Genomic DNA, 72,089 nt, shown 5'->3' on the forward strand with positions numbered 1-72,089 from the left:
CCGCGACGCTTGAGGAGTTCAAAAAGATGTTCTCCGCCTACGAAAAGAGGTCGGAAGAACAGGACAAACTCGTGGATACCTTGACGAAAAAGGTCCTAACCTTAATGGCAAGGACCCGTGCAGTCCTCCCCCGCGGATCTATGAAAATCCGCAGAAGAAAACTCGACTTCACAACCCCACTCGACAGGCATGGAACATCGCCGGAACGTCCTTCTGGACAGAACCCCAGCGAAACATCCCCTGCCGAGAAACGGAATTCTGAAAGTCCTCTACCCCCTGCAAAGGACACAGAGGTCGATGAAGTCGAGCATGTCGACTTGTATCCTAGCGACGTCTCCAACGATACCGAGGAGGACGCTGACAAACATCCAAGAAGAACCAGAAGCCGATCGGCTCGGGAGGGCTCCCCGTTCGAAAAACAAATGACAGAAGAGGAGGAAAACCTCTACTGGATCGAACAAGAGGAACTGGCCGAGAAACGGGCCGAGATTACTCGCAGCAAACGCCGACAAGCTCGGAAACCTGTTGGCGAGAAATCGGACATACGCGAGCTTCTCGACTACATAACCAAAACTGCAGCGGAAGTAAGGGCCGTGAAATCCCAGATTTGTCACGCTACCAGCGCTGCCCCAGAGATCGACAGACTGCTCGAGGGGGTTCGGAAGACACCCTTCACCGCTTGCATCTCTGATACGAGGGGATCTGACCCAGGAAAAATCAAAGTACCAAAGTACGATGGTACGACTGATCCTAAAGCACACCTTCAGGCTTTCCACATCACGATGGGAAGGGCTAGACTGAAGGATAGCGAAAAGGACGCCGGCTACTGCCGTCTGTTCGTTGAAAATCTGGAAGGCGCGGCGCTCGAATGGTTCGCACGCCTTAAGCGAAACTCCATCGGAAGTTTCCGACAGCTCGCGCCGGACTTTTTCAAATAATACTCTATGTTCATAGATAGAAAAACATCCGATGTCGACCTCTGGAGTTTGTCCCAGAGGGAAGACGAACCCTTCCACGAGTTCATAAGCCGGTTCAAGCTGGTTATATCAAGGGTTAGCGGGATAAGCGACAAGGTGACCATAGACACACTCAGAAAAATGCTCTGGTACAAGTCAAAATTCAGAAAATGGATAGCCCTCGACAAACCACAGACGATCCAAGACGCCCTCCAGAAGGCAACAGAGTACATCATAATTGAAGAGGAAACAAAAATTTTGTCGCAGAAGCATAAACCGACACAGCCGTCCTCGAAAGATGTAGACCAAAGGACGAAAAATAAAACCTCTCGTAACGATAAATACGTCCATCACGAAGGGGAAGAACTCCAAGGGGCGCATAACTACGCGATCAATTCGGATCAAGGCCGAACCACGGGTAACACGTGGACTCGCAATCAAGGATACGACGAAAACACCTTCTGCGAGTTCCACCAGACCCGAGGGCACTCCACGACTAACTGCAAAGTCCTGGGAGCGAGATTGGCCGTGAAGCTACTAGCTGGAGAGCTCTCCGAAGTAACCAGCATGAAAGATCTCATCCTCGAGACCGATTGCCCTCCAAAGACAGACAGGAATCCGCCCGCGGAGAATTCCCCTCAAAGAAACCAATCAGGGGATAAACGGGAAGAAGACCGAACGACAAAGGAAACGATAACAATCATCGCAGAGTCAACATGATCATCGGAGCATCGCAGTATTGGAACGACACGGTCTTGGCCATCAAGGCTTATCAACGAAAGGCCGAATCAAGTGCAAACTGGCCTACGTGGTCTCCTCCCCGAGATGGTCAAAACAACTCGATAACTTTCACGAGAGACGAAGCCGGCGGAATCGATCAACCTCACTGCGATCCACTCGTCATAGATCTTGTCATACGAGATCTGGAAGTTGTGAGAGTCCTCATCGACACGGGAAGCACGGTTAATGTTATCTTCCGTGACACTCTCAAACGGATGAACATCGAACTCGGGGAAGTTACCCCAACGCCAAAACCGCTGACTGGTTTTTCAGGCGAAATATCGATGACTCTCGGATCGATCCATCTACCAGTCATGGCCAAGGAAATCACAAAAATCGTCGATTTCGCGGTGGTCGATCATCCTGCCATCTACAACGTGATCATGGGAAGCCCATGGCTTAACGCCATGAAAGCCGTTCCGTCTACATATCACCTCAGCGTCAAATTCCCGAGCCAGAGCGGGATCGCAGCCATCTGGGGTTGTCAGAAACAGTCGCGGCTTTGCTTTCTCGCAGAGCATAAGTTAAGACAAATCACGACCACCGCGATGGCAACTCGCAAACACGCGAATTTAACTCAGCCTTCGGCCGAAAACACTTCAAAGAAAGACGATTCGACATCGTCTGCCGAAGCGAACGCTTCAGACATCGAAACTCAGCACGATTCCGAAATCAATGCTATGACTCAACCGGAAAACCCGGACAAAAACGTTGACCCTGCCACAGTCTCCACAATTAAGGCGGTCAGCACGGCAATAACCGCCGAGTAAGAACACTCGCGGCATAAAACAGAACTACGAGATGGCTTGATCCTCGAAAGAGGTACGTACGCTATCCCCCTCTCTAAAATGGGGGGGGGGGGAGTGGGTATGTATACTCGTATACTCCCATGTTTTAAAAGATGCATCATTGTAATCGAGCTTCTTAAAAGTTTTACTACAATACGCATTTTTTCGAATTCTTACGCTTCAGCTACGCAAAAAGTCTCAGGACACGCTTAAAAATTAAATTCTACAAACATTAGACTCCTGTCAAACGGCCTTATCTTGCACAAACCGTAAAAGCCTTCATTCTTCAACACCTAAAACATATGTATAGTCTTCGAAACAACAGCGAGACGTCGCCAAGTTAAATTTGAAACTCTACAAACAACTGTCCGAACGCGACCATAAAAATCTCAACGAGTATTTACACCCCGCTCGTCGATTGGCCCCGACGAACAGACCAGCCGCCTTAAACAAACGCAACCTGATCATTCTTCTGATCCTCGAACATCCAACAAAAGGATAATAGCGCGCTACAAAAAAAATCCGAAATTTTGGTCTAGCACTTCCAGTTGGCTTAAAAATTATGTCTGGAAAGATGCTCGATTCATGCCATACAAGTCGTATAAGCCGAGAACCTATCGCGGACTTTAAATCGGCACGAATCAGATTAAAATCGCAACAGTAAAATCGATAGCCGGCTAGTCACCATATAAAACCTTAAAACCGAAAGTAAACTTCGGTATTGCCCTAAAACCAGCGCACTGGTCTCTAACATCTCAAGACATGATATCTGAAATGATACGAGATCCAAAACCATGTCTCTCCGTCCATATCTTAACGTTCACGAAAACTTCGGAAAAGTAAACAAGCGACTTTTACGAAAAATCACATCTCAAGCGAACCACCAGATTGAACGTCTCGTTAGAAGTAAATATGAGACGACAACTCATATTTATTTCACATATTCAGAACAAGGTACTTCGATAAATATTCATCATATATATAAAACCGCATAGCGGTAGGTATTCAAAGCCACCAACGGCCAGTCCCGATAAAAAACGGCCAAAAAGGCCCACATAAAGTCTCAGCATAAAAGCCACACTCGGCCGGATATGGATAATAAAGGCCACGCGGCCATAAATACAAGATAAGGGGAAATCGCTCCCCGACAAATACCAACTTCGTTACTCACAAATCAAAGTTAAAATTCTCGGACAAGGAAGCTCCGAATGCATCCGCGGGATAGTTCACTTCCTCATCGTCACCAGCAACCTCAGTCGCGACCTCCTCCGTATCGGGAGAAACCGGGATGGGATCCCAGAATCCCTGGATCCTCCCATCGATCTGGGGACACGAATCCAAGCATTCTCGTCTACTCTTTAATGCTATCTCCCGTGAGCCATGGCTTAACCATTCTTTGTTTCTCATCACTCGAAGTCATCAGTCAAACTTTATGATAAAAACTGCGGGAAGTTTGTTTTTATCGAAGAAACCGTACTAAACGTTTCGAGTCAAAGACGTCCCAAAGAGACCTAAAACGTAGCTCGAAGCCCACTTACGATTTCTCAACTGAAGACCCATAAGCCTTATGACGGTTTATGCTTGGTTCGTAAGGCAAGATAAATGTCAAGTTTTCGCGGATAAATGTAAAGTTTTCGAAGATAATCACGAAGATCGGGAAAATTGGAGTATCTCCATTTTTGAGCTATGACGGCTTAAGGGCAGAAAGAAAAAGGCGTAAACCGACCTTGGAGCAAGTATATAAGGAGTCCTAGGCGAGAGGCAAAGCGGGATTCGAGACACAGCAAAAAACTTAGCACTTAGAGCGATTTAGGCAATTTTCCGTTTTTGTTATTCGAGCTGTGACTCAATTAGGTTTAGCAGCTTTAGGGTTTTATAACTAGGAATCTCGCCGACAGCTCTCGCAGCCCAGGCTCTTACCTTGTTGTAACGCTCAAACGCGAATTCGGAATAAGATCTACTTTGCTCTCTTTTCGACTTCTCATATTTTATCGTTTTTATTTCGTGTTCTGATTGCTTGGCGTGTGCTATTAGCAGATATCTGGGACCTCTGGGAAACTAGGGTTCTCCTACTTTCCTTACTTAAACGGAAATCGACAGTGTGAATTTCGGTTCCCACAATCAGCTCTCGCCTTACTCTAGCAATCTTAGCTCAATTAGGATGGATTCAGAGTGAGATGCAAGCTATCGCTTGTGTCTATAACTCCTAGGGCAAGTTCTAGGTAGCTAATCTAGAGACATGTATTAATGACAATCCTAATTATGAATATCACAACTTAGCAATCTATAGTTGTGGCTAATCTCTCATAACCTATTTGAACCCTAAACCTAACAGGTGGATATATTCGAGCATGAAGTTTGTCACAAAAATCATAGATGAATATATATAAAATTGTATTAGATATAAAAACCAAAAACAATGGAGTTCCAGGAGTACTCCGAAGGATTTTCTCCCTTCTCTCCTAACTAAGAGAAAACAATGAATAGAAAACTTGTACCCGTCAACAATGGCTTAGAAATATATAAATAGGATTTCTGGTCGTCCATGGGTATTTTGGTAACTTTGTGTAGCTTTTGGGCTTCAGTCGGTCTTGAAATATGCTTGGCCCACGTTCTGGCATCACCGTCGATCGATGGCAAGGGTGCACCGTCGATCGACAGTCCTTCATCTTCTCGACAGCTTCCTCTCGCGAGGCAGACTGACCACTCTTCAGTAAAACGGACATAACTTCTGCTATAGGATACTAATTGACCTCAAACCAGTGGAATTGGAAAGCTAACTCAAATATCTATCCTGTGTCAAAGGATGGACTCAATATAACAGAGGGGAGGTATCCATCCATAGCTAAACATATGACGCATCTGTGCAGCTCAGCACTCAAAAAGGCTCCAAAAGACACCAAAATCACCACTTTCCTCCAAATTGTCCATGAACTTGTAAATACTCTAAAATAGACTCTATATAGTAGTAAATTTATATAGTAAAACACTTATAAACCATAGCTAAAAGTGGTAAAATCCATGGCCTATCATCTATCACCATTCTTCTTTTACCTCTTTTTTTGTTCGTTATGATTATTAACGTAGAAAACAGGTGAAGAGTGTTGACTAAAACTTTCTCTAATTAATCTTTTTTTAATAATATTTTGGTTTCTTCTTGAAATTCTTTTACATCTTGTTAGTCATTTTATAATTCACTCTTATTGTTTTTTTTTTTTTTGATAATCCAGGGGTTCCCTGGTTCGCGGGTCATTTCCCTAGGTCCGGTCAGGCAGCAGTCCACTTCACCTGGGAGGACTTTATCTGGGCTGGATCGAACCCAGTACCGCTTTGGTGTCCAGAAGAGGCAGGGTAGTTTTCGCATGGGGAGGGAATCGAACCCGGATGGTGGTTGCCACCACAGGCCCGTCCTACCACTTGGAGTACTTCGTCCGCACAAGACTCTTATTCTTTGTTAGGGTCTTTTAATTTAATTTCTATTAGCATGTTGTTAGTGTTTTTAATATCCAATGGATCTTCACTACATACTTCTTCTAGTTTTTTCATAACCTTTTCATAGTTCATCATTGATTTTTATTTTACTTACTAATTGAATTTTTAATTTTTTCCTTTTTAGTGTTATATATGTGTATATTTACTACTTCTTTCTTTTGTTTTCTTATTTTTGGGCATGTTAACGATATGTGTTTTAGATACTGACAGAAAGGTCTATATAATTTTAAGAAATTATTTCCAATTATAAAAGGTACTCATGTATCGTGTTTATAAACACTTGATATTATAAATATTTTTTCTACAATTTTTATCTGAATTATCAAGGCTCCATAATTAATTTTATGTTCGCTTTTATCTGCCACTCTTATAATTAATGGTTTTTTAATTTTTTCAACAATGCTTTATCTATAGTATTTTCTTGTGCAATACATAATGTAGCACCAGTATCAATTTATTCTAAAGTTTTAGTTTTTTTATCATCCAACATTTGTATTTGAATGAATGTGCGCTATTCGGATTCATTTGAACTACTATATTCACTTTCAGATTCTGAGGAAGATAATATTTCATAACAATATGATGATTCATTGTCTGATGAGTTTAATGATTCTATTGGTACTAGTCCAATTGAATTGATTTGATTAAGATATTTTACTTCCTTTTTATAAGATTTTTTATTTGGACATTCATTCGCATAGTGGCCTATTTCATGACATAAACAACATTTACAATTTTTCTTGCCTTGTGGGAAATATTTTTTGTTATCCATTGCTTTCTTTTCTTTTTCTTTATAATAATTCTTTCCTTTTTCTATTTTATACCATTTTCTCCTTCTTGGTCTAAAGTATTTATTCTTGAATCTAAACTTTTTATTTTCGTTTTTATAATATTTCTTATATTTACGTTTTTATGTTTTCTTTGCCATTCACAACCAAATTTCTGAGGTATATCTTCAGAGTTTTCGCAGTTGAATTCAAATGTTCTCTTTACTCTTTTGATTTCTTGGCTTTGAATACATAGGGTTCTTATGTATTCTCTTAGTGTTCGTATCATTCCTCCAAAAGAATCAGATACTATTTTTTTCTATATTCTCTTTAAACGGGGATGGTAGTTTTTGTATAAATACTTCCATGTATTTAACATAACCATCGTGTGGTAATTCATAATAATTCTTTTCGTATTGACATATAAATTCGTCTATGTATCTCATATTGCATATTTCTATATTATTTAGTATATGTCTTACTTTTGAAATTTGTTCTTCGTCTTCATTATAGTTTGTTCTTTCCCTAATAGGTTTATTCCGCCTAAGAACTGTGTATTTAATTGTTCAACCACAGTAACAAGAATTTCTTGATGGTCTCTAAAATTTTGTAGTTGAATTTTATTAGCATCTTTCATCCCGGCAAGATATATGAATACAATTCCAGTTGTGATATATATATATTAAGAGATTTAAATAATTTCCGGCTTTGATTTTTTGAATTGTTTCGTTTAACTGTAGTTGCATTTCTTGTTCAGAGACTCAAGTGTGTAATCTGATTTTCCCTTCTTGGTGATTAACGCAATAGAGATCCAAGAAGTCGTTATATTTTACTGGTTTTGGTTTAAATTGTTGATATTTTTTGAGCTTTCCTATTTCGGATCTAAAATATCCTCGTTTATTTTTGTAACTGTCGTTAATTTTTATGGTTGGTTTTTGATCAATAAGTTTTTTTGTTTACTTTTTCCATCTCCTTCTACGGGGTTTACGAAAGGAACGGATTGTTCCTCTTCCGATGAAGAAGAGTGATCAATTATTATTTCATTTTGTTCTAGTTGTTGGGCCTGGTGGAGAGGGAATTAATCATAAGGGATGCCATGAGTGTTATCGCATGTGAAGGGCCTGAGCGGTTTGCGAGGCCTGAGACCTATAAACAATGGAAGGTTAGGATATTAAGAGCCGGGTTTAGGCCAGCGAAACTAAACAAACAGATTGTGAAGGAAAGAAAGGGGTTAATCAGAGAACGTTACCACAAAGGAAGAGTCTATGCTCTGCCCTGCTGGAAACCTGCTAAGAAGCAATAAACTATTCTGTAATCATTTGCATGATTTTTTCAGCTCTTCATATCTGTGTTCTTTTTGCTTCACAATGTTTCTTTGTAGAGACTGTTGGATTTTGCTATCATATATGTATGGAATGCGTTTCTCTGGTCTTGCAAGTACATATGGCAACCAAGAATCCAAAACTAAGCTTAGAAGAAATCCATAATTTATCTAACAAATAGCAAATCAGCGTGTTTAATGATAATCCGGACACTGTGAGAAGTTGATATACTAGCACATAAGAGCTCATTGTGGGAGTTGGACATTAAGGTCACTGAAGTAGTCCCGCCAGTTTATTTCCATTCTGTTATGTTTTTACATTTCCGTTCCGGAGAATGTACGAAGTTGATATACTAGAAAATAGGCTATATTTTCCGGGGCATTCGATTCTCTTCGGTTCTTTCGGTTTTGTTCTTCAGTTCTAAACGTTTAGGTTTCATTCAGGTGTTTAGAAAGTTCTGTTCGGTTTTGGTTTTGTTATTTCGATTCTCGGTTTGTTTTGGGCAACAAAGTTGGAAACGAGCTTATATCCGGAGTAATTTCATATTTCATTCGATTTCGGCTTTTCGGTTAATTCTGGTTAAAAATTAAATGACAATCGGGTTATTTGTAGGGCTTTCAGATAAAAATTTGGTATAATTCAGAAATAATTTTAAATTTTGGATAAAAAGTATTCTAGTAATTTGATTTTTTGGATATTTCGACATATAAATAATATTTTTAAAATTATTTAATTATTTTAAGGGCAAATCTCTAAAACAACATTTTTAAGTTTTGGACATAAAAAATAGAAATCAAGTAGGAAAATGACCAGAATAGGTTTTACTAAAGAGGCAAAAGACATTTCTACCCATTGCTTTATATATATATATATATATATATATATATATATATATATATATAAATTAAAACTAAAAAAAAATAAAAATACAAAAAAGTATTATTTCGGATTATATGTTTTCAAATTTAGACTTTTATAAAAAAAAATTAATTTTTTGTTTTCCAAACTTTTCGATTTTTTTTTTAATTTGAAAATTTTTTTTTGAAACTATTTAAAAAAAATTCAAAATTAATTTTCTATTTTTGTTTAATTTTAAACTCCACCCAAAAATATCACCCCTTAACTATAAATCCAAAGTCTAGGGTTAGTTAATCCAAGTCTAGAGATAGCTAACCCTAGGGGTATAAAAGTATATATTTACCCTTCAATAAAACTTCTTTGAGTTATTTCTTCCTTTGGGGGTAGATTGGAAAGAAACACTTGGATTAGGATCATTCGTGGCATTTATCTTAATATTTATAAATATATAAACAACATTATAGAAATTTGCCTATCCATTCAGTTCTCAGTTCGGTTCCAGTTCGGTTCCGATTTTTTGTTCTAGAGATATATGATCCACTCGTATAATTGACAAGATCCAAACCCATAACTAACCTCATTTTTCGGTTCAGTTCGGTTTTTTGGTTTCAAATAAATATGCCTAGACCTAGGCTATACTATATTTCAACCAATTTGGGCTTTTAAACGCGGCTGCACATTCCTTATCTATTTTTAGTATTTTTTTCAACACTAGGTACATCATCATATAATCTCTAATTCTATTACAAATGATGATAAACTACCTGGAACATATGAAATATTGATGAACGACTTTACAGACAATTTCATGAGGAATCTCTCCCATAACACTTGAATCAACGGATCGTTCTGCATGTATGACATCCTCGATGAAAATGCTCTCTCGGCAGTACACTTCACAACGAACGACTCTGTCTACAACACTTTGAAACCTTCGATAAACTTGCATCCTAGAATCTGCAAGAATTGCATCTTCTAGATATTGAACCCTATACATTGGTGTAGAAGCCTCTAAACCTTGACCATTAGATCATGATGTTTCCACATTTATTTTTTAGTATTTAGAAGTGTGTTCATATGCAAAACAATCTTTAATGCTATAACTTTGTTAGATAACCAATAATGGTTTTAATATAATATTTGCAAGTTATATTAGAAAATTAAATATATCAAGAAGAAAATTATTGGTTTAAACGCGTAAAATTTAATTGTAACATAAATGTTTTTGGTATATAGTGGTGTATATGAAAAAGTTTAAAAGAATTGATTTGATTTTTATGTCATTAAAATGTATTTATCTTTTCGATCACATCTATAATGAATTCCAAAGTAAAATCTGCTTGAAGTTGAATAGTGCAATGATGTGTGGTCTATCAAAAAGTATTTCGCGATATATCACGTGGTGATTGCATAATCAGTAAAAAAAGCTTTCATCAATTCTCTTAAAGTTAATGCTCGTGACCATTGGATAGGATGGCTCCACATACCTAGAGAGACCATGTTGTGGGCACACAAGAAGGGGGCCATGTGTGTTATAAAATGGTATCAAAACTGGTTAGTCGTTTATGTTCTGACCCGAGAAGGGATTAGTAACATGTGTGGGTGTGCAACGAAGCCGTCGTAATCTAATAATGGAGGTGAATTGTATCTATAATATGTTAATTAAAGGTTGAGTATCTTGGAATCTGTTAAGTAAATAGAATTGCTTCAGTAATATGGAATTGGTCAAGTAATGATATGGTTACCAAAAACATATAAAGGAATGCAACCTATGTACACCAATTTTTTTCTATGCTGGATTTTCGCCAAAACATTTACTAGATTGTTACTAAGATAAGATGACTGTTATGATCGAAAGATAGAGATTGACTTTTTATGCCAATTGTAGTTTGCTATTGTTGTGAACCTCTGACACAAGGTACATCTAAATGAAAATGAAACCATTCCCATGGCCGTGACGAAAAGAAAGATAGTTGGAAGCAACTAGCAAGTCTGAAGTGACTCACCTAACACACAACAACACATGTAACTATATAAAAATTCTTTACTGAACAAAAAATGTTCGTAACTGATCGGAATTTGTATGTACCGATCTATTTTTGTAACAAAATCTATACATATTGATTTATGTTGTCACTTAAAATGCTACATTATCCGTTTGAAAAGAACCACCACATAAAATTATTTGTTTACATCATAGAAACAGTGATATACATACACAAAGCTGTGACATCGAGTCTCAATTACATTACACATTTACGATGGCTGTTCAAAAAGATTGAATTTGGAAGACACTTTTTGAGTTTGGTATTTCACCCTAAGATACTTTGCACTTGAGGCAACCTTATTTGCTAGTCAAAGACATTGATGCCCTTATAATAAAGAAAACCAAACCAGACTTCTATTAGCCTAAACCCAACCATACCAACCCTACCCTATACCCCCTGTTCGGGAACGCGCTAGGCGCTAGTCGGGCGGTCGGGTTGGGCCTATCGCCTAAAGAGAAAATCAGGGATTAATCGAAAATTATACGGGGCGAAATTTTTAGACCGTTTACTATGTTATAAAACATGTTAATCTTTAATTGTGTATAACATTAATACATTTTCATGTTTAAAATTGTATAAAACACACAAATAGAATATATAAACTTAATATAGTGTAATTTTCATCAAAATTATGAATATAAATGATATTTATAAAATTTTAGATCAAATAAATAAATAAAAATATTATTAAAAATAATTAAAAATTAAAAAAAAATAGATTAGGCGGCCGCCTAGGCGTTTAGGCGGCCGCCTAAGCGGCTAGGCGGTCATTTAGGCGGTCTAGGCGGAGAAAACCGGATATCCGATTTTTTTAACCGATTTGGCATCGATCGGAGCGGAAGAGTGACGCGTAGCGCCCAGACGGCTAGACGGCCGATTTTTAGAAAAGGGCCTATACCAAGTTTGAAACCCTAAATTCTCATCTTTCCTCATTTTAAATCACACACTTTTTTGAGAGAGAGAGAGAAAAAAAAAAACTTTGTGCCACGTAAATTAAGAACCCTAGTTCCTCTATCATTGGCCTCACCCTCTAAATCTTCTTTCTTGATTTTTCGTCACAAACCTCCATCTCACACACCGTCTGGATCTCACACTCGAGTAGAGCACACAATCATTTTTTCGCAAGGTTTGTTACTTCGAAACCCACACTTGTGTTTCTGTGTTTTGACACCAACCTCCAAGATCTATTAGTTTTCGATTTTTACATCTGTTAAAACTCTTCAAATCTGTGAGTCAGTGGAAGTTTCAATTTTTACATAAAAATTCCAGATCTCATAGTTCAATGTGTCCTGTTTTTTTTTTCCGATTTTGAGATCTGGTAGTTTCAATATTCAGTTAAGTTTTTGGTTCTAGTTTCATGAATAATACAAGGAAACTTTCGATTTTCTTCATAATCTTCCAGACATCCTTTTTCCAAATGTGTCTGTTTTTTGGCTCTTTTGTTCTTCTGTTCTGATTGCGATTATTTTACGGTCCCAACCTTTTCATATTGTTGTAGGAAACAACAAACCGGACCACCGCCTCCCACAAATCCTTTTTTCATAAGCTTTTCTAGAGGCGACAAATTGAGATCCGTTTTTAACACTAAATTGTTTAGATCTTCATTTTGCCATTTATTTCGAGTTTTATAAGTCTCTGTATACAACCTGAGATTTATGTAACCGTTTTCATTTCTTAGCAGGACAAAAAGTTCCGAACAACCGCCTCTCAGTGAGGCTGTTTTCTGGTACCCATGTGGGCGTCTTAACATTTACTCTAAGCCTGACCTCTTACCTCTCGTGACACTGAGGAGTTTGAGACTATCAAAGCATCTTGTTTCGGGAAAATGTTTGATTTGATGGGCAACATGTGGACGGGAGAGTTGTGGGCTTGTGACCTGTGGATGGGTGAGTTGTAGTCGGGTGACATGTGGTCGGGTGAGCTGTGGACTGGTGAACTATTGTAGTGTGAGCTGTGTACGGACGAGCTGTGGTCAGGTGAGTTGTAGACGGGTAAGCCATGAAGGAGCGTGCTGGGGACGTAATGTTGTGTGGCTGACCACAAGGGAGTGTTGTGTGGACGGAGAGTCAACTTCCACCCATGTAGCTTTCGTACTCCCTGCTTACTACGCTCCACCCATGCAACAATCAGAAGTTTCAGTGAAGTTTCAAAAACTATTTTGTGTTCTATGTTCCATATGTTTTCTCTTTTTAACTTGGCGTTTCTGTAGGGCGTAAGACGCCCATGTAATTTTTTCCAGACAGTAAGCTCTTCATTGTTTTTGAGATCAAAGAATCCGTCTGTAATGTTAATGCTAAGGTTTACGTTTAAAAAAAAAGTAGTTGTGTACATGACACCATCCACGTTCACTGATATATTGTGGCGTCTACTATCGGATTTCTCAGAAAATTATTAAAAATCATGTAAATGGTTTTGTTTAGACTGGGTTTTAATAATTTCTCTAACTCAGTTTGTCACAAAAAAAAAGTTCAGACTGGAGCTTCCTCACCTACAAAGAAGAATCAATAAATTCATTTTTACCTCGTCATGTATTACCTAGCTTGTTTTAAACATCAGCCGTCAGATTTACAACATCCTTTTTGATCGTGTGGCTTTTAATATAGCAAATCAGTCAAAATACCAAACTTAATAAATGAAAAAAGCTAACTAAAAGAACCAACATAATGTTATTTGAACCAAATTGTGGATGACTCATGACCAAGAGATTATGATTTGTAATCTTTCCATTTATCTATGACGGTGTAATCTCTTATATAAGGAACCTCTATGTTATGAATAAAGATAAGACTTTTCCATTACTTTCACAACACGTTATCAGCACGATAGAAATCTAAAACCCTAAGCTAAAATATCGACCATAAACCCTAAATCTCTCTCCATTGCTAAAACCCTAATCTCTATCGATCACCTCTCTTTGATCATGACCCTGATCTGTATTCGACCACTGATCTCAACAAGATCGATCTATAGACTGATCTCTACAAGTTTCAGTACGCCTCAACTATTCCAGATTGTACGATCAGCCTGTTCCAGTCCGTGATCAAACTGTTCCAGATCTACGAGTTCTTTGACTGCAAGTACCAGCTCGCGTACCAACGATCCCGATCATCTCAACCTAAGCTAAGTTTTCGATCTCTATCTGAATCAACATTGATCTCTCTCTCTCTCTCTATCGATAAACCCTAATCACTTTCGATCTCAACTTGTACCCGATCTCAGCTCGCGGACTGGAAACAGTTTGGACCAGTCCGCATAAGGTTCCAGTTTGTACCAGTCCACGTAAGCTTATTCTCTTGGTGGTCCATTCAACCCATCAAAGGTTTAATGTATACCTAAACTCTAAGAACCCAGAATCGAATGAACTAATGTTCAAAGTGAAACCCTAAAATCTGTAAACCCTAAATTACGTGTGCATGGATTGTTTTATTTGATTGATTGAATGTTTCTTTGAGGTTTAAATCCGTGTGAGTTAGGATTGGTAGTTTTTATAACCTGGCTGAATGATTTGAGGTTTAATATTGCATGTTAGAATCTTTTATAATATAAACCCTAATTCGAAGTGATAAACCCTAAAATAGAATCCGTGTATTGCATAATCTGAATTGAGTGTTTTGAGGTTTCATATTATACTAGATTGATAGTTTCATGATATAATCAACTGTTCTGAGGTTTAAGATTATTTGGTAGAAGCTGATTGATTGATAAAACCCTAATTTCATATTGAAACCCTAAACCCTAATTTGTGTATTCCTAAAATCAGATTGCTTGATTCCATCTTGCTAATATCAGCCTTGAAACTGATAAATATCAGCCTTGAAAATGATTAATAAAATTAATAGAATCAGCTTTGAAACTGATTGTTTTGGTTTTTCATGATTGAAACCTTATTTTTGGATCGAAACCCTAAATTGTATAATACTTGAATCCGTTTGATTATTTTTGATTATTGATCCAATTGCTAGTCTTGATAAAACCTAACTGAATCTGATTATTAGTCTATCTAAATCTCATACCTGAAACTGATTGATTAATTGCTAAACCTTGATTGAATGTTTTAATATTACTCTTGCACATATAGAATCCGATTGCTAAGAATGAGTGCATCATATCTACTTGGCCGTGTGACCAGTTTGCATCATATATTATCCTGACCAACATGTTTATGTTATGCACATGATCTGATTATTATCACCTTTGCGTGATCTGATTGTTTTAAATTGAGGTTCCATAATTCCACTCCTGTACATATAGAATCAGTATGCTAGGTTTGCATTATAACCATATGGCCGCATGAAAACATATAGAAATTGCTTGTTTGGTCGATACCCTTGCTTGATAAATCTGTGTAACTTATTATGCATCATATATCACTTGGGCCGTGTGGCCTTATTGCATTATATTACCTTTGGCCGTGTGGCTTGTTTGCTTATTAGAAATGTATTGACTTCATAGCATGTCCTGTTTAAGGCCGTATGTTAAATATTTTATGAGATCTAAAATTGATTAATATATGATTTGAGATGTCGAAAATCAACTTGGATTTTGCTGCCCTAAATCTCTCAGGAGATAATTATTTGAAATGGGCACTGGATACTGAGTTTATCCTAAAGTCAAAGGACTTGGTGAATGAATCACAAAAGGCGATAATGCCAAATGAGAAAGATTGATACATGGCAATATCAATTATTAGCCATCATCTTATTAAGAGTCTCAAAGATCAGTATCTGACTATAGACAATCCTCTAGACCTTTGGACAGAGTTAAAAAATCGAGATATGATCACCAAAGAACGGTGTTATTACCAAAGGCCCTATTTGATTGGAGGAATCCCAGAATCCAGGACTATAAGTCTATGGATGAGTCTATTGCTAGCTGGGCAAAAATAATGGATTACTGATGAGAAACAATGAATTGAGACCTCCTGGATTAACCCCATTACCTGATACCAATAAGGCCGCAGAAGAAAAAAAAAGAGTTAACCACGTCCAGAATGATAGACCGTGGAGGGTGGAAAGGACGTGGCCATGGCCACTATAACACATTTGGCCGTGGGAATCACTATGGCGAGGCCGTGGGTATCAACCCAATTTGAGCCATGGTCAAGGCAGTGGCCGTGGTATATCCTTTAAACCACAAAGCTAAACCAAATCAGTATGCCATAGATGTGGAATGGGGAACCATTGGGCTAAGATATGAAGGACTCCCAAAGAGAGTCTGAAAGAGAAGAATCCTGAAACCCCACTTGGTCTATAAAGATGGTGAAAATAATTTCGAACATGATCAAGTTGATCTTATGGAATATGAGACTTATTATTGCCTAAAAGAATCAAGTTGATAATCTGATTTCAACATCAAACTTGTGTGATTGCTTTGCTTGTATGCTTTCTCTGATTTTTATTTCCTTGAATTTATTTCTATTACATTGTCTGCTTAGATTAAATGAGTGAATGATTTTTCTATATGAGTACACTGAAAAACGCCAATATAAGTACTAAAACAGGTATCGCCAGTCTGAAAGAAGACTATGGCTTAGCTAATATATTATTGCCTAAGGGTATGCATCTAGAAATCAGTGATGCCTTATATTCACCCAACTCTAAGAGCAAGAGCAGCCTATTGAGTTTTAAAGATATAAGAATGAATGGTTTCCATATTGAAACAATGGGTGAAGGAAACAAAGAGTTCCTTCAGATATATGTATAAAATCGCCCAAGGCCATAATAAGTCCTAAAGACTATACATGCATTCTCTACTGACCTAGACTATGCATAGATCAGTATGATAGAGCTAAAAGCCTGCGAAAATATACACTTTATGGGACGACCGGATTGGCCATCCTGGTCCAAACATGATGCAAAAATTGATATTCAAAAGACACACATTAAAAGATAAGAAGAGTTATCCCAAAGAATGTCATGTGTGCAGCATGTACACAAGGGAAACTCATTAGGCCATCACCAGTAAAACGGCTACGAGCCCCTTTTTCATAGTAAAGACTATATGTCTAGATAATACTGGTGAATACATGTCCCAAGCGTTTAAATTATTATGGTATATCCATGGGGATAAGTGTGGACAATTCTGTGATACATGTCCATACCAAGAACGGCTTGGCCGAAATCGTTTAAAACGCAAATAGCTGATTGATATACCATAACTTATGAGGTCAAAACTCCCATTCACATCTTGGGCCACACGAAATTTACATGCACCTAAGTTAATACGCATCAAGCCATTTAGTGAGCATAGATATCCCCTATCACAATTATTAACGGGTCAAGAGCCAAACATACCCCATCATAAGACATTTGGATGTGCTGTCTATGTACTAATTGCTCCACCACAGAGAACTAAGATGGGACCTCAAAAGGAGGATGGAGATATATGTTGGATATGATTCTCCCACAATAATAAAGTACCTAGAGCCAACTATGGGTGATTATATTTGAGGCCAGGTACACGGATTATTTTAAGACCAGGAGGAGAAAAATAATAAAGCTGGTAAAAGAATGGTAAAAGAAATAGAATGGAATCAACCATCAGTGTCTTGGCAAGATCCTCCGACTAAAGAATGTGAAATAGACGTCCAAAGATTATACATTTAAAAAGCTAGCTAATAAAATGCCAGACACATTTGCTGACCCAAAAAAGAATGACTAAGTCATATATAAACCAGCTTCTAAAGCACCAACGAATTTGAAGTCCAAGAAGAGACACAGTCAAGTTGCTACAGAGTCTAGACAACGTATGAAACGTGGTAGACCAATAGGTTCCAAAAGATAAGAATCCTCGGAAACAAAAGAAAGGTGTAGAGAATGATAATCAAAATCCAAATCCGAGGTTACTAAGGAAACCATCCCAGACATGGAGATAAGACCGGCCGGCTCTAAGGTACAGGTACCAAATAATGTAGTTTGGGACGCCAACCTGCAAAGTATTAAAGGTCCTGATAATAATGAATCTCAATTGATTATATCATGTCTGGAACATAATGGAACCAATAAGGAATGTCGACATAAGATCATTTATTTGCATACAAGGTAGCACTTGAATTTATGAATATAAGCGAGGATCATGAACCCACGTCAATATAAAAGTGCGCACTCGTAGAACATATTGGATTGAATGGAAACGTGGGGTTAAATAGTTTAAGGAAGAAAGTCGTATTTGGCCATATGCTTAAGACGCCGTATGATGTTAAAACCAGTGGATATAAATGGGTCTTGTGAGGAATAAAAATCGTGAGATATAAAGCTGATGTTGCACAAGGATTCTCACAAAGACCAGTAATAGATTATGAGGAGACATACTCTCATGTGGTGGATGCAACTACTTTTAGATTTCTCATAAGTCTGGCTATATAAGAGAGAAAATTAGACTTGCAGCAAGTTGATGTAGTGACTGCATATTTATATGGTCCACTGGATAATGAAAGTACTAGAGGGTATTGAGCTGAAAGTACAGCAAGTTCTCGAGAACAATATTGATAATCATCAAAGTATATGATCTGAATATCCTAGGAACCTCTGGATACAATTTCCCAAACAGTTGAATATCTCAAGAAAGAGTTTGAGATGAAAAATCTTGGAAAACAAATTTTTGTTTGGGATTACAGCTTGAGTACATTAACAATGAAATCCTTGTGCATCAAATAATATATACAAATTAGGGTACTCAAGAGATTTAATATGGACCAGTCTCACCCATTATCTAGTACATGGGCGTGATATCACTTGTTTTGGACACTGACCCATTCAGTCCAAAGGTAGACGATAAAGAAGTCCATTTAGTCCTGAGATGGATGATGCAGAAGTCTTGTTTTAGACACTGATCTGTTTGGTCCATAAGAAAGACGATGAAGAAGCCTTTGATTTTGGTTTATTTTATACTAACCAGCCCAAAGAGGGGTTATTTGGTTTTGTTGATTTGTTTTCAGACAGGTTATGTTTTACACATGGTGGTACACGCATATCACAGCAACATCATCCAAGATTTCGTGTGTGTGTATTTGAGGTCGATGACTCAATATGTTCGATCAGATTATGGCATGGTTGATGGTAAAGAAGAACCAACTATCATGTTCGAGGACGAAGCATATTATGCCCAAGATCTTCATCACCCACGGATTGCAGAAAATTGGAGAGGTCCAAGAGACCTTCAGTAATGCCCAAATCAGGGAGAGTAATGTGTGTTGTACTCTTTTTCCTTCACCATGGTTTTGTCTCAATTGGGTTTTCCTGATAAGGTTTTAATGAGGCAACACTAAAGCACATTAGAAGCTCTAAATGGTTATGGCATCCAAGGGGGAGTGTTATGAACTAGATTGTGGATGGCTCATAACCAAGAGATTACACTTTTCATTTTATTTATGACGGTGTAATCTCCTATATAAAGAACCTCTATGTTATGAATAAAGATAGACTTTTCCATTACTTTGACAACACATACAACTTTATTTACATTGTAATACTTGACCAAACGAAGCCACACATCTGGTTCGCTTCATTAAGGGCAATTGTGTCAACAAACTACTTTGGTCTCCGTGAAAGTGTGTTACAAGCAGAAAGTGACTCTGAGTGCAAAGGAAACTCGTAAAGTGACCCATCATGTAATCAACTCATCTATATTATTAAAAGAGAAATACTCATTTGAAAATGTTCTTAATTCATTAATTAAACTCCCTATTTTTTTGCTTATCTTTTTCAGTTGCATTTATGAAATATCCTAAAAACGAATAAAACTAACTAATTTATTACTTATCTTTTTTCAGTTAAATTAATGAAATATGCTTAAATGAATTTAAACTTCCTATTTTATTGTTTGTCTTTTTCAGTTAGTTTAATGAAATATCTTAAATAAATTTGGACATAATGTAATTTAATCAACCAAGAAAACTCATGAGTTATCCTTACGTGCATAATTTTAATAATAGAGATTTTAAAAAACGTGCATCATTAAAATGTTACCTAAAACATGCAGAACTAATATATAACATGCATCAATAAAAGTAGAATTTGACTCATACAATTGTACGAATATTATTTTCAGTTGATTAAATTTAAAAATAATTATTTATTCAAAAAATATTTAAGAATGGCTATGCTTTTAAAAATTATATGGTATTATTTGCTCATAACTCATTTGTCATTTGCTAAATTGTTAGAAAGAAAATTTTAGCATAATATAGCTCAGTTGTCATTTGCTAAATTTACGGTTTTTATTTATATTTTTTATTAATTAATTATAATATTTTCATTTTATATTTGAAAGATAAATGAATTTTCTTTAAAACAATATATTTTAAAATGTATTTTCTTAAAAATAATCAATTTAAATTGTTATTATCATTGAATATAATTTTTTTTGACATAATTTGAGTTTTCGTTTACATCAAAACTTATCATATTTTAGGATAATTTTAATTTAAAATGTAATTTCGTATTTTTCAAACAAATTCTAAAAATATGTTTTAAATATTTTGTTATAATTTTTTAAAAAATACTAGACTCTGACCCACGCGCCAGCGCGGGTATGAATTTTTGGTTTTTGTTTATTTATTTAACTAAATAAAGTATTTGTAATATTTTATGTATTATATTCACCAAGTAAATAATTTTTTTGGCATCTTAAACCATCCATTTATGACGAATATTCGATATCATATAAAAATTAAACAAATAAACGTAATTAGAGAATTGTAGACGATATATAAAAACAATGGTTTTTAATGTAAAATATGAAGAAATATTATATTATGACTTAGTATGGCATAAAAGATTATAAATTAGTTATACATGTTTAAATAAAATAAAATGATTTTTAAACTTCTATGAAAAATTTAACATATAAAAAAGGGCGATGAATTAGTCATCAAATTGTAAATAATTTTATAATTTTATTTAATAAATTATTTATAGTTTTTGTTTTTCGTCGAGATAATTATTAAATGTCCATAATATTAATATGTTAAAAGGCCATATTATGAAAGCCCATGTTGTAACCGTTTTTTTTCCGGGAAGTGTAAAAAAAAAATTACCTTTAACTCTTCGTTTGTTTAAGTTCTGTGTCGGTAAAAGATTAAAAAAATCTCTATCTTTTTCAATGTTCTATTTGAAGCTTATTATGCGAAAATCATACGCAAATATAGGCAATTGGTTGGAATCTCTATATCTTTATGTTCTTATAAATTTTAAATTTATTGTTTCATCTTCTGCAAGCAAATCAATTACTTAAGTAATAGATCAATTGGTTGGAATCAAATCTATTCTTATAATTAGTGTAATTATGGTTATAGTTTCTATATTTAATAGGTACATTAAAAATACGACATTGAAGATATTTTGTTTTGATTAATAGAAGATATTGGATTTTGAGTTTGTATTTATTGATTTGTTTTTTTATAAAGCTTAGAAAATCAATGAGATGATTGGTTTGTTGATACATCCTATAAAGAAAACGAAAGCTATAGGTGGTTTGAATATTGTACATCGATCGATGCATGATATAAGTTGACTATATAAAACTTGAGCATGATCATTTCAAACTAAAGCATATGTAGGTTATATGCATTTGTTATATTGTAGTTAATATATTTTAAATATTACATAAGTCAAGTGATTCACGTTTTCGTAAAAATAAAATTCAAGTTCACTATTGGACCGTACTCGTCCGTAATAAGCTACGTTAAATATGATGTATATTTAGGTTCATTTAATGACATTAAATTTAAATTTGATTAAGAAAAACTCATTAATTTAACTGGAAAAGACAAACATTAAAATAGGTAGGTTCATTTAATGACATTAAGTTTAAATTTGAATAAGCAAAACTTATTAATTTAACTGGAAAAGACAAGCATTAAAATATGTAGCTTAATTTAATTCTCAGTGGCATGGAAGTGTAAATAAGTTTGAAAACTTATGGGTATTTTTTAATGGCTACTTTTCTTTTAATTATATAGAATGAGTCGCATTTCAAATAAAAAGGTAAAGATATTAAAAATATTCTAATTAAAATATGTAAAATTTAATACTGTTTTAAGGAAATGGTCAAAATAAAAAAAATTACACATATAAAAATCATGATTTTTTTTTAATTGGGCGGATCATTATTTATATGATATCGCACACGAAATTGTTTTTTTCTGTTTTTACAATTATTAAATTAACTCTACATACTCATTTTTTTATATTTTTTGTGTGATATCACATATTCGTAAAAAAAATAGATAGTTTAAGATGCAAAAAAATATTTACTTAATGAATATAATATGAACGAATATTACAAATACATCATTTAATAAAATAAATAATTAAAAACTGAAAATTCATATCCGCGTGCAGTCAGGGTCTAGTCTATATTATTAAAAGAAAAGTACTCATTTGAAAATGTTCTTACTTCATTAATTAAACTCTTTTTTTTCTTGTCTTTTTCAGCCGTATTTATGAAATATCCTAAAACGAATAAAACTGCCTAATTTATTACTTGTCTTTTCAGTTACATTAATGAAATATGCTTAAATAAATTTAAACTTTTTATTTTATTTTTTGTTTTTTTTCAGTTACCTTAATGAAATATCGTTAAATAAATTTGGACATAATGTCATTTAATCAACCAAAAAAACTCATGAGTTATCCTTACGTGCATAATTTTAATAACAGAGATTTTTAAAAACGTGCATCATTAAAATGTTGCCTAAAACATGCAGCACAAATATATAACATGCATCAATAAAAATAGAATTTGACTCACACAATTGTACGGATATTATTTTCAGTTGATTAAATTTAAAAATAATTATTTATTCAAAAAATATTTAAGAATGACTATTTTTTAAAAATTATATGGTATTATTTGCTCATAACTCATTTGTCATTTGATAAATTGTTAGAAAGAAAATTTTAGCATAATATAACTCAGTTGTTATTTGCTAAATTTATGGTTTTTATTTATATTTTTTATTATTTAATTATAATATTTTCATTTTATATTTGAAAGATAAATGAATTTTCTTTCAAATTTTTATCGTTAAATTTTTTGTAAATGTATTTTTTAAAAAATAATCAATTCAAATTGTTATTATCATTGAATATCATTATTTTTGACATAATTTGAGTTTTCGTTTACATCAAAACTTATCATATTTTAGGATAATTTTAATTTAAAATGTAATTTTCATATTTTTCAAACAAATTCTAAAAATATTTTTTAAATATTTTGTTATAATTTTTTAAAAAATATTGAGTTGCATTTCAAATAAAAAGGTAAAGATATTAAAAATATTCTAACTAAAATATGTTAAATTTAATATAGTTTTAAAGAAATTGTCAAAATAAAAAAAATTACACATAAAATAATCATGATTTTTGCTAACAGGGCGGATCATTATCTATATGATATCGCACACAAAACAAAAATTTCTGTTTTTAGAATTATCTAATTAACTCTATACTTATTTTTTTATATTTTTATATGTTATCACACATTCGTAAAAAAATAGATAGTTTAAGATGCAAAAAAAAAAATTTACTTAATGAATATAATATGAACGAATATTACAAATACATAATTTAATAAAATAAATAATTAAAAATTAAAAATTCATATCCGCACTGGTGCGTCCGCACTGGCGCGCGGATCAGTGCTTAGTAAAAGTTTGAAGTAAACGTCATGACTTTTATTAGGATTTAGGATCCGACAATTATCTTATTTTTTGGGACCACACATAGAGGGTAGCTTTCGCCAGAAAAAAAAAGTTGTTTTGACCGTGTGTAGTCTATCCTTTAGATTTCTTTTTTTATTGTGATATTTGTAAGAGAATAATTCAGATGATCATCTAGCTGGTGATGATGGATGTGTCATGTAGTGACGAATGTGAGAATAATGCCAAGTATATATCGGTTGAACTTTAATGAACCTATAAATAATGTGTAAACTAAATAAACAACTGTAGGGTTTAGGGACCTATGATGAAATTGAGAGCTCAGTTTCGTTTCCAGAATAAATGAAACTATTTCAATTTCTTCGAATTAGAAAAACAAGTTGATTGATCCTAAATAAGCCAACGAAACAATGAAAAACTAAAGAAAGAATTTTTAATAACAATAAAGAATTTGACATTATGTTACCATAAATTTTGATGAAACTGACTAAAAGGTTAATCGAATTACAAAAGAGAAAAAAAGTACTATTTAGGTTCCAACTGGTCTTCTATTGTTGAATCAAAACGAAAACAAAAATTTGAACATTTTTCACCTAACCATCAAGTCAGAAAAATCTTCTGATCAACGACGTCGATCGATTCATAACGTTTGTATCCAAATCAATAACATTAGAAGAAGAAGAGCCACGATTTGGTCTCATCCTCCTCATAAACGAAATCATTCCCCGAGCTGCTCTCCTCAATCGACCAGCGCGAGCAGAATTTCTGCTAATCTCCGGTGTCCCATGATCCCTAACCCAAGAGATTCGTCTCGGACCCTCATTACTCCCCAGCCCACCACCGTCCACTTCCGTCAACACCACCGGCAAAATCCTCTCCCCTTCTCTCATCGCCGCGTTAAACCTTCCAACAGCGAATCCACCTCCGGGAAGTCTCCAGATCGTCATACCAACAGCGTGTTCTTCCTCGATACTCCGTTGAACCGGATCCGAAGGCAATTCAAATCGACAAACAGGGCACGAGTTCCGTATCGAAAGCCAAGGGACGATGCAATCGCCGTGAAAAATGTGTTTACACGGCATCTCACGCCCTTCCGCTCCTGCCTCGAAAACCTCCGTGCACACGGCGCAATTCGCCTCCGCTTTGATGTGGAAGTCTCCCATCTCGACTCGAGGTAAAGATTCAATCGCTGATTTCGACGCCGGAGGGTTCCCAGATCTCCCGATTCCGTTGCCCGACGCTTCGATCTGGCTCAATTGCTCAAGCAACCGCTCGAATCCAGATCCCATCAAGATCTCCGATACAGAATCCGGGAGCGGCCTAAGACCCGAACCGGATCCATCGTCGTAATAGAATTCATAAGGGCGTCGATCTCCTTCTTCGTTCTCAACTCTCTCACCACTGGCTCCTCCGTGTAAGACGATTACCGGATTAAACGAAGTGCGCCGATTCGATCTCCGCCGTCTAATTACAGATCTATGACTATCCTCGACCTGAGACACCGGAGTGGTCGTCGTTGGTGCTTCTGCGGCGGAAGAATCTTCGATGAAACCACCGTTGCAATAAGGACACAACACGTATCCTCCGGTTGAAACGCTGACGAAACGCGTGCAACTGTAGCACCAATACGACGTTGTTGTTTCCGTCGTCGTCGGAGCTGCTGTTGTTGTCGCCGACCTAGACGGCATCATAGCTTTAAATTTGGGATGCTGGTGAAAGGATCTGATAATGATGAGTGAAGGGAGAAGAAAAAACTGTTTGCTTATATAAACGCTGTTTTTTTTTGTAGGTGAGTGTTAACGGCGTTAGATTAGACGGTTATAACACGTGAAAATGTTGTTTGACTTGGACTGATGATTACGGAGTTATTAACGGTGGTTCTGGAGTGAAAGAGCGTCATTGACGTGTGCGAGATACTTGACGCCAAATGTGGAAATTGTAAGAAAACACTGAGAGCTTTCGGAGAAGTTAACGTGGGACCCACCAAGGTCTCTCTCTTTTTTAATTTTCTTCGGTAAGTAACACAAAACGATGTTTAACGTTGTCGTTTCGGGTGCGTATGCCTTTTTTTTTGTCAACTTTCCTTTTCATTAAAACGATAGCCTAGAGGGCAAATTACAAACAGTCTCATTACAAATGAAGTCCAATAAGAAGCACAAAATATAAGATACGGGGATGATTGGTTGGGGCTGTAGATGCTCTGGACAGCCAAAATTTAGTCTACAGCTATATATGTCAACCAATCGAGCTTTGCTTTCCTTAAAAAACTCACAGCAAAAAAATCTCTGCAAAATCAAAATATGATTGTAGAGAGCTTTATTTCCAGAGCAAAAAATTAGTACTAATTTTAGAAATCTACAGCAAGGAAAGCTACAACAAATAAATCTACAGATTAAATTCTACAGCATAAAGCTACAGCACTTACCAATCATCCCCATAATCGTTAGGTTAACACGTGGTCTTCGAACGATGCTTCCACACCCTTCCCGAAGAAAGAAAGACGGTTCCGGAACCAACAAGTCGGAAAGCCGAACATCTCCATCTCCGAAGACTTGAGACTGCTTGCATGTTCTTCAACCTTCAATCGCCGTTGATCTCTAAATCTTCTTCTCCAATTGTTAAAGTTGAGTGAGGGGAAAAGCTTTAGAAGAGCCAAGCTTTGAATCTTTCCGGAACACTAACCTTTATGGTAGCTCCGAATCAACTGGATTCTGGCTTGATACCCGAAAGCATGATCCAAATCTTACGTCTAGATCTTCGTGGAGACCATTGAGTAGAAGACAAAGATTTATACCACCTCCGATTCAAGGACTAAGCATATTTAACAAAGAGGAAAATAAAATCCTATCGATCAACGGAATAAGAGTACATACAGAAGGAGAAGAACTTAGATATAACTATATTTATGCTCAATCTACATCAGAAGAAGATAAGAATGATATGTATTTATGCTCAATCTATATCAGAAGAAGATAAGAATGATATGCAATTCCAACATGATTGAGCTGAACACAATAAAAAAGAAAACTCGTCGATACGAAGGAAATATCGCCAAACGCGAAGGGGAAATCGTCAAGCGAAACTACATATTCGATCTAAGATTGATCGAAACTATTTAACATCAAAGAGCAAAAGAGGACATGATGGTAACCGGCGCCTATAAGGCCACCGGTCACCGGAAACCATGGGCGAACCTACGTAGGTTAAGGTGGAGGCAGCTGCCCCACAAAAAAAAATGTGTTGATTTTTTCTATATTTTTTTTAGTTAAAAAAAGTTACAATGAAATAAGTTTTTTTTTTTTGCCCCCACAGATCAGAGCCCATTCAGGTATGTTATCGAAGCCCATTTTAGAAATATAATTATTGTTTTACTAAATTGACATAATTATGCTAAAGTTACGAATTAAAAACCATAATCAAACTTCTTTTTCGTGTGTTCATCATCTTGAGTTCAGCAAGTGGTAACTTTTTGTCTATCTTAATTTCTTCTTTTATTTTCATGGTTAATACTTTATTCTAATGGTAAAAAGAAAAGCAACCTCTTATCTATTATTATAAAAAAGAGTTTCTTCCATCCTGATAAGGACACATAGGATTCCAGGTCAGAAATTTGGTTTATGTGGGCTTGACACGTGTCAAATGATGTTGTGCGTTTCATTAATCGTCTGTGTGATTCCTATGGGCTTTATGTTAACTTTTGAGAGTATAGCCTGCTTATCATCTCCGCCAAGATAAAACGACGTGTTTTCATTTAGGGCTAAATCCGCGTTCTTCTTTCGCTTATCCAGAGCTCAAAAAAAAATGGAGTTTGTGAAAGTCCAAAGAGATGAATCGTTGTCTAGAGACTTCGTTTCAGTGGTTTTGTATTCATTCATATCCTCTCAGACGTTTTGATGCCACATTCATCGCCTTTAAAGATACATATTTGCTTTCTCATCATCTCTCTTTTGTGGTTTTGATTTTGGTGCAAATTGAATAATCAAGGGGGGAGACGAACCAGAGGAGCAGAGAGGAGTGCGGAAGAAGAGAGAAGAGTCTGTACGGAGGATTACCACCGCCGAGTAGAAAAATCTGGGTTTTGTTTGAGTTTTAGTAGATCTGGATTTTGCTGTTAATTGAAACCACCGATGAATATTATTTCTATTTGTGTAGGTTTGTGATTTGAGGAATTATGGGTTATATATAGTTTATATATGCTGGAAAATGACGATGGTAAGGATTTGCCATGAAGTTTGATTCTGATTTTGTCTCTGTTTTTGGTAGATGAAGTTGATGGAAAGGATTTTCCATGAAAGTTGAATCTTATTCTGTTTACTTAATAGCTTTCTTTAGGAGACAAACTTCGTTTTAAATTGTAAATTTTGTTGTTTTATCCAATGTTTCTGACTTTAGTTGTGTAGAGAAGCAGTGATCTTTCGATGTGTTTTAAAGTTCAGCTTTTTAATGTTGTTCAGGTTGAGTGATATGTTTTGTGGTTCACGGCAGGAAAGAGTGATATACAGAAAAAGGAAAATGGAAAGCGTAGCCATAACAGAGCATTTGATCAAACTCCTCCCTGTTGCAGAGCCTGGATTATTTGATCTGGTGGGTTATGTCATCTCCGCCGTGGAAGGGAAGCCATACCAGAGTCTGGAGAGGCATGGACGTCTTGATTTTCAACGGTTGGCATTGGTGGACCATCCAGCCGTACGTTTTCTTTGGCTTTTGTTTGCTTCCTTTTCGAGTTTTGACTCATTTGATAATGTCTACGTATGTTTGTGTGGCCCAGGTGGGGACTACATGGAAGATACAAAGACATGAACAGACTGGTCGCTTATTACAAAGGGATGACCAGGCTCGATAGGTTAATGCATTTGTCAATCCATCTAAGACCAATGTTTTTTCAATGGTGTTTCTCCTGTTCTTTACGAGTAAGTAAACAAACAAAGAAACCCGTTTCAATGGGTAGTTGATGTTATTGGTTAAGCATTTTCTAGGCATAGCATAGCTATTAGGGAATCATAAACATTTTAGTATTAATCTTAATACAAGAAATTGATAATTTAAAGACCATGTGATCTATGTATAATAGCTCTTTAAAATTTAGGGATTGAGACAAATGTTTAATCCGGTTGTGCTCAAAACCGGCCATGACTATTATTTTGATATTGTACGTTATGGTCTAGGTGATTATGTTTATGCCATTCTCTAACATTATCTAGACGATCTTTTGTTGGCAGTGGAAGGGATTGGGGAGAGCCAATGAAGTCATGTAAGAGTCACACACAGCCATTATACGGGAGGAAATATTCAGGAGGGTCACCTGTGGCTTGGGTGATTTTAAACAAAGTGATAAGGAGATTGAAAAAACTGGTATATTGGCTCGACATAACCGGTCTATCTCAGCTCCGTAAAGATGCTTATCCTTCTGCTTACGGTGGGAACCATCCTGGTAATGATTGTAGCCACTGGTGTCTTCCTGGTCTACCTGATACTTGGAACGTACTCTTTTACTCTGCTTTTTTCTCTTGAAATCTCTTTTGTCCTATCATCAATGTATAAGTTACCGAATAACAGTCCATTTCTTTAGTTAACTTTGAATTGTTGTCACTTGATTCTTGATTCTTTTGTCCTATCATCATGTTGTGACTCTAAACATGAGGAGAACATCTCAAAAATACAATATACACAACCGTGGAAGGATTCAGTAGCCGATCAAATTTAGGTTTGGATAAGTTTCTATACGTTTGTGTTTATTTGTAAATTGATTTGTTACTCCAAATAAATCAATTTAACGCAAAAGAAAATTTACACCAAAATTATATCTTTTATAAAATCGATCCATTAAATCCCGCCCGTAGGGCGGGCCGATCCTAGTAGTTATATAAACTAAACTTTTCTACAATTCTCTACTGATTTTTTTGATAAACCGTGTCCTTGAAAAATTCTAATATTGATTTGGTTTCGCTGACTCTGATGTGATGTTGATGATGATAAAGTAATATAAAATTCTCGGTCAACATTGTCGTCTTTTTGATTTGCAAAAGTGAATTTTAAAATTCATACCTTTCGATTGTATTGTTGAACACAGCTTTATTTTTTCGGAAAAAATCAATGGAAAAATACTACAAAAAAGTATCTACTTCGGTACCTAAAACTAATGTCAATGATCTGCCACTGCCTGAATCTGATGAAAGGAAAGACAAAAGAAAATCTCCTCCAGTACCTGATACCAATATCGATGATTTTCCATCTGACCCTGGTGAAAGGAAAGACATAATGGATCACCCTTTAAATCAAAGAGACGAGGTTAGACGTAGATATCTAACTAAAGGTCCGTGTCAACCTTATGGTCATAATTTTTAAAAAATATCAAAAGGAGGTGGAACAAGAAGATTCAATCCATCTTGGTTTGATCAATATAGTAGTTGGCTAGAATATAGCATATCTAAAGAACGTGCATTTTGCTTATATTGCTATTTATTTAGAGATGAGGTACGAATGCAAGGTGGAAGTGATGCATTCGTGAAAGAAGGGTTTAATAGCTGGCAGAAGCCAGAGAGATTGATTACTCATATGGGTAAACCACCCAACAGTTGTCACATTATTGCTGCTCAGAAATGTGAGGATTTGATGAATCAACATCAATCTATAGTACATGATCTGTTTAAGCTAGATGATAAGGTGAAAACTGAGTATCGTGTTCGCTTAAATGCTTCTATGGATGCTTTAAGATTCTTGTTACGACAAGGATTACCTTTTTGTGGTCATGGTGAGAAAGAAGATGATGTGAACAAAGGAAATTTCTTGCAGCTTTTAAAATACACAGGAGAACAAAATGATGCTATAAGTAAGGTTATTCTGAAAAATGCTCCAGGAAATAACCAGATGATTTCTTCCAAGATTCAAAAGATATTGTCCATTCCTTTGCAGAAGAAGTACGACAAGCTATTTTAGAAGAAATTGGTCATGGTGTGTTTGATTTGCTGGTTGATGAGTTTGATGATGTTTCTCATAAAGAGAAGATGGGTGTTGTTTTTCGGTTTGTTGATAAAAGGGGAGCAATCAAAGAACGGTTTATTGGAGTTGTTCATGTAAAAGAAACGTCTTCATTAACTCTGAAGTCTGCTATAGATGATTTGTTTGCTAGATATGGTATGAGCATTACAAAGGTACGAGGGCAAGGTTATGATGGAGCTAGTAATATGAGGGGTGAGTTTAATGGGTTGAGATCATTGGTTTCTAAAGAAAGCAGTTCAGCATATTATGTTCATTGTTTCGCTCATCAGCTTCAGCTAGTTGTGGTGGCTGTTGCAAAAAAACACTTTGACATTGCTGATTTTTTTGATATGATTTCTACATTGTTGAATGTTGTTGGGGCTTCTTGTAAACGACAAGATATGTTTCGAGAAATTCAACGTGAAGAATTAGAAAAAGGAATCAAGAGTGGTGATGTTAAGACTGGGACATGACAAAATCAAGAACGTTCTTTAGCAAGACCTGCAACTACTCGCTGGGGTACACATCACAAAACATTGTTGAGGCTGGAAGAATTGTTTTCTACTACCATTAAAGTTCTTGAGTATATCCAAGATGAGGGTTGGGAAGACTTACAGAAACGCCAAGCATGTGGTCTTCTCAAATACTTTCACACATTTGATTGTGTGTTCTATTTGCATCTTATGTTACTTATTATGGGGCTCACTGCGAACTTGTCATTGACTTTGCAACAGAAAGATCAGGATATTTTGAATGCTATGTCACTGGTAGGATCCATTAAACGAAAGTTGCAGAAGCTTAGAGATGATGGTTGGGATTCGCTTATGGCTAAAGTTGCTTCTTTTTGTAAGAAACATAATGTTGAGATGCTCATCATGGAAGAAGAGTTTGTTGATCTTAGGTACCCAAGAAGGAGAACCAATATAAGCAATATGCATCATGATAAGGTCAACTGTTTTTGCACGGTTCTAGATTTGCAGATTCAAGAGTTCAACGATCGTTTTACAGAGGTAACCACTGATCTGCTTATTTGTATGGCTACTTTAAGCCCGGTGGATTCATTCCATGGGTTTGATAAAGAGAAGCTGGTGCGATTAGATAAGTTATATCCAGATGATTTTAGCTATGGTGAGCTTTTATCTCTAGAGCAACAACTTGATATCTACATCGACAATATATGCAGAGACGAAAGGTTTAAGAGTGTAGAAAATCTTGGAGATTTTTCATGTTTGATGGTGAAAACTCAAAAGCATCTAGCACATCCTTTAGTTTACAAACTTTTAAAGTTAGTTTTAACTTTGCCAGTTGCCACCGCAAGTGTTGAAAGATGTTTTTCAGCAATGAAACTAGTGAAGACAGTTGCACGTAACCGAATTGGAGATCAGTTTCTAAGTGACTGTATGGTTTACTTTATTGAGAAAAAATTATTTGACTCAGATTCAAATGAGAAAGTGATTAAGAAATTTCAAATGATGAATGAGCGTATAGTTATTTTGTAAGAGTTGTTTTTCTATTTTCTTGATTTTTATAAGATATTACTATTTAATTTTATTTAGTTGTATTTCATTTTTTTTTTTTGCCCCTACTATATTTATTTTCTAGATCCGTCACTGCCGGAAACGTTTTTCTTTTAAAGTAGTTTCTAGATAGAAGATGGAGCAAATAGAGATCTAGAGAGAGAATTGTTTTTTGAAAATTAAAAAAAAAAAATTAAGTACGTTACGAGTATTAAAAGGTGTTAATCTTGATGTGAAATGAATAAGAAATCTTTGAGTTTTGAAAATGATATAAATATGTGCTATGTTTCATAACGATCAACAACATATGTTGACATTTTGTTAATGTGCTTTCCGATTTATTTTTCTTCGGTCAGCTAAATGCTTTTCTGGTTAACCGAAACATGACTTTATGAAATTATGAGTTTATATACGTATATACTTTTTTTTTCTTTGATCAACATATAGGCATATACTATAGTCACTTTATGGTGGACCCAGGTTTGCTAAGGTATATTCGTTCTTTCCTCGCTCATCATCTTTTGATTCTTTTGGACACACAAAAGTTTGTTTGTTCTTCTTTTTGATTATACATTTTGGGTTTGATTGGGCTTTCTAAAGCTTTCAATGAATTTTTCTTGTCAAAGTGTAAAAGATGTTTTGTGATTTTTTTAATTTTATTATTAGAATAGAATTTGATATGCGCTTGTAAAACACTAAATTATTTGTTGGTTTATAAATTATATTAGTTAATAATTATTATATTTTTATTTTTATAATACTATTGAGTAGTCATTTTTCTATACGTCGTTCTAACGTTAATTTTAAAATTATCAATTACAATAATATTGTTAATAAATAAAATATTTACTAATTGCCATTATTACTATTTTTTATTTTTATTTCTTTTTCTTAATAACATGTTATAAATTATACTAAAATCAAAAAGGAATTTGGTATCAAAAGGTAATATATTTTAAATAAAAATATATAGCAAGTTTTTTATATTTAAAATATGTTATTTGTTAGGGTAAACTAATGCATTTTCTTCGTGATATTATAGAATCATGAATTAAAACAACGAGAGAGATCAAGCATAGTGGGAGTAATTTGTTGGACTGTAACTGTCAAAAATTTACCGTATAATTTGTGTTGTAAATGTATTGAATGTAGCCGTACATGTAGGGTATGACTGGTTTCTCCGCTACCAGCCGCAAACGTAGCTTTGCGGTTGGTTGCGGCTATTGGCGTTTTACAACAATCACTCAAACCACTCTAAACTGTTTCAAACCAATTTAAACTTCATAAATTCAAAAGTTGGTTCCAACTAGCGTTTGCGGCTGCGGGAGATTGCGGGAGGATAAATTTTTTTTTTTAATAAACAATATATGTACAAAAATAAAAATATTCAATAAATTTTTTTAATTGGAATTATAAAAATACTAAAATATATATATTATATTTTAATTAATATTTTAAAATTTTAAAATAAAAATATTTTCTATATTTTTAAAAAATTTAAATTATAAATTTCTAAGTATAATTTTTATATTTATTATAATATTATGATTTTTGATATTTTTATAATTATATAAAATGTAAATATTGTTAATTTATTATTTAACCGCTGCAGCATTTGGTAGTTAACCAGTAATAAGTATCCCGCAAATGCACCAATTTTTAACCTTAGAACCAGTCGTATAAATCTCTTAAAACCGCTAAAAACCGCAACCACCCGCATCTGAGAACTCCCGCAACCGCAGCCACTGCGTTTGAACCAGTCATGCCCTTACTAAAGTATATTTTTCTGCTTTGTTGTAATTATGATAAGTGTAACTGTAAATTATTGGATGTATTTTTGTAAAATAAAACATGATTTGATAAAATATGATGTAGCTGTAAAAAAAAACTTTCATATTATTATTTAAAATAACAAATTATCAAATTTATCCAAAATAAAAGAAAAACCATCTAAAATTAAAAATTTAAAGGAAAACCACCATCTAAATAATAATACAAATAAATTTTATCTAAGAGAATTCCATAAATTCATTGCAATCTCATCTCCAATTAGAAAAAAAAAGTATTTGAAAATTTAGTTTTCGATACTTAATGCTCTGAAGAAAATCTAGTATTTATAAAACAAGTGTTCCGTTAGGGTTTTCCTTTCTTAAGTTATCTTTTGATTTTTCCTTTTTGTTTTTAGTTGATAATTTATGTTCTTAAGTTTATCTACTTTTAAACTATTAGTTTATGATCAAGGATTATCATGATTTGAAAATACTAAATATCTGACTATATATATGTACCTCGTATGCTGATGAAAAAGAGAACGTGATTTTCTTTTTCAATTATGAGTTTATTTTTTCTACAGCCCAAATTATAAGGATGTAGGATTTTTGTCTAAAACAAATAGAAAAGTTAAAGTTGTATCTTTTTTGTTGTATCTTGAAAAAATAAAACTACAACTTAATTGGTAAAAAATTGTAAAATTTTGCTGTAGATTTTAACTTAAAAACTAAAGCTAAAACATGATTGGTTAGGATTAGTGCTTTAGGAAAAATTAAAGGTATAGTATTAAGTTAAAGTCCAATCAATCATCTACCACCGTTTTATTAAACTTAAACAAGAATACAACATACTGGTATATAAACCCTAGTTATAGGTGGGATGTCTCTTAGTCGAAAGTGTTTCAAGTCAGCCTCATTCTTTTAAGGTTTTGGAGTCTCTTTTGAAGTTTTTTTTACCATAATTTTTTTTTTTGATTCGAAGGAGGAACACGCGATCCAGAGACTAGAGGCAGGAAATGGGCGTCCTACTCTAGCTAAGAGGATTGACTACTAGATTAATTATCTCCAATGTTTATCCCTTTTGTTTTCATGTCTGAAGTCAGGAAATAAGTTGTACTTATCTGATAACATGAATCATATCTTCATAACAAGTTTTTTTTTATGTCTTAGGGAGTAGGACTTTGCCTCCAAATTTGACTAGGATGTTATGGCATATACCGTTTAGCCTCGCAGAAGATGTTTTGTTGCAAAGAAGTATATAGCCTCAGGAGTGACTAGAATCTTTTTGCTCATTAGGCACGGAGCATAGAGATGTCAAACAGGTTTATCCATCCCGTCCCGTTTCGTACCGCGGCGGGTTTGTCATCGAGCGGGTCACAGCGGGCCTGTCTCGCGCGGGCTGCGGTCCTTAGAATGCTGGTCCAAACCCGTACCGCAGAACATATAGGCCTTCGCAGACCATCCTGCGGGCTGCTTCCTTATCAAACCGCCTACTATAGTTTCCTTCATGAATGTTCAAGTGGAAGAGTTGTGTAAGAGAGTTGAAGAGAGCTCATTAAGCTACACTAAAGTCTTATCAAAAATCAATGCCATAAAATTTTGTTTGTGCTTGCGTTCTTGAGTTAAAAGTTTTTTTTTTGTTATCAGCATAAGATTTTATTAAGTTTGAATCTGATTAAGTTGTTGTCTTTGTAATAACTTGGCTCAATTGTTGTATGTCTTCATCAAACCATCTTTTTTTTGTAATTCTTTGGATTTCAAAAAAAAAAAATTGTGAATCACTTTGTCAAATTATACAAGTGACATGATATACAACTAACTTTTCTTCTAAACAACATCATTGTAACAAAAATTAATTTAATAAAAACACCATTTCATAGTACTGAAAACAAAACCAATCAACTTAAACAAGAAATCTCACATTGTAATAAAGCAATTCATAGTTGTGTGTAATAAAAAGAGAAAACCAAATCAAAACACCACCAAAGCTCGAATCGTTATCGCTGGAGCTGGAGTCGTCATCGCCGGATCTCGAATGATCATCACCGGAGCTCGAATCATCATCGCCGGAACTCCTTATGTTTTCTGTGGAGAAAATCACAAGAATCGCTTTCTTCTCACTCTCACTCTCGTTTTTTCAGGTAAAATAAGAAATGAAAAAAATATGCGGGTCCTTGTAATCCCGCATGACCCGTTTCGGTCCATCCCGCAACAGATCCAGTCCTGCAAAGACCCGTCCCGCGAGGCCCGAAAATTTACCGGTCTAAAAAACCTCGTCCTAATACCATCCCGCAACAGTCTTTTACGGATCAGGCCCGCGGTCCAAGTCCATGATTGCCATCTCTAACGGAGCACATATGACCAAGGGGTCTAAAGGGACTCGTGGTTTGATGACGGCGTTATAACCATATATGCACATGGCTTTTTGGGTATGTAGCCTCATGGGCACGTAGCTTGGCCTTGGTGGGTGTGTGACCTTGTGGGCACGTGACCCTATAGTTGACTAAAGTCATCTGGTCTGAAGGACACATGTCTATATCAGATAATTGGCTTGTCGATATACTTCATGAGAAAAGAAAGTACTTCTACCGGGAAACTCACTTGGTGTGAAAGGCTAGAAGTGTGGCTACTAGAAAAATGTCATATCAGTAGAAATGTGATATTTCAAGAGAATCCTGTCTACAAAGATATGATTCAGAAAGAGAACCAAAAGCAAGAAAATAAAAATGAGTTATTAGAGCTGCTATTCAATATTGAACTTGGAGAGACAAGTGATAACACTTGAGATACAGATTTTCCAAATGAGTATGTCACCTCATGGGATACGTAACTTGACACTGGAAGCCATGAAGAAAGTGATCGAAATGCAAATGATGATCATGATTCAGATTTTTACCAGAACCTGGAAGGAGTTAAAAATGAATAACCTCAGAGCTATCATTTGACCAGTGACAAAGAACGCAGGAAATCAGAGCTCCTAGAAGGTTGCTTTATTGAAAAAACTAATGATGAATCGCTTATCACCTCTGTTGATGGTGACTCAAGAGAACATGCAAGTTATAGAAGCCAAAAACGATGAAGGTTGGGTTCTCGGGAAATGAGGAATGAGTGAATAAATGGATTCATTGCTGAGAAATTTCACATGGACAGTGGTTGATAAATCTAAGAGACACTGTGTGATAGAATGCAAATGGATATACAAGCGAAAGGTTGGGATTCCTAGAGTTGAGGAACCAAGATTCTTTCTTTTTTTTTTGAATTGAAGGGAACCAAGATTCAAGGTATGCCTTGTTATTAATGGCTATGTACAAAAGGAGAGGGAGTAGATGAGATTTTTATAAGGATTCACTCAAGGTGTGTGTGAGAAAGTGTTTAGGAGAGTTTATGTGAACAGATTTGAGACTTAGGAGTATGGGGAGAGATTTAGAGTATGAAAGAGACTAGGTAACAAGATTAAAGAGACTGAGAGACTTAGAGAATAGATTAGAGACTTAGTATCAAGAACAGACTTTCATAGAACATGAAGGAGAAGGGTTTCCCCCCTTACTCACTTAAGAGATTACAAAACGTCCATACATCAGTTTATATAAGCTTTCACAATCTGAAACTCATAAACCTAAATCTGATGGCTCTAAAGCACTTTGGGAAATGAATGGCTTGGATGTATCTTTGGATCTGGTCAAGGCTGGCTGAATGGTGATTGGTTCTCCCTTGCTGGCGCCCGATTGCTTTACTTAAAGCTCCATGTATCTTCCCTCTCCTTTGGCCAGATACATGATCTCTTCTTTGCCTTTACTTTACAGCTCACGCCAGCTTGCACATTTGAATTTGAATAGGCTGTATGGATAAGAAACCTTATCCATAAACGGTCAAGAGAGCACAACACCTTCCTGGTTACTTCCTAAAGCATCTCGGACAGTATATGCCTTTAGGATCATTGCTCTCTTTCCCGTTTGTTCCCTAAGCCTTCTTCATGCCTTGCATCACAAGTCTTCATCAGCTGAGTGTACGGATTAGGGTTGCTTTTCTCACATTGCGCCCTATCTTTTCACAACTCCAAAACATCCCAAGACTTGATAGAAACTCTTTTGGATCGACCATGTCCTTACCGGGCCGTACCATCCGTACAGCCGGCCGTACATGGCCGTCCCTATCTTTGCACCATCAACCTTTCTCTCCTAAACTCATCCAAAGGCTACTCCACTTCTATCTGAACTCTTCTTAGCCATTGTCCCAACCTTGTATCAGCTTCTCATCACTTTCTGAAGCTTCATAGAACTCTTCTCAAGATCTTCAAGAGCTTACCCTATTTATGCACAAGCTCCATTTTTCTCTTCAGTTCAACACTCCCCCTCAAGCTTGACTCTAGGAGATCCTAAGTCAAGCTTGGAACCCTGAAGAGTCTCCCTCATTAAAAACATTACAAGGAAAATCCATTGGGACAAAACCTTGCAAGGGAAAAAGAGTAGAGCTCTCCAAAGCCTAGGGATTGGCCAGTGAGCTCTTGTGCCTTAGAACCAGTGTGGTTGGACACAAGAAGCTCTGGATCATGGCCTAATAGGTGCAGCAACACTTCACAGCTTTGCGCACACTTCACACTTCAGCTTCACCTCTTCATGGAACCGGTTTGAAGTCTCCCCCTCTCAACTGACTTCACAGCCATCTTAGAGAAGCTAGGACACGACCAGATCATCTTCAAAACCCCAGTAAGGCTGATCAACACTTCAAACTATGCTTGCCCTCTTCATAGAACTGGTTTGGATCTCCCCCTCTCAACAGACTTCACAGCCACCTTAGAGAAGCTAGGAAATGACCAGGAACATCTTTAGTGAGACTCAAGCAATGGTACCTGATACATTATCCCAAAGGTGCATCAGTACTTACCAAGAAACATCACACAATCCATTCAAACATTTTAAGTATCATTTCTAGACTTTGATTTGAAATGATGAATGTATTGAATTGAATTGAGCTTAGAACACTTCCCTTTTGTTTTGGTGAGTTCCCACTCGGCCATTGCACCATCTCCATGGCATCATCAACTTCTTGGAAAGGCAGAATGGATTTATCAGCTTCTCCTCAATCACCTCTCTCATTGAAGCCGCATTGATGGAGAGCCTTCTTCCTCACTCGCCAAGACTGCTCTGAACAGCCTCTTGCCTAGACACGCCACTGACTTGGCCCGGTTGATGATCCTTTGTAGAAGCCTTTGCAAAGACTTGTTACTGACCATGGATCATATGCATTAAGACTCCCCCTCAAGCTTAGAACCGAGACTAGAAGGAGCTAAGCTTGTGATGATCCTATGCATCTCCATGGTCTAATAACTATCATCTTTCATGATAGCTTTCTTCTTGTGAGTTTACTCTCTTCCTTAACCAGGAACTAGGGTGTTTGAATCACCATAGAGAGTCTCACAAGACACACCTCTCATTGCATAATGACCCATGCTACACTTCCTGTAGACTAAGGACTAGATATGTCCAATGGTATTATGCAATAGCCATCTCTCATTGCATACTTAATCACACTACACTTCCTGTAGATTATGGACTAACATGTCCTAGTGATGATATGCAATGGCACAAGACCTTTGTCTTTACATTCTTGGTTGTTGGCGAGTTACATGTATCACATTCCTTGTGTACCTAACACCACCACAACTCAATGCAAGATCAGATCATCCCATTGGGATCAAACCAAGATTATCCATCCTGTTTGCTCACCAATGCCACAATAATATATGATACTTGAAACAAGCTAGACAATCAAGACAATCAAGCAAAGACAATCAATTCAGTTTTTTTTTTTTTTTTTTTTTTTTTTTTTTTTAAATGCAACAATAGATGAATGCATTAGGTTACACACTAACCATATGAATGAACCAGATTCAATCCAAATGAACACAAGACTAGATGATACTTATGCAATCAAGGCAATAAGTGTGACTCAATTCATGCTTATGCTCACTAGTTTTATCACAGCCAATGATTCAAGTAGCTTAGACATACTTCTAAATGCTTATAAGACATCACTGATGGATTTAACTATGGCATAGCAACACTCAGAACTGGACTGAGTCAAGACAAGTAGATTTCAATCTCTAACAATGACAATACAAGTTCTAGACACTACATTGACATCCTAGGTTATTATGATTATTAAGTTCTCTAAATGCAATGCAAGCTTACATCAGTACATTTGAAATTTATGCTCATTTTTAAATGCATTACTACATGAATGCACAATCTTAAATCATTAGCTATATGAATGCAACAGGTTCAATCCATGATTAATATTAAAGCTATGCACAACAGTTTCAATCAGAACCAATGATGCAAGCAACTTAGACAATTTCTAATTGATGCAAGACTTTCATTGATGGATTAAACATAGGCAATAGCATCAGATAACACTAGGATTGAACTTAGACAGTATGAGATATGCTTATGTATGCAAAATAACTTATCAATCATGATGCAAGTAGCATAGACATTCTACTCAATTCTACAACACATTCATGATGATTCAAGTTTATGACCACACCCAAGACAATGCAATAAACAGACCGTGAGATTCTGGGACTCTAGACATCACTTACTATCAATAAGACAATGCAGCAGCAAAACAATTTCAGTGCAATTAGCCTAGACATTCTACTAGAAGCTATAAACTCTTAATGGAATTAGGGAAAGCACATAGTATAATCAGGAGATAAACCTATCAAGACATATTAAGATAGATGAGATTAGGTTTACTCCCTTGGTTAAGATGATGAGGAGTGGTTCTCAAAGTTACCACTTGAATCCTTACTTCTTCTTCTTCTCTTATTGCAATCACCCTTCTGAATTCACCACCATGATGGAATGCTTGTGGATGCTTCAGCTACTTCTTCAATCACCTCACAATAGAAGCCGCCTTGATAGAGTAGCCTTCTTCTTCACACAGCCAAGAGTGCTCTGTCTTAGTTTGAGCACCCTCTTGAATAGGCACGCCACTGCCTAGACCCGGTTGGCTTCTTCTTCTGGTACTTGCAATGTTAAGAAGAAGAACACCAGTGAGTTTTACAACCATATGTGCTTCTCCCTTCTTGTAACACCTCTCCATTGTACACACAATGGGCATCATTCTTTCTCTTTCAACTCGGATTTGATGATGAACTAGGAACACCTTTTGTGAACCTGAAACATCACTCAAACTCTAGCAAAGATAAGACACATTTGCATTGGGATCAATCCTTGACTTCATCAAGTTTAATCACCAATGTCTCAAGCTTTATAGCATTAGATAGAATCAAGACAATGTCAAGTTCTTATCTATGCAAGCAACCATTCTCTAAATACTAAGCAAGACCTTATCAGATTCAAGTCAAAGTATTTAGGCACTTTTAAACACTCCTTAATATGCAACTTAGACTATAATCTAAATGCAACAATACAAGGCAGTATGCATTAATCTTAATCAGTTTCTAACTCATAACAGCAAGCATGATAATATAATCTATCATCTTAACAAGACAATTTTAATTTAGAACTGACATTAAGCATTTAACCATTTTCAATCTTATTAATGTCAAACATTGATTAATAACTTATCAAGTTTGATTCCTACTATCACAAGCAATGCAACAGATAGACACAAGGCATTATCAAGTTCTATTCTTTGCAAGCTAACTCTCTAAGTACAAGCAGGATCCTAACAGATTCAAGACAAGTTACTTAGGCACTCTTAAGAGCTTCTTTACTCAGCATTTAGACATGAATCTAATGCTTCAATGTCAGACAGCCAGCGGATTCATTTCATGAAAAACAATCAGGTTTAGACGTCTACTAACTTCCTGACACGCATCATTATATCCGGGACTACACAGTTCTCAGCATTACTTCAATCAATTTCAGTTCATGAGCACATGATTCAAACAATAAGTTTTAATATCTTAGCAAACTCATGACTGAACTAGAGTAATCACTTTATTCTTCAAAACACTAAACAAGCCTTTAAAGCATCCTGGGATATACACAGCATATCAATCACCACACCACCTCAACATTTCTATACTCAAGCTTTTTAATAAAGAGGGAAAGAGATCCAGCTTACAGCCAAGGAACTTTTACTAGTTCCTTGAATCTCCATGGTTCATGGCCAGATGTTGAGCTCTTGGTGTCGTATAACACCCCTTCTTCTTTCATGAACCATCCTCTTGAACCCACCATCGCTGAGACACCTCCTTTCCTCCCTGTCAAGTCGCCAAAACCAGTCCCAAGTAGAAAGCTGTCACCTTTCTTCTTGAACCACCACTAAGACTCAAGGATCTAGCTCTTGAAGAGTGTTGTCAAACCACTTCAAGGCTTTGTTCTTCAGGGTCTCCTTTCTTCAGGTCGAGCTTGATAGGTCAGGATAGAGCACATACAGCTTCTCAAGCACCTCGGATGTGTTTATCTTCCTCCTGAAGATGAACAAACGTTGGCTGGACCAAAGAGCTTCTTCTTTGCTTCAAACAGCCATGGAAGTGGGCTTGAGCTTTGCGGAAGTTAGATACCAGGTTCTGATGAACCTGGCTCTGATACCATGAGATTTTTATAAGGATTCACTCAAGGTGTGTGTGAGAAAGTGTTTAGGAGAGTTTATGTGAACAGATTTGAGACTTACGAGTATGGGGAGAGATTTAGAGTATGAAAGAGACTAGGTAACAAGATTAAAGAGACTGAGAGACTTAGAGAATAGATTAGAGACTTAGTATCAAGAACAAACTTTCATAGAACATGAAGGAGAAGGGTTTCCCCCCTTACTCACTTAAGAGATTACAAAACGTCCATACATCAGTTTATATAAGCTTTCACAATCTGAAACTCATAAACCTAAATCTGATGGCTCTAAAGCACTTTGGGAAATGAATGGCTTGGATGTATCTTTGGATCTGGTCAAGGCTGGCTGAATGGTGATTGGTTCTCCCTTGCTGGCGCCTGATTGCTTTACTTAAAGCTCCATGTATCTTCCCTCTCCTTTGGCCAGATACATGATCTCTTCTTTGCCTTTACTTTACAGCTCACGCCAGCTTGCACATTTGAATTTGAATAGGCTGTATGGATAAGAAACCTTATCCATAAACGGTCAAGAGAGCACAACACCTTCCTGGTTACTTCCTAAAGCATCTCGGACAGTATATGCCTTTAGGATCATTGCTCTCTTTCCCGTTTGTTCCCTAAGCCTTCTTCATGCCTTGCATCACAAGTCTTCATCAGCTGAGTGTACGGATTAGGGTTGCTTTTCTCACATTGCGCCCTATCTTTGCACAACTCCAAAACATCCCAAGACTTGATAGAAACTCTTTTGGATCGACCATGTCCTTACCGGGCCGTACCATCCGTACAGCCGGCCGTACATGGCCGTCCCTATCTTTGCACCATCAACCTTTCTCTCCTAAACTCATCCAAAGGCTACTCCACTTCTATCTGAACTCTTCTTAGCCATTGTCCCAACCTTGTATCAGCTTCTCATCACTTTCTGAAGCTTCATAGAACTCTTCTCAAGATCTTCAAGAGCTTGCCCTATTTATGCACAAGCTCCATTCTTCTCTTCAGTTCAACAGTAGAAACATAGATATATTCTCACTAGTGGTAAGACATGTGTCCATAATGATATTGTTATCCATTGTGGTTGAAGAAGATCTTGAACCAGAACATCTTGACATATAAACAACTTTTATACTTATGAGTTGGATGAAAAGATCTACATGGAGATACCTGAGGATTTTGAGGATTAGTTCAAGGAAGGACAAGTATGTATATTGAACAAATATTTAAATGGTTTGAAACATGCACCAAGGAAGTGGAACCAGAGATTTACCAGTTACATGACTAAGCTTAAATTTCTAAGAAGTTACATAGACAGTTGTGTGTATATCATAACATGTGAAGATGGTTCAAAGGTCTACCTACTCATATATGTAGACAACATGTTGGGGGTTGCTAAACAAAAAGTGGCAGTCTCATAATTGGAGGAGAAAATTAACAATATGTTTGAATCGTGTCGCTTCTGACAAACAGAAAGGTCGATATCCTGAATACACTATAGCAGAATATTGCTGGAGTCGGAAGTAAAGGAACATGGGCAAGGTCCGATGAAGATTAATAGGGAGTGTGACCTGGGATTCGCCTGAAGGTGCAAAGACTTTGCAGGAGTGGCCCAAAATGTAATCGAAAAAGAATTTTTTGCTAAATTCAATCCTCAAAAAAAAAAGGACGAGAGATTGTTGAGATGAAGTCGAGAAGCTTCAGGTTTTTTCAGAAAAATAGAGGCATGGATTCGCTGAAAGGTTAATCGATGACAACAAATACAGAACTCGCCCGAAACGGTAGAATTCTCGGTGAGTTGATATCTATGTTTGATCTATCATCAGAGGTAACGACACCATGTTCTCCCCGTTGAAAAGAAAAATAAATAAAACCAGGGGTTGATGGGTGTTGATTAATTTGAGCATAAAAACTAATACGGTGAAGCCACCGGTGTTCCTGTTTTGGCCATTAGGAAATTAATATTTCGACATCACCAGGACAGAAAACTGACACGTGGCCACTAGTCTGAACCATTGTTGTAGGGCCAGGATACCCCTGCATGATTATAAAAAAAAAAAAAAACATGTTTGGGCTAGACCAGGTGATGAAGAAAAAGTTGGAATTTATGGATTTTGTTTGCTTCAGTTGGTCCTTTCTTATGTTTTCATATTATCTGAAATTGAGTTACGCAGTGGCAAGGTCATTAAAAAAGAAATTGCAAATCATACCAAGTAAAGGAAAGATATACAAGTCGGTTTTGCGTTTTTATTTAAAGGGCGAAGATACTAAGACATAAGATGATTTGGAAAAGAGAAACCTAACACAAGTTTTTAAAAAGAAGATCAGAGTAGAAAAAACTACAAAATATACATTCTTCGAATCATGTTTTCGCGAGATAGTTATTTCTTTTTTTTTTCTTTGTTGTGTCTTCTTTTAGTTTCATAAGTTATACGAGGAGAACGCTTAAAGCATTTGTGAACGAACACATTTGAATCAAATATTGAAAATTGTGAAACATGTTTTCCCACACACCGGTTTGAGGTTGGGAATTCAGTGATCCAATTCTTTGTTAGAAAATTAATTAACTCCTAACACTTTTCATTAAACTGATTGAGATATTTTCGTTGAGGATGCTCTTAGGATTCACTTCTTCCTCGTGAATTAGTGAACTAACGGATGCTTCTTCTTTCACCGGTTTATTCCGGTTATGTGCTTATCCCAATTCATATGGACTTGAAGATCTAATGAACCTGCTGCTGATATATAGGCTAGAGTAAAAATACGATAGATCCATTGCTGTTGTTTCCCATTATCTATTTCCCATATGTATATCAAATGCTCATGAGAACAAGTAAACTACTATATCTGCTATTATTCTTATTGATTCAAGCCTACCAATGTATTGAGAGCCATTCCATATTTTATGCAACAAAGCCTTACACCTGATTTCGTGCTGTGTAACTTCTTCAATAAGGGGGAATCAGCAAAATTTATATGAGAATTGCTTGCTATTGATGATGAGCGGGACGGTATTACAGCAGTAACCAGTTATGACTTATCTACTAGCACGCTTAAAATGTTCACGAATAAATCTCTCGGCATGAGACGGTACCTATCACGAACATAGTCTCGAAGACACTTCTGGTATGAGAAAACTATCCATCCACCATCTGTTCTCACAAGAAAGAGACACCTCGAGTGCCTGAACTGAGGATGCCGATCAACCTGCCATTAACAAGTTAGACACTCATAAGCACATAAAAGAAAGAAGATCACAAATTAACAAGTTACACACTCCTAGATTATGAAAACTCCCTATAGCCATAAGCATTCCAAATCACAACAAGCAGTTTCGAACATATAAAAGAAAATTGCAATGGTTATACATCAAAAAGATAGCTGAAAGACTCCTATGACTTGGTTTCATTAGCTAACTTTTAGGAAAACTCCATCTACTTAAAATTTTCGGATTCTATTTTTGTTTCAAATTTTTAGACACAGCATGCAAGTGAAATCCTAATGATGGAGGAACATGCAACAATACCTCCAGATGAGTTATTTTTAATATTAGTAGACATGAAAGAAAGATAGCATGCATTCTCACGTACCATTATAAAATCATGACCGCAGCCAATTTTTTCTTTGGAGTACTGGTGATAAGAATGTCTAAGCATTCTCCATCCAAATACATGCTTACCAAGAATAAAAAGCAGATCATTAAGACTGCAAAAATATTTTTCACGAAAGGGCACATGCACTCAAGTTAGCTAGCTTCAAGTTGCAATAGTTCACCACAAAACAATCCAAGTTTGGCTATTTATCCAGTTCCAGAACACTGAACTGAAGATACAAGAGCATCTATCACATTACAGAGATAGGCTTATTCTGCAAACACCGCTATAATCCAATCAAAACTCATCCACCAACTACCAAGAATATGGCTTACTGGAAGAAGCTATGAGACTACAACCTGAGGATTAATCTACACATGGTGATGGTACATTTACTGTAGAGCATAAGAGATTCATTCCATGCACTTCAAGAAATTCTAAAATTTGATTGGAATTATAAGGGTTTTTAGTAATAAGATCTCTCGACTAAAGATGGATGTTAAAACAAACCCTCAATTAAAAATTTCGACAAAAGAAACACTCAACTTTATTTTCGTAAACATTTGTCACCATCCGTCACGGTATTTTAGACGGATGGTGACTGACGTTAACGGAATTAAAATTGGGGATTTCTTTCGTCGAATTTTTAGTTGAGGGGTTATTTTACTATCCATCTTTAGTTGAGGGTATCATTACTAAATGTTTTAAAATATTTAAAATCGTATCTCTAATTTTATAAAATCATTGTTAAACTTTATTAACCATTTATAAAAGTATTAAAATATGTATAAAACTTTATAAATCGGTTATAAGATTGATAAAGTAATGTATAATGATTTATAAATTAGTTTTAAAGGCATATCAAATGGATTATAAAAGTTTTAAATAATACATAATGATATTGAAGATTTTAAAACATTTAGTGAGATTTAGTAATAAAACCCCTAACTAAAGATGAATCGTAAAATAATCCCTCAACTAAATATTCGATGAAAGAAATCCTCAACTTTAATTATGTTAACGTTTGTCACCCTTCATCTAAATTACCATGAGAGAGGGTGGCAGATGTTAACGGAATTAAAGTTGAAAGTTTCTTTTAACAAATTTTTAGTTTTTTTTTATATCCGTGGGGGATACCAGGCGGTAAGCCCAGACTAATCCTCACGAGGCTTTCCATCAGGGCACGCACGGTTATAGGCGGGAAGGTGGCCAAGGCGATTCAGAACCCAGGGCAGGCACAACAAATTTTTAGTTGAGAGTTTCTTTTGCGATCCTTCTTTAGTTGAAGGGTTTAGGGTTTTAATAAAACCCCTAATTATAATTCAAAACACTGGCACTGTATTTTTGGAGATTCAATCAGTTCTATCAAGTTTGTGGTAGAAAATGGGGCAGCTGATCTGACTTAACATTCTATTCATAACTACAACTCCATTAAAAAATACTGCAAACAGAGGGAAAAATTCATATATAATCGAGAAAATGAAGTCTACATGTCTGAATGGAGAAGATCTTTGGCGAAAGAGCTATAGGTTCAATATCTTGAAGTATCCCTGTCTCCAGTTTTTTTTACTTCTGATAATTAGGATTTTCGAAACGCTAGTTGTCACCAATAGACGGTGTCGAATTGATTGCCGTTGTGGCACAACTTTCCCCTGGAGAATTATCCTTGTGCAACTGTGGTTTTTCTGCACGATGACGGTGAGAAAGAAACCAGACCGCTGCGATGTTTACTTGATGACATTGGGAGAGAAAACCGTTGCAGAGGAGCGGGAGTGTTCTAAGGAGGAGTAGCGAGTGTTCTAAGGAGGAGTAGCGAGGTCATTGACCTCGATCGGGGAGAAACTTCCTATGGAGTATTATCCTCGCGCAACTGTTGTTTTTCAGCACGATGACGGTGAGAAAGAAACCAGACCGCTGCGATGTTTACTTGATGACGGTGGGAGAGAAAACCGTTGTAGAGGAGCGGGAGTGTTCTAAGGAGGAGTAGCGAGGTCATTGACCTTGATTGGGGAGGAACTGAGAGATAACAAGATCATACTCGAAAATAATAATTAGAATCAAATAAACTCTAACTAGTATATAGTCACTCGAAGAAGATGGCGGATAGTTTGCACAACGGCTAAAGACGTGGGAAGAAGAAAGAGAAAAGAGACCTTTTCTCAAATATTTTATGGACCAGGCCCACAGGCCCATTTATTATTATATCAGTATTACGAAGATGGGCATAGAACCCGAAATGATGTGGAAGCCGACAGAGCCGTAGAGCCACACCTTCCGATATCTCATTTTGATTTAATTCGCGACTTCGTTGCCACTCTGTGCCGTTAGATTTATCCTTTGACGTTTCTATAAATATCTAAAAACATGATCCAACGGCTCAGATATCGTATTGTGTGTCAACAATGTACATAACTCATCACCGAATCTCTATCCTCTTTTCTATCTCCAGCTGGCCGAACCCACCGGATGTGCCCGCTTTCTCTCTTGGGCTAACACATGCAACTTGGTAAGTCAGAGGTAAATTACCAGAAGCCCCACCAAGTTACTTTGGTTGGACCTTCTTAATCCACATGGTTCATCTTACGAGCCCAGTTAGGTAATTCGTATTTAATCGGCTACAACGCGCGTATCCTGCTCTTGTGACGTGTTATAAAGGCATTGGTTGTATCAAATATCTAAAGCGTTAGTCGGTCGGAGATATTAAGAAGATCAAAAATATCTAGCTAACTCGTCCACGTTGGCACTAACACAAAGCCATCTGGAATTAGACATTGCGCTTTTTCTCTTATCTTTTGCTTTTGTTTTTCTTTTCTTCTCTCTTTTGAAAATTGCTCATCTTCACAGACCAAACTTCTCCACGAATCTTTTTCTCCGATCTCGGATTCGAAATCTGAATGGGAGAGGAAGTGAGGATGAGCGATTACGATGTTTCCGGCGACGGAGATAGGGTTCTTGAATGGGAGATGGGGCTACCTAGCGACGACGATTTGACATCTCTTTCTTACTCTCTGATACCTCCGAATCTCGCCATGGCTTTCAGCATAACTCCAGAGAAAAGCCGTACGATCGAAGATGTGAATCGCGCATCGGAGACGACGTTCTCGTCCCTGCGCAGCGGATCTTCAGGTCTCAACACCTCGTCCTCTAACAATAACAGCGTCGCGGCGGAGGAGGAAGATCGAGTCGGATCGAGCAGTCCCGGATCGGATTCGAAGAAACAAAAGACATCCGGCGATGGTGTGGATCTCTCAACGGCAACGGCGGCGGAGGAAGGAGATTCGGGAACTGAAGATCCTACTGGGAAGACACTGAAACGACCGCGTTTAGTGTGGACGCCGCAGCTACACAAGAGATTCGTGGACGTTGTGGCTCACTTAGGGATTAAGAACGCAGTGCCGAAGACGATTATGCAGCTGATGAACGTCGAAGGATTGACTCGAGAGAACGTCGCGTCTCATCTCCAGAAGTACAGGCTGTACCTCAAACGGATGCAGGGGTTGACGACGGAAGGTCCGTCTTCTTCCGACAAGCTCTTCTCCTCGACGCCTGTGCCTCCACAGAGCTTCCAAGAAATCGGAGGCGGTAACGGTAGCGGCAACGGCCAAGGGAACGTATCCGCGGGTGTGCCGATTCCGGTGCCCTACGGAGGGCAGCCGATGATGCAGATGCCTGTCTATGCCCATCATATGGGTATGCAAGGGTATCATCACCAGAGTCACGGTCATGATCCTTATCATCAGAACCGTCAGCATCATCATGGAGCTGGAGGGTTCGAAGCTAATCCATATATGATGCAGCAGAACAAGTTCGGATCCATGGCGTCTTACCCTCCTGTTGGGGGTAGAAGTGCGCATGAGAATTAAAATGAATCGATTTGGTGAGCTTGTTTTTGCTCGTGCAACTCTTATAGTAATTAGTCAAAGTTTCTATCTTTTATTTAAGTACAGTTAATATATCTCCTTACACGATTTGATTGAAATTTTATCAAGTTTCTTGTCTTTGCTATAAATGGTATACAATAAAGTCTTGGGCTTTTTAACTTGTTCGGCGCATTTTAATTTTGACAAAGCTAACCATCAAGTAACAATGAATGCCTGTAGCATATGTTTGCTGTAAACATAAGAGTTAGTGTTCATGTGCCATTTTGACTTGCTAGTGTTTTGTGTGCTTAATGTCATATGTAGTGCTGTACAAGTCCACTACCCTTCTAGTTTGTAAATAGAAAGATAGTCACCACCACAGTGATAGTTTCATGTTTCTCTGGTTTTGGTAAATACATATACATTTCTTGTCTCTATTTACCAAACCATATCTTGCTTGTAAATGTATTGTAATTGGAAAAGATATGCTACTTGCTGTGACTTTATACATCGCAGAAGCCTTTTTTCTCCCCTACGTTTTGCTTTTCTCAGAATAATCCATTTCTTCAGGTTTAGTTATACCGTTCTTAAATCCTGTGCATCTTCCCAGGTCTTGATCGTACTTGGATTATTGTTACAGGTTCTTGACTTGTGTCCGCATCAATATGTCTTTTATCTTTAGCCGAGTTTTTTTAACCAAGTCCGCATTGCATCTACATAGGAGAGATCATACAACATATCATTTCGAAGCTAGACCAATGAGCATTCTTGGAACACAATGCATACTTGGGGACTTCTGTCAGGTTTCGTGTACTCATTTTCTAGATTGTGAGGTAAGTCTCTCATGTCTCGTTTCTTTGCTTTGTTAAGGGTTTATTTCTTTAAGATGGCGTCAAACACAATCTTCATGTTTCTTTACTTTTCAATATACGAATCCGTTTAATCTTTTAAAAGGAGAGCTCATTTTTGTCCAATCAAATTGCCTCACATATGACGACCTTTTCTTTTCTGTAAGTAATAACCTTTCATTTGACTGGAGAGCCACGTACCAGTGAACTTCCGACACAAGGGAGAAAGTGACATTCCAACAAAAGCGAAAACTCTTTTTTTTTATTCTTTCTTGCTGAATGAGTTATTGGTTTCAGCTACGTATGGTTCTACTTTGAGATCTATATAATAATTTAAGACCTTTTCGTTTCCCGTATACGATTATCCCTTATATATTAATAGAAAAACATTAGAAAAGTTATAAACGGTAATTGGTACTAATTAAAAAAATGTTATGCTGAGTTGTCACGTAATTGGAATGTTAATTTTGCTAACGTGGCGGTTTGAGAATTAATTAAAATTTTTGTTAGTCCAAAATTAAATTGCTAGAGAATGTTATATTATATAGTATGTCCATTATGGATTATCCATTTATCAAATTGAAATTATTATATATTCTTTCTTTAAATAAAACCTACGGAATTATCTAATGTGACTAAGATATATATGACAATTTATGATTTTAAATAATAAAGATTTGTTAACAATCTGTATACTTTCTATCATTTTTGTTTAATTATTAAAATAAATTACACAATTATATTTATCATATAATAAAAATTTAGATTTTTTGTATATGTTGTATTTTGAAATTTTCAAAACATGTATAAATTACTAAAACTGTTAAAAGTCTCACATAAACGTTTGTGATTAAAGGTATAAATATTAGTTCTATAATAAAATACAATGATTATAAAATCATATGAATAAATAATTTTATTTTAATAGGTGTTTATGTTAGTATGTATATGTACATATTTCATATCGTTTAAATTAAACTATACATCATATTAAAATACATATTTAAATTTTGATATCTGCGTTGAACATATATTGAAAAGTTAATATTTTAATTTTGAAATCTTCATTTTTTTTTTAAATGTTTATAAATTATTGAAACCACTAAACATTCCACGTAAAAAAAAAATTGTTGGTGTAAAAATTTTGTTACACAAATATGCAAATAATCATAAAATCATATGAGTAGAAATCCCATTTAATAAATATCCAAATTAAAAATATACTATATATCTATGTTAATATCATTTAAATTTAATTATATATCATATACGATAAATAAGATTGATTGTTTTGATTTATTTACCCTAAAATGAGTGTGAATAAACAAGAGCGGTCGTTTGATTTATATTTGCACGCCAATTTATTACATAATAGTAACTGGTCTCTTAGTAATTTAATATATAATTATTATTTTATGATTTCATAATATGCAGAAAAACATAAACTAAGTAATAAATATAAAATATTTTTTCTGCACAAGGCGCATATCTTAACCTAAATATGTATCTCTTTAATAGTTCACATGGATCAAGATCTCCCAGTGTGGTTTACAGAGTCAATATGAATCTGTAAAGTTGATGACAAAAAAAATATATGTATCTTTTTAATAATTTTAAATCTTAAACATTTTATAAATCTCAGGCCAAAACAAATAACGAAATGAGAATAAACTCAAAAATCAATATTTATATCAAGTAATAACCAAAATAAAAAAAACTGACACAAAAATGAGAAAAATATTGAAGATAGATAGGATTGGCACGTGAACGTAAACTTCTCATAACCATAATTAACTTTTAAATTGCTAAATCATGATATAAAACCGAGCCGTTATAGTTTCATTTTAACCAAATAGTACGCCTGAGATTCTTCGGTCTAAGCGTTAGGTTCTTATGTGATAAGTGATTTTTTGACCTAAAATATTTTTAAAAATGAGATTAGCTTATGAGTAAAAGAATTATGTAATTAACAAAAAAATTTTTTTAAAAATTGTTTAAAGGCCAAAAACATTAATTCAATCAAGAATATAAATTATATTTTTCCATATGATATATCTTAAATAATTTTCATATAAATTCAACTTGCGAATGTATTATCCTAGTACTCTATTAAAAAGAAAAAAAAAATCATTTCCATTAATATACTATCCTCTGGACATCACACATTCGCTGACAACCTTATCCTCATTTCACTTGTGTCACCCGTTTGATTTTTTTCCTTGAAAAGTAAGATTCTCCTAGGATAGAAAATTACAAAGATTTCTTGATATCCACCCAAGCCATTCATCCGCTGACCAACCTGCTTTAACCTTATGTTTTCACTGGCAAGTTATGGTGAATAATTTTCTTCACAGAGTCCTCAAGAAGTTGACAAACTCCTCTAGCGAGTTGTGTGAAGAACCTCCACTTCTAACGGAACCTCTTAGTTTCTCCTTCAAACTGACGGCTCTCTTCCTCATTTCTTCTCCTTGTTCGCACACCATTAACCTCCTCACGGCTTTCTCTACCGCTCCTCTGTCTAGATCACCTTCCACTTGCATCCCTATTTTCCAAACACACTCCAAGTACCTCGCGTTCACCTTTTGATCACCGGTAAACGGTTTGCTGATCATTGGAACTCCTTCCCCGAGGCTTTCTAGCGTCGAGTTCCATCCACAATGGCTCCAAAACCCTCCTACTGCAGGATGAGCAAGCACTTCTTTCTGTGGTGCCCATTTTACTATGTAGCCTTTATCCAAAACAATATCACTGAACTCTTCAGGCAAGGACTCTAGCCACTCCGAACCGCGTATTGACCCTGGCCGGATCACCCATAAGAAGTTTTGGTTACTAGCAGCCAATCCCGAAACCATTTCCATTACCTCATTAATTTCCATCAAAATTAAGCTTCCAAAACCCACGAATATCACGCTATTTTGCTTTTGCTTGTTCAACCATTCGACACAGCTCGTGTTCTCTTCAAGCAGACTCGTGGGAGCTGAGGCCACCATGTGAAGAGGGCCTATAGGATACACCGGAATTTCTAGTGATTCTTGCAGACAAAACAGAGAAGAGCTCTCTAGACAGCTCGATGTGTTGATTATCACAGAGGAAGCTGTCCGTTTGTCAACTGCGTTCCTACACAGCTCTGTTATGCTTTCTAATGATGCCCGACGTGAGTCCGGAAAGTCTTTGTACCTCAGGGGATGAAACTCCGGAACTAGCTCGTCTTGCTTTTCTTTAAACTCTGCAAAAAAGTCGAAAAAATCATATTTGTTACAAGATCTTAGATACTAAATGGAAACAGAGAATTCTGGAGTACCATTCAAGAACTTGTCGAATACAGAGCGGCAAAGAAAAGCTGTGGCACTTGTTGTGCTGAAAATAACGGATGGAATGTTAAACTCTTTGGCTGCGGCTTCTGCAAAGTAGAGGAACTCGTCGTAGATGACACATGAGATGTCGTTACCATGTTGCAGCAACAACTGACCCAGACATTCCTTGAAACCCACGTGACACTCTTTGTTGAGCTTAAGGGCCAACAGAATTTGCCCGAGATTCTCGAGATCAGATTCCGGTAAGCTTTCTGGAATGGTGATAAACTGAAAATCAGTGAAGTCATCTAGAGGGCTAAAGTAACTGAATTTGGTCTGAGCAACTGTGATTGAGAAACCCTTCAAGTGAAGAGCTTTCGCAAGTTGCATCATTGGAGATATATGTCCTTGTGCTGGAATTGGAACCAACACTAGCCTTTTCCTCGCCAGTTTTTCCTCCATTTTTCAAAACCTACAAAACAAACTAAAATGGTATCTCTTATTATTGAAAGAAGTATCTTTCTCATATAACAATCAGCTTTTGAAACAGAGATATAGATGGATCAAAGCCTACAAAGTGAAGGATCATTTCAAAAGTCTCAAGACCAGATCAATTGAGAGAGAGAGAGAGAGAGAGATTGAAGATGATGGAATTGGGCAAATCATGTGGGCATGCTCACGTTCCCCAAAAAGCCAATAATTGTTTGTTTGGTTTGTTCTGGCACACATGTAGTTGGTGGATTTTTGCCAATATCCATTGCATTCATAGATATATGTATATATAGTTTTATAAAATAATGAGATAAAGTTTAAAATAGTATTTACTTTACTTATATTGTTATTTTTTTAATTTTTTTAACCGGGAATACAGTATCGATTATAACTATCCGACAAAAAATCGCATTAATCCATCTCCAACTAGATCTTCTTACACAAATCTAATATGGCGTAGTTCATTAGTCGGTTCTAGATCTCTACGGAATCGTTCACCATTCTCAACTGAAGTATCCAAATCTCGAGAAGGTGGAATTAATCCGATTTTATCCAAGTTGCCGGTGTCTTCCTTAGACTAAGAAGTCGCCACCGCCTTAGTTGTTTTACTACCGGAATAGCTGTGATGACTTCGTCATCGCGGTAATTAACTCGTTCAATGAAGCAAAATATCAACCAGACAAAAGGGAGAGGAGTTCATACCTCACAAAATAGAGAACTCGACGGCAAGAAAAAAATCTCCTACGAACAAAACGGACTGTCAAAGAGAAAAAATGTCTGAGCAAGAGCTTTGGACCTACAAAAAGAATATGAATAATCTGCTCAAAAATCAAGGAGCCTTCTAACACTCGGGTAGTCTACTTTACTTATTGTTGTACCAATTAAGAACATGATTAGTGAAAAGTTTTCACATGAATTCTTAAAATATATTAACCAATACATGTTTATAAAGTGGTTTTAGGGATCTCAAAATCCCGAGAACACTTTGTTAATTGATTTTGAGATTCTCTTTCGAGTATCCAATCCTGTTCGATTCAGGTCGGTATTTTGAAAATACGCCTTAATAACCAATGGTTAACAATCCACGGATCTATGTGTCTATATAGATCCTGTTCATGGATTAACGAAAATGTGCAAACGCTCTATTTGCTTCTGCCATTTAATTCAGGTTTTGATGTTTCGAGTGTATGGAATTTGACCCCATTCAGATATCCTTAAAGTTCCATTAGGATTCGGCTCGGGTTTCCTTGAATCTGGTTTGGGTATAGTAACACATCTAAACCCAATTCAACCGTTTTAACTTCGGGTTCGGTTTTTCATCAGATTTTTGTTACCCAAAGACTGGTTTGTGATTCAAAAGTACACACTTTAATTCATATAATTGACAAGTTTAAACAATTTTCACTAACAAAAGTTTGGTGGAATGATTTAGAACTCGTCGTTACGAGGAGAAAACCTTAAACATGTTAAAATTAGCAACTAACAAGTTTATAAAAGTAAAAAACATTATTTAACTTAAAAATAAAGCAACATTGTTTAATCTTCAAAAGCAAAGCTATTCATAATTGAACTTTAAATTCAATTGTCAAACATAAAAGAACTCTAATCTTTAGCCAAATACAAAATGTATTTGAGTTAATTACACATGTAACAGATACTTACTTTAGGTACTAAATACTATTTAGAGCATTTTATATACTTATTCGGAATTGTGTTCAGACTTAGTATGAGTTTCTTTTGGGATTTTGAATTTTTTGAATTTTTTCGGATATTCATTCAGGTTCGGTTTTTACCGAAATGCTGTAGAACAAGATTCATTCGGTATTGGGATTCGGTTTGGATTCTTTTTAAGCGGGCTACTTTTAGTTCAGGTTTTCAGATTCCATTTACTTACCCACCCACCCCTAATACCCTTAATACAATAAGAATATTTATCAATACATATACTTTAGAAACTTTGTTTAAAAATCCCCAATCGGGCTGCTCTAACAAACCAACCGATAAACCAACATGCTGGTTTACTAAAAAAAATCCCCAATCGGGCTGCTCTAACAAACCAACCGATAAACCAACATAGTGGTTTACTAAAATTCAACAGAACCGATATAGTAAATTTAAACTTACCAGTTCTGATACTGATCTTTTCACATACTCAGATTGCTAGGCTTTAGAATTGGTGTTTCCAAATGTTCCAAAAAGCTTCCTCACCAGCTATGTCGCTGCATCCAGATCCTAGTATCCCTCTCAACATGACTATGTTCCTCACCAGCTATTGGCCTGATCTTGGTCAATATCTTATGAGTCTTTTTTTTTTTGAATACATGAGGTTTGGGGCCAAAGCCCGTAATTTTCTTAGACTCGAAATCACAACATCTAGTATTAGTTTCGTCTCATCGGTCACTGGAACTGAGAACTTCTGACACAATTACCAGTCTTTTTCATTTGAGTTAATGACCTATGGTCCTAAGAGACTTTTCATATCCAATTTGAGTTCCTTTGTAGGAGGAACTGTGAATTGCTTAATCTTTAATTGAGTTTTCCCCGCCTGAGAAAACTATTTTGACTCGTAGCTATATTGTTAGAAAAATATCTCAGTGTAGATGTGTTCTTCTCTGCCTTCATATATGCTGTCATCTTTTAGGGCTTAGGTTATTATCTTATAGTTTTATTTTCTATTGAAACTGTATCTTAGAAGGTTTTCAACCAAGAACTTGGAAGCTTGCGTTCGAGAGCTGAAGAGATATAAATCTTTCTTTTTTTTTTCTTGGCCTAATGTGGCGGCGATAACTGATCTATGAGATTAATAGAAAGAAGCGTCTTTCTCGAGTAAATATCAGATTCTCAGACTTGTGTATGTGATTCATCCCTACTACGTTTTCTTGCCCTTATTTACTACATGTTTCACATGTGGTGGATGATGTATGTGAGTACCATGAGGCGGTTACAAAAGCGAAGATGCTTCTTACTTCTTGATCTTTCCTGTTGTCGTTTTTGGTTTCATGTAAGATTTTCCAAACAGAAAAATTGTCTATTATGCAACAATTCCGTTTTAGACAAACTTCCAAAAGAGACTCTTATTTGATTTGAATTGCTTTCTTTTTTGGATAAAGAAGAAAACCAAGTACTTCAGAAATTTTGTAAGCTTGTTCTAAACAAATTCAGTGATCTGTAATAATAAATTAAGTGTAGCTTCTCACTCTGTCTCAAAGTACTTGGCCAGCTCATCCAATGCTTTGTATGAGGAGCCTCCACTTCTTATAGAGGCTTTAAGCTTCTCTTTCAGAACAAGGGCTCTCTCCCTCATGCCTTCAACTTCCTCATCCACGATCAACCTCTTAACGGCTCTCTCTACCCTTGCTCTTTCTACTTCACCTTGAAGCTGAAATCCTATTCGCCAAACACTTTCTACATATACTGCGTTTAACTTTTGTTCCCCTTTGAAAGGCCTGCAAATCATTGGAACTCCTTCCACAATGCTCTCTAGCGTTGAGTTCCATCCGCAGTGGCTCCAGAATCCTCCCACTGCAGGATGTCCAAGTACTTCTTTCTGCGGTGCCCATTTCACAATGTATCCCTTTTCTGACACAGTCTTACTGACTTCCTCTGGCAATGACTCAGAGCCAGCTATAGAGCCAGGTCGGATAACCCACAAGAATGGCTGGTTGCTATTACGCAATCCCCAAGCCATCTCCAGAACTTCCTTGGTCTCCATGTGAGCTATGCTTCCCAAGCTTATGTATATGACTGACCTTGGTACCTGCTTGTTCAGCCATTCAATGCAGCTTCTGTCCTCTTCCAGTAAACTAGAATTTGCTGAAGCTGTAATGTGAAGAGGGCCTAATGGAAAAACTGGAATATTGAGTTCTTGTTTCAGCCATGATAGAGATGAGCTCTCTAGACAGCTCGCCGTGTTGATGATAACAGCAGAAGCCGTTCTTTTGTTAAATACTTCCCTACATATCTCTAAAAAACGATCCAGTGGCCCCATTCCTGAAATTGGTAGGTTTTTGTATCTTAATGGATCTAAGTTTTCCACCACCTTGTCTTGAACTTCAGGATCTGAAAAAATATATACATTTTTTATAAATATAAACCTCTGTTTAGTAAAAAGACGGGGTTGCAGAATGGTGAATAAGCTAGTATTGGATACCTTCAATGTCAACCAAGAACTTCTCGGCATTGAGTTTGCTTAAAACACAGCCACAAGCATGATTTGTAGCACTGGCAGTGCTTAATATGACACTTGGGATCTTGAACTCCTTAGCTGCAGCTTCAGAGAAGTACATGAGCTCATCATAGATGATACAGGCGAAATCATTGCCATTTTCTAGCAACAACTCAGCTACACAGTCCTTGAATCTTGCCTCACTGTTATTGTTGAGCTTCATCAGAAACTCGACTAGTCTGAGGTTCTCTTTTTGAGACACCGGTACGCTTTCTGGTATGGTGACGAATTGAAAGGTAGGGAAGTGCTGAGAAGAGCTTACTTGATTGTATTCTCCTTGAGCAACTGTAATTGAGAAGCCCTTAAAGCTAAGGGCTTGTCCGAGGTGCATCATTGGAGTTATATGCCCTTGTGCTGGAAATGGAACCAAAACTATCCTTCTCTTCTCTGCTATTTTTTCCATTGCTTTAACATTTTTTCTGCCCCTCCTTCGTATCTCATGGCAGATATCCCTTCGTAAGTGCTCCATATTATTATTAAAATCTCCTTAGCCAATAATTGTTTGGTTTGTTCTGGCACACATGGATTTGGTGGATTTTTCCACATGATCGCATGTTCTCTTTTGACATTTAAATAAAAATAATATAACTGTATAAAATGGCACCACTACAGTTTGTAAAACGTAAATAATTCTCTGCACAGTATTCTGGGATTTTGTTGTGCATTTATGAGAAAAAATTGAAAATTATAAATTGAAAAAAATGAGGTACAAAATCCATATACAGGATAATTCTCTTAGATATACTTTTTATTTTTATCACTAAAATATCCCTATAAAAATGAACAAAATAGTTCTTTTTATTTTAATTTTTTTAATATTAATATTTTTTTAAAAAAATTTGAAACTCTATCCTCAGAACCTTACCACTTAACTTTAAACCCTAACTATAGATTAGTTAACCCTAGAGTATAATGTATATTTACCCTTTACTAAAACTTATATTGGTCATTTTTCTTCTTGAGTGCTATTTTTGTAACAATAAATTAAAAATGGCTATCTTAGAGAATTTTTCTTATATATATGGATTCTTTTTAACATATAGATGATATTTGTACTTTTAAATCTAGAGAAAATCTATATTATTAAAAATAAAATATTTTTTGGTATTGTTTGAAAATATGGATATCAGTATAAATGAGAATAGTTTATAAAACATGGATAGCAGTATAAAAAAAAGTATAATGTTCTTTTAGTAATTTCATTAATATAATTACATTAACTGTCTTTCCATATTTCACTCAGTTTAATAATTTCATTAATTATATTACCTTAACAATACATCACATCATTAATTATATTACCATAATAATAATAGTTTCGATTTTTATTTATTAATTAATCAACATTAACTTTGTGCCAATTATAAAATAAAAATTATAAAATAACTGTGTTTTGCATATGGTTAAACGTTCGGTTTAGTTTGTTTTACTAAAACTTTTTTTTTATTTTAGTTTCAATATGTGAAAAATTACGTAGCCAAAAACATAACTCAAAAACATGTTTTTGCGAATAAAATAATAATTTAAATCAAAATAATAAAAATGTATTACATTTATTGTTACTTAATTTTTCACTCCATATAATTATTTTACTAAATAAAAAACTCTTTCTGTTTCACTTAATTTAGCCAAGCACATAGAAATAGTCTTTTTTTATTAGTTTATAAAATCAGTTAGGCATGAACATTAACTATTCATTTAGGTACGAGTTATTTTTTTTTTTGAGTATCGTTTTTTTTTGAAATTAGGTCCGCTTGAATATTATAAATTTATGTGTGAGTTTTGAGTTGGATCCTTCTAGGTCTGTATGAGTTCGGTTCTGATGTATAGGAACCAAAAAAATTCTAAATAATAAATGTATCTGAAATGGATTCGGATATTTGCACCAAAAATAACCATATTACCCGATTCGGTCCATGTCTTTTGAATACCATTAGTTATATTACGACTCATCTAAAATATGTAACACTAATTATGAAAAACAAATATCAATGTATAAAAATGTAAGAACCAATATCTGCAGGTCAATCTCTAGTTTGTTTTTATGCCCACAATTTAGATAATAATTAGCAAACTACACATGTAACATCACGGGTCCGGCCCAAGAGAAAACCCAACTGCTAAAAGAACAGGGGAAAACCCTAGTTAGCGTCCCTTTTATTTTCTATAATATTAGGATCCCCTTAGGTTAAACTCACAAGAGAGACAATAAGCAAATCCTTGCTAGTGCAAAACCCCGCAGTCGCCTCTCACTACCATCAACCACCCTCCACCGTTGCCTCATGCCGCCAGCCACTTGCCTCAGCTGCGGATCACAGCCCCGAGTAGACATCCACAAAACCCTAGCCACCATCTCCTCGAGTCTGCTGCTTGTAACCACCTGCAATCTCATGCATAAGGTAAGGATTAGATTCTACCTTCCTTTAGTCATGGATATGACAGATTTGAACCCTAAATTTCAACCTTGTCTCTTATGTGATTGACAACACATATCTGTAGGTTTCGTTGTCTCCTTTCGCTTCTCTAGATCCAGATCTACGTCTACAACCAAGCTAAGGTGAGTACACGATCGTGAACTTGTCTCATGTAAAGTATTCCGTCGGGACACTTGTCCCTTGTTAATCGAATCCATGCTTTTAATATGAATGATGTAATGTGTGCTAGATCTAAGATGCTTGTATTGATGTATGTGTGATAAAATGATGAATAGCATCTAGATAAATAATGATGATGAGCTAATGATGAGCTAATGATGAGCTAATGATGAGTTAATGTGTAATGATGAATGATGTGATAAATGAGACACTGAGAATGGGCGGCGTCTAGAAATTAATTATGAGTTAATATAATGAGACAGCGAAAAGGGCAGGTTAATGTTAGTGGGAGCCGTAAGATCGAGTCATGCCGAGTCGTGGCATATGTGATCATCAAGACCGCGATGCGGACATTGTCCTACGGGGCCAAAGGGCTGCGAGCAGGTGGTCACTTAGGAAGCTGCATGATAGTTGTCAACGTAAGATCCCGCAGGATAGGCCGACACAAGGTGGGATGTCTGTGAGGAAGCCCTAGGTCCTTAGGTTGTTTTCTGCATAATAGATCTTATTAATTCGTGATTGTGTTGATTATTAGTTGTCCTAAGTTGGAGTTCATGGGTTCCTTGAACCCACCCTCACTGAGTAAATTGTGGGAACCGAAATTCACACCGTCGATTTCTGTAATCGGAGGAAAGTCAAGAAACCCTAACTTTCCCTGAGGTCCCGGATTCTCTGCGAGAGCCAATGACAAGTGACCAAATATATGCCGAAAATATGAAAATATAACAAAACGAATTTATAGAAAAGGTAGATCTTATTTCAAATTCGTGTAAGAGCGTTGCGATCATTACAAGAGATTATAAAAGCTTCGGCCGCAAAAGCTGTCGGCGAATTACCTAGTTCTAGCAACCTAAAACCTTAAACCTAGTTGAGTCGCAGCTCGATAACAGAAGACAAAAAAGATACGAAAAAGGTTTTGATCGATTTACGACTGAACTTTATGAAAGACTGTTTACGTACCCCTTTCGAGGATCAAGCCGAACGTATTTTGATTGAAATAGTAGAACAAGAGATCGATACGCCTTTGCGAGTTCATCTAGTAATCGAATGACAGTCATAGAAACATAACATGTTGAGAATAATGCCTAAAGTTTCTAAGTGCAGAGAGTTCTAAGAGTAAAAAGAATTGTCCTTTGCCTCTTCAACCTCAACGTCCTTATATACTCCTCCTAGAGGCGGTTTGCTCTTTCCCTTTCTGCCGTCGGTCGAGTTTATTGCTTCGCGGAAATATTCCATCTTCCTCGATCTTCTTATTTATCTTTGGAAACTTTACATTTATCCTCCGAACTTGACATTTATCTTCTCCTTCTGAATAAAAGATAAACCATCATAGCGATTGGGCTTGATTTCGTATAAATTCGTGAGTGGGCTTTTAGCCGTGTTCTGGACCATTTCGGGCTGTTTTCTGACTTATTGAAAGTGCGCTTCCGAAATGATGTCGATTCCGAAGAAAGTTTGAATTTCTCGTATAGTGGAGGGAGTTCAAGGTGTTTAGCTAACTGTTGCCGTTTTATACGATCAATTCGAATTTCATACGAAAAAACGAGTTCTTGCGGTTTTTAAATCGTAAAGTTCCAACGGTGACTCCGATCGAGATGAAACAAGGGCAAGTTTGATTCGGTCTCGAAAGAGGGAGCTACAAGGACGGGATGAAGGTAGACTAGTTGATCCAACTCGCCGAGCGGGCGAATTGGACTGCTTGAATCCTTTTCAGAATTCATTCGAAATTCAATTTCGGTTTTCCCGCTATTTTTTTTTTAACTATTATTTCTTTCTTTTTAAAGAGAGACATTTTTCTTGAGAAACTTCCGACATTAATTCCGTCGTGACCGATTTTGACCCCAACAGTTAGCCCCCCAGCTCGGTAGAATTTTTGCGATGTTCTTGCGAGCAGTTAGGCAGGCCATGTAAGTTAGGCAGAATTAATGGTTGAAAGTGGTCTGTTCGCTCTACTAAAAGTGGAGTGCAATAAGATTAGGGCTGCACCTTGTGAAGGCTGCCTACGTACCCCTGTCGAAGGGATCAAGGCTTTCGTAGTTCATCCTGGAGTTGAGATTCTTACAACCTGTTTTCCAGTCAGACCTTTACGGTATAGTTATGTGTAGTGTGGAGGTAATCGAGCATTTATATGAGTGTAGATGGCAGATTACGAGTTGTCATCTCGTAATCTAACTCTGGGTGAACTTCTATATCCGTGATATGTTTCGAGAGTTTTCTGCAGTGCGTAAACTTGCGGGATATCTGAAGATGCTCGAATATTAGCCAATAGACAATTTTTGAGATCTCGGATCAGGGTGTTTGATACTATGCCTAGAGATGTTAGAGACCAGTGTGATGGGTTTAGGGCAAGACCTAGGTCTAATCACGACTTTAGGGGGTGCGATGACTACTTCGACTTATGTTTCCCATATCATTTTTGACCTGATTCCGTCCCGCTGTAAAGTCCGTGATATGTTCTCGGTTTACGTGACTTGTATGGTAGGAATCGAGCATCTCTTCGAGGACAATTTTTAAGTCTCCCAAAAGAGCTGACCAAAATTTTGAATTTTTTATATAGCTCTATTACCCTTGTGTCGGGTGTACGAGAGCTATCTCTACGAGATGGCTTAGTCTGTTTAGGACGTTAATAGTTTTTTGTGATCAGCAAAAAACTCATCGGTAGATATTACCGTTTTTGAGTCTTCGCGAAGAATACGTGCTTGAGAAGATGTTAGTGCGTATGATTGTCTGGTCTTCCAAGAAGGTGTTTTTATCGAGGAAGGTATTTTTGTCGAAAAAACTTATTCTTCAAGCGTCTGCAACGTCTCGCGATGCTGAAGATTGGTTTTTCTTTTGCATGCCGCGTTTAGTGGTTGAAATGTTTGCGGGCTTGAAGATGTTTCGCGGTATTGCAAGAGTTTAGTCTTAACCCTACATCGGAGAAACATTTTTGGTTTGTCTACGAATGTTCACAGACAAAACTGTTGTTGCTGTTTGGATGCTAATAGTTTGATTTGCGATCGAGGAATTAGGACTGAGGGGTCGCGTCAATTTGTCCATGGGAAGAAGCATTTTCCTTCGTAGTGCTTTGTGAAGTGTTGGCCTTCCGAGATCTATTTCGTGCATTTTTTAGGATGTTTCTTATAGCTCTAGGAGATTTGTTATAAATTTTTCCTTACATGCCGCGTGTTATGGGTAAAACGTAGCAGACTTAAAGTGAATTGTGGAACGTATTGAACTTGGTCGATTCTCGACAAGTTTAGGTTTTACGTTAACCATTTGGTTACTGAGTTTTGTTACAAAGAATTTATCATATGATTTCCGACTATGGGTTATACTGAGTCTTAATAGTCGTATGACGTTTTTAGACAAATCGCAGATTGTCGTTTGGCCGTTAAGTGATGGAGCAATGGTTGCTCAAATACTTTAGCTTGGATTGAAGTATGTGTTCACTCAGATAGCCAAGGACATTGTAGGTCAAGGATTAGACAATGGTACTTTCGTGTTAAAAAGAAGGTCATGTTTGTTTACGATTGTCCTTAAAGGGGATGCCTAATTCTGGTTCAGACTTTTACTGGAAGGCGTAACTGACCGAGGGCTAAAGAGCGCTTGTCGAGATTGATAGACCAAGTTTGTCGGGGTTATCCGTGTTAAGATGGCCGATAGTCGTAGAAAACGATTATCCGCTTTAGGTTTCAGTTATACGATGAATGCTTCGTATAATGTTACCTATAATCTTATGAAAATTGATTCGTTTTTGTCTGAGGAAGAGGAAGCCAAAGGGTCTTGATAGATAACCAGTGTGGAGTCAGTTGCGGGATGATTGCCTGCTCGGATTTGACCGAGGGGAACCAAAGGCAGAAGCCAGTGAGCCGCAAGGCTAAAAAATGAGATCTATTAGATCGTAATGCGAAGAGATAGTGTTTAGATTGATCATCTAAAGTCAGATCTTACAGCTTTGTATTTGCTATACGAAAAATACTTCTTTATAAAACATGTTATGTTTACTTTTGAAAGTTTCTTCGTATGACTTGATCTGATTGTACGAAGGATTTTTTGCGTAAATAATGGGCGACCGGTTTTATGAAGGTTGTAAATCGGTGATATGTATACACATGTCTGATGTCTCGAGTTTTAACCCGATTATCTAACTGCAAGTGCACAGTAAAGTACGCAGTAGTAATGCGGGATCGAATCCACAGGGACCGATGATCACACGTAGAGTTGCAGACAAGTTAATAGCTACAGCGAATCAAGATATATTTTTGATGGTTTTTATTTAATTTTCTCTAGTGTCACAAAACATAAACAAGCTGTAAAAAGATGATTTAAACGATTTGAAAACTATTTTAAAACAAACGTTGGGCATTGGGAATTCTCAGGGATTTCTTTTTAATCAAGATACAATTAATGGAAGACACAGGGATATATTAAGAACCGTCTAGAACTCAAACACGATATTAGAATTAACCTACTTCCGTAGCGCTAATTCTCTATGTTATAGAAATCTCCACACTAACTTCCGCTGAATTTCAATTTCTAAACAAGCATTAAGAACAGGTTCAATATGTTCACAAAGCGCAATAACATCAACTTCCGAGGGTTAAGGACACTTTGCTCATCTAAAGTATTTTCGGAAGTTCAAACAATCACTTTCGGTGCATCAAACAATCTGAAATCATGAACTAAGTGATCAATTCAGTTCAAGCAGTAAGAAATCCATTAGATGAAGAACCAAAACGTAATCCCTTAGTCTACACACGTTTTATGGATCAAAACATCAAGAAATCCCCTATGAGAACCCCTAAACCCAACTAGATGACTACTCACACATAACTAAGCAAGAACAAAACGATTTTGATGAAGAAAACATGATAAGATTGTATTAAAACAGAGTAAAGGTTCAGAAGATCTTCTCCAAATGGTTTTGAGATGAACTCCTTTACAAATCTTCACAAATCACACCAAAACAAGTACAAAACACTCAAATCTTCTCTCTAGAACTTGTAAATCTCCTCCTTGGTCGCCCCTGGTCTTTTCTGAGTCTCAAAGGTCGAGTTCTTCTCTGAATTATTGAGGGGAGTGGGTAAAAAGGAGTGAAAAGCTCGTTTGTGCGTGTGGAGCCCGTAGCGCCTGAGATCGGTCGATCCACATGGCCCGGATCGGTCGATCTCGTGTATGAAAGCCTAGGATCGGTCGATCCACATATCCCGGATCGGTCGATCTAGTGCTCTGTGCGATCAATACTTCATTCGGTCCATTGTTCGGTCCATCTTGCTTCTGAATAAATCCCGAATGCGTTCTTTTCTTTCAAGCTATCTAGTAACCTGCATATTACACTTAAGAACACCAAAACGCATCAAATAGACCAAAACATTAATTAAAACCGACCATTTAATTGCTCCAAAACGAGTTTAAAACCGTTAAAAACACGGAATATCAACTCCCCCAGACTTGAATCTTTGCTTGTCCTCAAGTAAAGAGGATTAAAATTTGGGAGCTCACTAACCCTCAGTAGACCTTACCTTGTGATTTCGCTAACCACTTAAATCAGAGACTGTCAAGGCTTTCATTCCAAATCCCCACCAAGACCGCGCAAACCTTTCCATATTTCAGACCTGCAAGTCTCAGTTTCAAGTAATCAACTCTTTACATTCATTAAAAAGGGCGTGACCTTTCCACCAAAGATATCTCCATCAGGTATAACGGGTTCGGTGTTTGGGAGGCTGTTTTAGTGTTTAATTAGGTGAGGCTCAAGTGTTTGTGGGTATCAGCGATAACAAAAAAAAATGCAAAACATTATGCAAAATCGCTGGAGAGACCGAGTATATTGATAACCATGTTTTCGAACTGCTCAAGTCTCAAATGATCAAAACCAACAAATCTCAAACTCTAACCCCAAATTTAAACAAAGCATCATCTCTAGTACATAAAATAAAAATAAAATGTCTAAATCAAATATACTGAATGAGATATAAACATGAATAAATTTTTTTTTTTTTTTTTTTTTTTTTTTTTTTTTTTTTTGGACCGATTACTTGCAAATGTTTTGTGGTAATCGATCGAATCATATCTTTTTTTTTTTTTTTTTTTTTTTTTTTTTAGGAAAACTTATACAAACCGAAATCGAATATATACACTGCGATGCAATCACACACTTACAACACCCAATTTTTCTATTTACACCTCTAGACACACAGGTCCGTGTCTAACCACCTAAATGTTCCGATCCTACCTAAGCAGTCGGATGAACCATGTCTACCCTAATCTCTCCATTGTTTTTGCACATGTATGCACATATGATCAGTGTGTAAGAATGCATGGAGATGAAATAAAAGGGTAAGGTGTAGGTGAGGTACCAAACTATTGATGAGTCTGGCCATTCAGGATTATTAAAGAGTGGTAGAATGTGGTAAAGAAAATCCTGAATGTGTATATGGTGTACCGTTTCCTGATGTTGATTCCTGGTCAAAAGAAATTAAATTCATTAATGGTCAAAAATAGTTGAGTCGATTACAATTCACCGAGACTTGATAAAAGATTTAAGGAGAGGTTGTTTGGTCAAGTGGTTCCTCGGTTTGTCTGCGCTAACAGTCCTGAAAAATGGTCAATATGAAATGTAATGCACAACACACAAGGAAGTAGTCTAATAATCATCACAGGGTCTGAGAAAAATACGTAGAGAGTTTTTAAAACACAAAGAAAATAAAAGAAATAAAAGCAATATGGTACATAAGTAGCATCCTCCCCCAGACTTACTTCACACCGTCTCGGTGTGAAAATAATTCCAAGAGAGATTACCGATCAGGCGTTGCGGTCAGTACGCCTCTTGGAGCGCCTCTCCAAGGCTCCATCATCATCAGAGTCCTCCGCTGCCTCAGGTCCAGCAGCGGTGCCGTGGGCGCCTTAGATCGACCGATCCATAGGCGTTGGATCGACCGATCTCTTCCTGATCGTGATACATGCCTGAAAATCATCTAAAAACACATCCAAAAATCAATTCACACCAAAAAAAAAACATAATCACAAAAGAGAAAGAAAATCAAACCATGTGGGTTGCCTCCCAGTCAGCGCTTGTTTAAAGTCGCGAGCCTGACTATTTTGTTGTCCTTAGGCGAGATCGGGTTCCGATAAAGGAATGTTGGTTCCTTCTTCGGGTTTTGCATCTGTGAAGTAAGGTTTTAGCCTCTGCCCATTGACGGTGAATTTCCTCCCATTGTCTTCCAAGACAACAGCTCCATAAGGTCTAACCTCTGTGATGGTGAAAGGTCCGGACCAACGAGACTTAAGCTTTCCAGGAAATAGCTTGAGTCTAGAGTTGAACAGAAGGACTTTGTCTCCAGCAGCGAAGTCTCTCGGGATTATCTTTCTGTCATGCCATGCCTTAGTTCTTTCCTTGTAGATTTTGGTGTTCTCATAGGCGTTCAACCGAATCTCGTCCAGCTCGTTCAACTGAACCATCCTCCTTTCTGCTGCGGTTTTAATGTCGAAGTTCATCAACTTCGTTGCCCAAAAACCACTGTACTCCAATTCCACAGGTAGGTGACAAGACTTTCCATAGACCAGATTAAAAGGAGTGGTGCCCAAGGGAGTCTTGTAGGCGGTTCTATACGCCCATAAGGCGTCATCAAGCTTCACAGCCCAGTCTTTCCTTGTTTTGCCTACAGCCTTCTCCAAAATCCCCTTGATTTCTCGGTTCGATATTTCAACCTGCCCACTTGTCTGAGGATGATAAGGTGTAGCTACCTTATGCTTTACTCCATGTTTCTTCAGCAGTTTATCGAACGTCTTGTTGATGAAGTGAGAGCCTCCATCACTAATAACCACTCTCGGGATCCCGAATCTTGGAAAAATGACTGTCTTGAACATTTTCTTGACAACACTAGAGTCATTTGTCTTGCTGGCTACTGCTTCCACCCACTTGGAGACATAATCAACCGCAACCAGGATGTACTCATTTCCATAAGAAGATGGGAAAGGGCCCATAAAATCAATTCCCCATACATCAAAAACTTCAACTTCAAGGATGAAATTTTGGGGCATCTCATTTCTCTTACTGATGTTACCCTTCCGCTGACATGCATCACACTTTGAGACAAACTCATGGGCGTCTCTGAAAAGTGTAGGCCACCAGTAACCAGCCTGCAGGACCTTAGAAACCGTCTTGAATGTTGCAAAATGGCCTGCGTATTCTGAACTGTGGCAGTGGAAAAGAATCCCTTGCATCTCATTCTCCAGAACACATCTCCTGAATAAACCATCTGAGCATCTCTTGTAGAGGAAGGGATCATCCCAGTAGTAGTGGTTCACATCTCTCATGAACTTCTTCCTCTCATACCCCTTCAGGTTCGGTGGTTCAATTCCAGCACATAGGTAGTTTGCAAAGTCTGCAAACCATGGGAGATCATCCTGAATTTGTCTCATGACACAGCAATCAGCCTGATCCAAATACTCATCCTCCAGCAAGGTGATCACATAGACATTCTCCTCGGGTAATGTATCATCCAGTGGTGTTTCAGCTTCCACTCTCATTCGGGAAAGATGATCTGCCACTCCATTTTCTGCTCCTCTCTTGTCTCTGATCTCAATATCAAACTCCTGTAGGAGTAAGATCCACCTTAAGAGTCTCGGTTTAGCATCTTTTTTCGTCATCAGGTACTTCAAGGCTGCATGATCTGTGTGCACAATTACTTTCGAGCCCACCAAATAGGACCTGAACTTCTCGAAAGCATAAACTACTGCCAGCAACTCCTTCTCAGTGGTAGCATACTTGATTTGAGCATCATCAAGCGTTCGGCTGGCATAATAGATCACATGGAGTTTCTTGTCTTTTCTCTGCCCCAAAACAGCTCCAATCGCGTAATCACTTGCGTCACACATTATTTCAAATGGCAAGTCCCAATCTGGTGGCTGCACAATGGGAGCACTGACTAGAGACTTCTTGAGAATCTGAAACGCAGCGAGGCAGTCAGCATCAAAAACAAACTTCGCTTCTTTGCACAGCAGACGGGTGAGTGGCCTCGCTATCATAGAGAAGTCTTTGATAAACCTCCTGTAGAAACCGGCATGTCCCAGAAAACTCCGAATATCCCTCACTGTCCTGGGAGGCTGTAGGCTGGTCATAACTTCAATCTTTGCTTTGTCAACCTCGATACCCTGCTCTGATATCCTGTGACCCAAAACAATGCCATCTTTCACCATGAAATGACACTTCTCCCAATTTAACACCAAGTTCTTCTCCTCACATCTTTCCAGCACCTTGCACAGATTAGCAAGGCAGTCGCTAAATGAAGAACCGTAGACTGAGAAATCGTCCATAAAAACCTCCATAATGTCCTCAATAAGATCAGTAAAGATCGACATCATGCATCTCTGGAAAGTTGCAGGAGCATTGCACAATCCGAAGGGCATTCTCCTGTAGGCAAAAGTACCGTATGGGCAGGTGAATGTTGTCTTCTCTTGGTCGTCTGGATGAATGGGTATCTGAAAGAACCCGGAGTAGCCATCGAGAAAACAGTAGTAGGGGTGGTTGGCTAGTCTTTCCAGCATCTGGTCAATGAAAGGAAGTGGGAAGTGGTCCTTCCTTGTGGCTGAGTTTAGCTTCCTGTAGTCAATGCACATCCTATGCCCTGTGACTGTTCTGGTAGGAATCAGCTCAGCCTTCTCATTTGTGATGACAGTGATGCCACCCTTCTTAGGAACCACATGAACCGGGCTCACCCAAGTGCTGTCTGAAATTGGGTAGATCACCCCTGCACTCAACAGCTTTAGAATCTCCTTTTTCACAACTTCCATCAGTTTGGGATTCAGTCTTCGCTGGTGCTCTATGGACGTCTTTGACTCATCCTCCAAGTGAATCTTGTGCATGCAAAGATCTGGAGAAATACCTGTAATATCATCCAAAGAGTACCCCAATGCTTTTCTATACTTTCGCAATTTTGAAAGAAGCAAAGCGGTCTCCACATTATTCAGGTTAGCACAAATAATAACAGGATATGTGGAATTCGGTCCCAAGAATGCATACCTCAGCCCAGCTGGGAGGGCTTTAAGTTCCACCTTTGGAGCATTCTCCTCACTCCAATCTGGTTGGGAGGATGACGGTTTGACGGTTTTATCGGTGCCTGAGTCTTCAAGGCTGACATAGGCGACATGCTTCTCAATCGGTGAGGCTGAATCCAAAATCTCAGAAAATCCAACCACTTCTTGGTTCATGAACCCGAACTCACTCTCCTTTTGGGTCAATGCGACTTGTAGAGGATCATCAGTGTGCAACTCTTCATCCATTTCCTCCACCAGTTCAGTCAATGTATCAACCCAGAAAGTCTGTCCATCAATAGTCGGATTTTTCAGCACCTTCTCCACATTGTATCTCATCGCCATGTCTCCTAGACGTAAGTCTATATGCCCATTCTGTACATCAATCATGGCTCCAGCAGTAGCTAAAAACGGTCTGCCCAAAATGAGAGGATCTTTAGGTTCCTCTTCCAGCTCCAGAACTACAAAATCGGTAAGCACATATCCCTTTCCAACACCAACAGGGATGTTTTCTAGTACACCGACTGGTCTTCGCACTGATCGGTCAGCAAGGACCAAGGAGATCCTTGTAGGTTTGTAGTTCGTCATGCCTAGCCTCTCAGAGACAGAGAAAGGCATTAGGCTCACTCCTGAACCCAGATCGCAGAGACTCTTCTCAAAA

General features: G+C 36.7%; 5 protein-coding genes, 1 long non-coding RNA gene and 1 pseudogene across 8 annotated transcripts; 4 read left to right on the top strand and 3 right to left on the bottom strand.

The window, feature by feature from the left end:
• Positions 1-10,307: 10,307 nt before the first annotated feature.
• On the top strand, positions 10,308-13,339 carry LOC125583583. The gene is made up of 2 exons (XR_007320600.1): positions 10,308-12,137; positions 12,690-13,339. It is a non-coding gene; the product is annotated as an uncharacterized LOC125583583 (long non-coding RNA).
• Positions 13,340-24,083: 10,744 nt separating this feature from the next.
• On the bottom strand, positions 24,084-25,587 carry LOC106408357 (annotated as a pseudogene).
• Positions 25,588-30,152: 4,565 nt separating this feature from the next.
• On the top strand, positions 30,153-31,123 carry LOC125583169 (zinc finger MYM-type protein 1-like). The gene is made up of 2 exons (XM_048749770.1): positions 30,153-30,501; positions 30,585-31,123. The coding sequence occupies exons 1-2, from the start codon at positions 30,153-30,155 to the stop codon at positions 31,121-31,123; spliced, it is 888 nt and encodes a 295-aa protein (XP_048605727.1).
• Positions 31,124-31,130: 7 nt separating this feature from the next.
• Positions 31,131-33,587, top strand: LOC125583584. The gene has a single exon (XM_048750765.1). The coding sequence runs from the start codon at positions 31,334-31,336 to the stop codon at positions 32,147-32,149; it is 816 nt and encodes a 271-aa protein (XP_048606722.1). The 5' UTR covers positions 31,131-31,333; the 3' UTR covers positions 32,150-33,587.
• Positions 33,588-48,826: 15,239 nt separating this feature from the next.
• LOC106408666 (transcription factor LUX-like) lies at positions 48,827-50,936 on the top strand. Of its 2 annotated transcripts, none has more exons than XM_013849487.3 (2): positions 48,827-49,979; positions 50,684-50,936. In XM_013849487.3, the coding sequence occupies exon 1, from the start codon at positions 48,997-48,999 to the stop codon at positions 49,963-49,965; it is 969 nt and encodes a 322-aa protein (XP_013704941.1). In that variant the 5' UTR covers positions 48,827-48,996; the 3' UTR covers positions 49,966-49,979; positions 50,684-50,936. The 2 variants fall into 2 exon arrangements, with proteins under 2 accessions (XP_013704941.1, XP_013704864.1); XM_013849410.3 differs by having other exon boundaries at positions 48,828-49,979; positions 50,603-50,936.
• Positions 50,937-52,924: 1,988 nt separating this feature from the next.
• Positions 52,925-54,858, bottom strand: LOC106408579 (flavonol 3-O-glucosyltransferase UGT76E12-like). 2 transcript variants are annotated; one of them, XM_013849345.3, is made up of 3 exons: positions 54,678-54,858; positions 54,112-54,587; positions 52,925-54,036 (listed from the first exon to the last, which is right to left on the bottom strand). In XM_013849345.3, exons 2-3 carry the CDS (start codon positions 54,563-54,565, stop codon positions 53,159-53,161), a joined length of 1,332 nt encoding a protein of 443 aa, XP_013704799.1. In that variant the 5' UTR covers positions 54,566-54,587; positions 54,678-54,858; the 3' UTR covers positions 52,925-53,158. The 2 variants fall into 2 exon arrangements, with proteins under 2 accessions (XP_013704799.1, XP_022555572.1); XM_022699851.2 differs by having other exon boundaries at positions 54,112-54,857.
• A 2,796-nt stretch (positions 54,859-57,654) lies between these two features.
• LOC106408490 (UDP-glycosyltransferase 76E5-like) lies at positions 57,655-59,402 on the bottom strand. The gene is made up of 2 exons (XM_013849273.3): positions 58,746-59,402; positions 57,655-58,654 (listed from the first exon to the last, which is right to left on the bottom strand). The coding sequence occupies exons 1-2, from the start codon at positions 59,287-59,289 to the stop codon at positions 57,789-57,791; spliced, it is 1,410 nt and encodes a 469-aa protein (XP_013704727.1). The 5' UTR covers positions 59,290-59,402; the 3' UTR covers positions 57,655-57,788.
• Between the last annotated feature and the right edge of the window lie 12,687 nt (positions 59,403-72,089).

Source organism: Brassica napus, chromosome C3, assembly GCF_020379485.1.
Source record: "Brassica napus cultivar Da-Ae chromosome C3, Da-Ae, whole genome shotgun sequence".
In the NCBI taxonomy this organism is placed as follows: domain Eukaryota; kingdom Viridiplantae; phylum Streptophyta; class Magnoliopsida; order Brassicales; family Brassicaceae; genus Brassica; species Brassica napus.

Bases quoted from the DNA above. Each gene is read 5' to 3' on its own strand.
- LOC125583169 (XM_048749770.1), top strand. From the start codon at position 30,153: ATGCAAGGTGGAAGTGATGCATTCGTGAAAGAAGGGTTTAATAGCTGG. The intron at 30,502-30,584 runs GTAAGGTTATTC...ATTCCTTTGCAG, and splicing joins AGAACAAAATGATGCTATAA to AAGAAGTACGACAAGCTATT.
- LOC125583584 (XM_048750765.1), top strand. From the start codon at position 31,334: ATGTTACTTATTATGGGGCTCACTGCGAACTTGTCATTGACTTTGCAA.
- LOC106408666 (XM_013849487.3), top strand. From the start codon at position 48,997: ATGGGAGAGGAAGTGAGGATGAGCGATTACGATGTTTCCGGCGACGGA.
- LOC106408579 (XM_013849345.3), bottom strand. From the start codon at position 54,565: ATGGAGGAAAAACTGGCGAGGAAAAGGCTAGTGTTGGTTCCAATTCCA. The intron at 54,037-54,111 runs GTACTCCAGAAT...ACTTTTTTGCAG, and splicing joins ATTCGACAAGTTCTTGAATG to AGTTTAAAGAAAAGCAAGAC.
- LOC106408490 (XM_013849273.3), bottom strand. From the start codon at position 59,289: ATGGAGCACTTACGAAGGGATATCTGCCATGAGATACGAAGGAGGGGC. The intron at 58,655-58,745 runs GTATCCAATACT...ATATTTTTTCAG, and splicing joins GTTCTTGGTTGACATTGAAG to ATCCTGAAGTTCAAGACAAG.